Here is a 63,068-nt window from a genome sequence, read left to right on the forward strand (position 1 = left end):
ACGCTCGGCAAGCGTCGTCGTTCGACGGGCGAGAAGTCATTATTTAATAACAGAGAACTCATTGTTTAATTTTATTCCGTGTCCTATATTTCGCCGGTTGAATAATGTCGTCGTAAATATTAATTACAAGCCCCGAAATAATATAATATTTTTATTGCTTTGTTATAAGAGACGCTGTAATAATAATTATTTTGTGCTGCTTGGGCCGCTTATTACATAGGTGAAGGGTAATGCGCGGCAAGAGACGTGTGATTATGGTTATGAATAAACGCTTCATACGCCGACTTCGCCCGCTCGTCCGTCTTGATGGGCTTTATGCCTGACAGTTACGTTAGTTGTACGGCACGTAGTAAATCATTCTCGCCCATATTATCAACACCACAAAAAGTATTGTAATGGTCCGGTATATTGTAGAAACAAGATGCGATGTTTCCACTTGTATACTAGGTACTTAGTATTTTACGATAATTTGATCGGAGTCTATTTATGCATTTGATTTTGCATGTTATATGGAGGTGCAATTTTTTTACCTACTAAACTAGATCATTCGGTAACATTATTCATTTGATGTGTAAGTAATACCTCAGTAGGTAATATTATAATATCTAATATTTAGTTATACTCTCACTTCTTTACTTGATATTGTCTGAAGATGTTGAAAAATAATAACCAACATGGAATAAAAATTTAAAAGTATAAAACATTATTGAGAATTTATAAAATTCAGTTCGAAAATTTTGGTTTTCTAGAGTTCTACGAAGGAATGTTTTGCAAGGCATTACGGTACGGTTATGAGTCAACAATCCTCGCGTAATGGAAAAAAAGATCAAATGATGCATTATTCAAACGTGACGATAGATGTGCAAAATGTTAGAAAAGAAGTCTTAAAACTAAATACTCCGAAGGAACGTCGTGTTATTCTGAGAAGGATAATACATTTTTCACGTAATTTGATTTTCAGCATTTGTATCGCAGTTTTTGGATGCGGAAGTGCTCAAAAAGTCGCAAAATAATTCTAAAGGAGGTGATTGCTTATGTAGTTTTAAGGTCATTCTCACTCTCAGGTATTTACCTAATTATGTCTAAAGATACAAAATCATCGATAAAAAAACTCAAATAAAATAATAAAAACATAATTTTAAATTATAATAATATTTAGAACGATTATGACTTTTCCAGGTTTCTACTGAAGGATTTTACAAACGGCATCGCGGTACAAATAGGAGTCAACCATCCTCAACTGATGCAATCCAAGATAGGACTCTAAAGTATTCAGAAGTGACGATTAATGGACAGAATATAAAAGAAGAAACCTTAAACTTAAATACTCCGAAGGAACTACGACTAATTCTCAGAAGGGTTATACATTTCTCATGTAATTTTATATGCAGTGTTTGTAACGCAGTTTTGGGATGCGGGAGTGCTCTAAAAAGTCACAAATTGATTCACATGGACTCATTGTCTAGTACTCTTAAAACACATAAAATGACACATACTGGTGTAAAACCTTATATATGTGATGTATGCTCATATAGATGCACGACTCTTAGTAGTCTTAAAAGACATAAAATGACGCATACTGGTGAAAAACCTTATAAATGCAATGTATGCTCATTTAGATGCACGACTCTTAGTAGTCTTAAAAGACATAAAATGATACATTCTGCTAAAAAACCTTATATGTGCAATGTGTGCTCCTATAGATGCAGGGATCTTGGTAATCTTAAAAAACATAAAATGACACATACTGTTGAAAAACTTTATAAATGCGATGTATGCTCATATAAATGCACGAATCTTAGTAGGCTTAAAAGACATAAAATGACACATACTGGTGCAAAACCTTATATATGCTCGCAGCTTAGTAATCTCAAAGGACATAAAATGACGCATACTGGTGAAAAACCTTATAAATGCAATTTTTGTTCCTATAGATGCAGGGAACGTGGTAATCTTAAAAAACATGAAATTACACATTCTGGTGAAAAACCTTATACATGCGATGTGTGTTCTTATCGATGCTCGAGGCCTGATACTCTTAAAACACATAAAATGACGCATTCTGGTGAAAAACCTTACAAATGTGATGTGTGCTCATATACATGCACGAAGCTATGTAGTCTTAAAAGACATAAAAAGACACATACTGGTGAAAAACCTTTTACATGCAATATGTGTTCCTATAGATGCAGGGAACGTGGTAATCTTAAAAAACATAAAATGACGCATACTGGTTAAAAACCTTATAAGTGCAATGTGTTTCCACATAGATCTTCGCGACTTTCCCATTTTAAAAGACATAAAATGACACATACTACTGAAAAAACTTATTAGTGCTTGCGACTTCAAAGTCTTAATAAACATAAAATGTAACATTTTCGTGAAAAGCTTTATTAATGCATTGTATTAATATAGAGATCGTCCCTTTGCTGATGACTTTATATTGTTGTCTATATTTAAATAAAATACTTGTTGTTTTTGCATATTATAACGACTTACCGAATAATTTAAATACTTATAAGAAAAAAGAAGTTTAGAAGTGAGTATCAAAAATTAAATAAACAAACGCCTGCTGATGGAAAATCCCATGACTCCATTGCCACCAAGGCTGTGTATTCAGTTGTGATGTTTTTTCATCTACATGGCGTTGTCCAATTTCCTTGGTGATCTAAATATTTTTTTTTCTAACAAAAAAATAGTTAAAACGTTATATTTTACAATATCTGATAAACCTTATTATCAAAAAGGGTCAATACCAAAGAGATTGCACCGTCCAATCTCTTAGGTAGATGCTATTTTGGAATGAAGCTTTGGCTAACACAGGTGCCATCGAAATCAGTTCTTCCGTTTAGCTGTACCTATACGAAAACACGGGCAAACCCATAAATTTTGAATCTTACAATTCGTGGGTCGGGATGTGTAGTCAGGTAAGTCAGAAAACCGCAAAAATGAGATATAAATGCCACTATACTAAAAAAAAAAAATCTTTCGTTGTGTGTAGTCAGGTAAGCCGTACGTCTCACCATTGGCGAGATGCAGTTTCAGTAAAAACATTTTTTATTTTACGGGGTGTGTACACAGTTAAGTCACATGAGTAGTCAGATAAGTCAACATTTTGTGTGACTTACCTTACTACTCATAGTTGACTTACCTTCAAACGTCATACCTACTCAGTGTTGATTTTGGTGAATCTAACGTATTTTTTAAGATATTTTGAGAAATTTTGAAAAAAAATAACAACAGAACCTAAGTAAAATAGTCATATTATAATAAATTATGATTTTTATAAATAAGTATGTGTATTATTTGGAAATAATAAAAAATATACCAAATTTATCGAATTTAATTTATTTAAATCTAAAAACACGTATCTACACAACATGCAAACAAATAATCTTGCTTCTAGGTTCAACCATATACTCTAATAACTAGTATGTTGACGATTCAATTGATAGCATTAAAGATCCTGATTTTAATATTCAAGAATTATTACAGTCTAATTTACCAACATTGAAGAACCCCGCCCTTCATGCTCAAATAGTGCTTCCACGATTACACATCACAACGATGTTTTAACCTGTTACCCTCGTTCTCGATTGAGAAGTAATAATCACCAAAAATTTAACTTAAGGGATGATACAAAGCCTTCAGAAATGATAAAAAAGTTGCACGAAATACTGGCAAAAGTAACACAACAAGTACCTACAATGGAAGTTATGAATACGAAAAAAAGTCATATCAAACAAAGCGAACTAGGAAAACAACATTTTCGCCAAGTAACAGTTCAATATTACTTGACTGTTGAACTGTTACGGAAACCAATTATTTGTAAAGGTTGTACACTAAAAGCATTAAGTGAAAGTCACAACTTTTTTGAATATGTTTTGAAAAAAAACGTGCGACTACTTCCGGTAGACTTATTCAAGAAGATGCAAGAGGAAAAATATCTCTGAAATCAAAGATAGGCAAATAGCAAAGACACATATACTCTCAATTCCATCAGTATAAGAGTCATTACTTTAGAAGGGACTATCAGAAAATACTTACTGCCACATTTGACAATAGCTGTGATGTATTCTCAATATTTGAAGAGTATTAGCTCTAATCCCATCAATATTCGTTTATACGCAGAAATATTCCATGGCATGAACTTAACATTCAAACGGCCAAATAAGGATACTTGCCAAAAATGCGATAAACTTAACTTAATTAAGAATTCCATCAACGATGAAGTGCACCATTTCCGGCCTCGTTTGCCATTTTCACCGTAAGGTCTCGAATGTATGCATCTGCCATCTGTAGGTAATAAAAAGTTCAGGTTGTGCCGCTCCTTGCTAAAGATTTGACAATCTAGGAGTTAATGTAGGACGTCCTGGTCGCTTCCGTCGTCGCATGGACACTTTCCATCAGATGTTATTTTAAACCGATGCAGGTATGCTCGCATGACTCCGTGACCCGCAAGAATCTGAGTCATCTCAAAACACAGCCCCTTATGCACCCAGACGTCTCTTGCTGCTGAAATTGCAGGTAAAAACTTTCAGGTCAACTCCCCTGTCGAAGAGTTTAGAGATCGTGAGTTCCATTCGTTTTTCACCATATCTGAAATAGTAATTTTCGCATAGCTCATAGGAAATTTGTCGTAAGCTATCGCGGTCTTGGATTCAGGGGCACCATGCCGAGTCAATTTGCCGGCTCTTTCATTTCCATCTATCCCGGTGTGTCCCCTTATCCACTTGCCGTGCACCTCAGGGTGGCGCCGTCTCAGTATTGCGGACTCGCTGTGAATAGAAAAGACAATCGGATTAGTAGACAAGGGATCTCCAATTGCTTGGATTGAGCTTTTGGAGTCCGAATAAATACAAATAGTATGGTTTTCGGTGAGCTTTCGTTGGGTTGGATCTGAGCCTGCCCACTCCAGAGCGCGTTGGATGGCATAGAGTTCGGCCTGCATTACCGTGCAATAGCTGGCAAGGCGGTACTTACGAGCCACTATCTCACCGCCATTAATGTACCTATGCCACAAACCACCAGAACCAGTATCGCCATCTATTTTGCTCCCATCCGTGAAAATCGGCATGTTACCTATTGCATTTGTTGCTTTCCAACGTTGCAGGATAAGAAACCACTTCAGAAAATAGTCTAGCAGGGTGTGGCAGCCTTCTATAGTCCACCGGTTTTTCGTATACCTAGCCTATCGTCTGACCGAAAAACTGCGAGGCCCTCCTCGACCTTTTTAGCTCTGTAAGTGAGAGCGATTTGTTTTAAACGTAAATCTAGAGGCATAAGTCCTACTAGAGCTTGCGTTGAATTTAGCGAAGCCGTGCGGGAAGCTCTGCGTATTCGTATCGCTAGTGCTCGCTGAACCATATTGAGTTTTTTTGCTACCTATGTTTTTCCGTTCGGCAGCTTCATACTGTAATATGCTGGCCGCATACGTGATCAAACGCTCAATAGCACACGTGTAGAGAATACGATGCAACAGTTACCGATTAGGTATACCATAACAATGTTTATTTAGTAGGTATGTAGGTACCTACCTCTAATTATTGACATTTCTCATAAGCCAATTTTAATAAAAATACATGACCTAGTTCCATTGTTTACGATTAATTATATTTTAATGCGCTTACTTACTGAATGTATTAATAGTTAGTACCTAGGTAACTATTTAATGTATTTTACAGGTTTTTACTAACATTTTTCGTCGTCGTCGTCAGTGTACATTTAATAGGTACGTCTGAAGCATAGATTAGGTATGAGAATACCGAAAGGCAAAACTCAGGCCGCAAGAAACCACTCAAATGGAATATCACAAAAGTTAAATCAATTAAAACTCATTTAATCAGTTTGAGTTGTATGTAGACTGCTTCCTTCTCTGCATAACACCAGTCAGTTAAGAAGTGATTAATGATTGATCGTTGGACACAGGTAAACCTTGGAATAGTCAAAATCATACCTACTTAAAGAATTATGTAGGACATACTTAACGATACAATATATATTATCCACTATGGAGGGAATTAAATAAGATACCTCTTTGACTAATTCCATGATACCTACATCTTTTAAATTTGTTTGTTCCATTATAACTCACAACGTACTAGATACCAATAAAAGTGATGAAACTTTATCGTTGTTTGTGGTATCGATTTAGTATCCAATGCAGTAGTGTTTTTAACAAGTACCATATTACGCAATCATTCGGACCGAAACCCCGTGTTATTATGTGACACTACAATATTGAAGAACGAATGCTTTCATTGGGTGAAATGGACGTAAAACGTGAAGCAGTTGACTTCGAACCTGATGCAGATGAGCAACATTCTGTCGATATGTCTTTACTTGGAAATAACCTACAGTCAAATACCTGCATCAAACAAGAGTATGCTGATAATTCCGGCCACGTTCTTGAGGTTAGTTTTCAAATGTTATTTATTATAAAAGCATTCTTAATATTTAGTCTTATTTTTTATTTAATCGATAATAGTAGTGTAGGTAGGGAGGTACCTAATAAATTATGTTGTAATATTCTAAGAGTGTTGATTCCCAGAGAGAATCAGATCAACAAATGACACCAACAATATAGACAGGTAGGTGAGTAAACGTGAAGCAAAGTGTGTTTCTGAAAGAAATGTGAGGTCCTAGGTTTCCTATTCGAAAATGCGTACTACGGCGAATTTATTATTAGCTTATCAGTCTGGCGTAACCTGTTAAATCTCAAAGAAGCCGCATTCACGTCATGGTGGTCAATATTTAGTTCAAATTTAGACTACAGCCTTATTAATTATGGTGATACTATTTTCTTAAAAGAGATTAAGGATTATTTTTTAATGGTTTAGGAGATAATAACAATAAACTACTGAGCGTAAAATGGTACTAGCGAAAAAACAATGAAATACTATTTAATATGCTTATTTAGACGCATAACGTTGAACACAACTAAAAAAGATAAAACAACATTAATTTAAATGCGATGTTTGTGCGTTCAAGTCCTTGATTGATTTAAAATGGAATTTATCGAATTCGCTGTTTGATTAGAAAAGTTACCTACTTAAAAAAAAAGGACCTCGCAATTTCTCATATTCAATGCTAGTTTTTTGTGAGAAACAAAAAACCTATACATTTTCAACAGATGACAACAGGTACCTACTATAATTTTTGCCGATATACTATAATTTCTTGGACCTCGTACTATAATTCGATGACCAAAAGATGGCAGCACTGTAATCAGATGAGGCTTCGTTGCTTTTTAAAAGAGGTGATAGATTTTATTTGTTTACATAATGTAACTACATATATACTTTTACTTACCTACTTATATATTTTAAAGTTTGATTTATATATCGACTCGAAAGCTCTTTCAATTCGACTTTACAATAAATCCGTAACACTCAATTCCAAAGATTTGTCTATGGCGGATGGCAACGACAAACAAGATCAGTAGCTGTCAAACTACTTGTTCTGATAATTGACTGTGTGAGGCATTTTTGCTTTAAAGACGTAGGTAACATGGATATTAAACTTGAACCACAACAATTACAAACTTATGCAGAAGGTCAGCATTGGCTTGTTGTGCCAATATTCTATTCAAACAGCCATGATGGCGACACGAATATTAAACAAGCGAATGCCGACGATGTCAGCTGTGCATCTGAGGTTAGTTTTACAAACTGATTTTTCCTTGATTCATATATATTTTATTTATGTTGCTTTTGCGCTCTAAATACATAACCGACTTCCCTTATATGAAAACATGTTTTTTTTACAGGAACCTTCAACAGACTTGCGTGTTATAAAATCAGAGGCGATTTTTGATGGATTTCACTTGAACAAAGAGTACGTTGGAGACACAATACGGGAACTCAAATACGTGGACTCACAACCTGGCTGCTCTTATTTGGACTGTGGACCAGAAAATCAGGTACGCAATCTTCAATTCAACAAACAGTCACAGTATCCAACTTTTGATGAAGAAGTTTAACCAAAGTATATTTTGTTAAGGAGACTTTTAATACAGCAATGTGCCTCATGCAGTACCTAAACGTAGTTTGTTGCCGAAAATATTGCTATTTAGGCCACAGTTATCCTATCTATCTAATATATAAAAAAACAATATTTGTTTGTTTGTTCGTATTTAATGCGCTGCCATACCGTTCACCCGATCGCGATAAAACTTTTTAAATTTATTCCTTGCATTTGCGCGAAGAGTATAGGCTATATCTTATATATATAAATGAATGTCTGTCTGTCCAGTATGCGTTCCTATACCATTCTACCGATTGCAATGAAACTTTGGTAAGTGGTTGTATGCACGCCCGCGAAGGTTTCTGAATTAGTAGAACCATCTTCTTCTTCTTCTTCATTCTATCTTTTATTCGTATGGTTCCTATACCATTCATCCGATTGGAATGAAACTTTCGTCACTTGTTATGCTCACGCCCGCAAAGGTTTCTGATTTGGTACAACCATTTTCTTCATCTTTTTCTTCTATTCTATCTTCTTCTATTCTTATGCGTTCTTATACCATTCATCCGATTGCGATGAAAGTTTAATCAGTTGTTGTGCACACGCCCGCGGAGGTTTCTGAAATAGAAAAATTATCTTTTTCTTCTTCAATTATCTTCTTTTATTCGAATGGTTGCTATACCATTTATCTAATTGCGATAAAACCTTCGTCAGTTGTTGTGGTAACACCCGCAAAGTTTTCTGAATTTGTACAACCATCTTCTCCTTCTTCATTCTATCTTCTCTTATTCTTATGGTTTCTATACCATTAATCCGATTCCGATGAAACATTCGTCAGTTGTTATGCCAACACCCGCGAAGGTTTCTGAATTAGTACACCCATTTTCTTCTTCTTCTATTCCTATGCGTTCTTATAGCATTCATCCAATTGCGATGAAATTTTGATCAGTTGTTGTGCGCTCGCCCGCGAAGGTTTCTGAATTAGAAACACTATCTTCTTCTCCATTGTATCTTCTTTTGGTTCTTATACCATTCATCCGATTGCGATGAACCTTTTGTCTTTTGTTGTGCGCACACCTGCGAAGGTTTCTAAATTAGTATTATGTAAAATACAATTTTCCTTTTTTGTTTGTTCATTTTTTACTACATATTAATACTTTTAATAACGTTTGCATATTTTGGATTCGATTTTCATTTAGTATTCTTTTGTTTAACTTATACTCTTATTAGAATTACTTTCATATTGCCATATGATGTATAACGCAGATATTTTAATATTAAAAAGATAATTACTTATTATTATTTTTTAAATATCTAAGATTAATGTATCCACGAAGCTACCCTGTGCGAAGCCGGGTACTTCAGCTTGTATACAATAAAATTAACTAGTATCTTCTAGATGAATTGAATATAAAAAGCATTTATTTTGGGTATAGTTTTTAAAAAATCTGGTATCGAGGTACATAATCTGGGTTGTTATTTATGTTCAATAAAAAGAATGTTTCATTCGCAAATGTTGTCAAATTATTTGTTATGGATGAAATACGTGAGATATAGTTTATTATACTGATATAACTTATCCATTTATTGTGTACTTGCCCCTTAGTACAAATTATACCCTATACTACATTTTCACTTCTTACAAAATAGGTATGATTATTAGTTATAATATAAAATAATATATAATTACTTGTAATATATAAATAATACAACTCCAGCAAATATCAGACGATTAAAACAATATATAAATGGTTTACTGCCGTGGAAAAGACTCGAAAATATCTTCCTGCCGACGAGATTGTATTAAATGATCAGTAAATATTAGAGTTGGCTTAGCGGCAGAATTGGTATGAACTTACATAAGTATCTACCTAATCAGTCAACACATTTTTCATTCATTAATCTATGCACTTAGTATATAATATGTACTTAGAACATGTTTTGATGCATGCTCTAACACTGAAAAATAGTATTGGAATGTCCATTACGGAAAAAATACCTATATTTTAGGAGGGGAAATGGGTTTTTAGTATATTAATTTAATTTTGAATATTTAAGTACTGATAACATTCTGTCATAACTGTCTTAAAAATGTTGGATAACTACTTTTCATACAACTATTCATTATTAAACGACCAATACTGTACAATGACGTCGACAATAACGTCGTGGCTGCCAGGTTCCAACTTGGTTCTGGCAGGTACACATTGTTTGAACATGCACGTCTATTTGATACAAGTATTCCTTATATTAAAACAGAAAAATATTTTTTCTCTATGGTCAGTTTTTGATGTCTATGGGCACTTAACTGTCAAATAAACGATAATTTTTCACATTTTGCCACTAGATATCCCTAGTTTTCCATATTTTTTGAACTCGCTATTACATACTTTCATATTATTTCTTTTATTTTTCGATTAATACTACATTATGGCCGGATAATCCGAATGCCGAATAAACGTTATTGAATAAATATAATCATTACAATATAAACAAATGAAAGTAAATGGTTATCGTGATAGAATACCTACCTACCATATAATTATTATGCATACATCGATTCCAGCATAATCATGTGAATTGAGTTGTTAAAAATATTATATTATATTATATTGATTTTCATGAATCTGCGTCTGATGTGTATTTACAAACGAGGCTCTTAAATTCGAAAGGGTCGCCGCTTTTACGAAATTTGCGGCATTGCAGATTAGCTTCATCTACGAAAGCAAAGTTTAGTACCTATAAACAAAGCATTCACGATTGAATAAAATGGAGCACCAATTATAGGATCAATTGTAAAATAGATAATACAATTAGACAATTATCAAAATAATTCACTGAATCATAATGAAATACGGAAGAAAACAAATACCTATGACAATTATCAACAAACGCGGGCTGTCTGTTGCAATCTGTCAAAAATCGACTCTGCTGAATTTAGCAATCGGTTCGCTAAACTTATGTTAGAGGGGCATTAGGTGTTCGGGTTCGGCGAGATGCTTATGTGCAAAATCTCCATGAACGCAATTATACGTTTTGCACGCCATCTGGCGTAAAATCGCATTCTAAAATATTGGATAAAAGGCCCCTATGTGCCTGTACGTGTTTTGTTGAAATTTTGATTTCACATTATATTAATGTATAATATATGAAAACATTGACCACCACGCATAGAAGTAACACCATCATCCAATGTAAAATTATGTCACCATTTATTTCGTTTCGGTGATAAAATATAGCTATTGGAAAAAAATAAACATTCATAGGATTCCGGCCAATGTGCTGAACTCACGCAAGTGAAACATTCATAAAATTTTGATTTCAATAGGTTGATTGCTACGCTAGGCATACAGCACGTAGTGCCATCCTGTTAAAACCGCATCTCACTCGTATCATTGTCGTCCATATTTTTAACAACAAAAAAATTCTGTAATGTTCCGGTATTTTACGATCTCCATTAACCGTAACGCTAGCTCCAGCCTCATTTTTGAAGAAATAAGATACGATGATTCCACTTATATAGGTACTCAGTATTTTACGATAATTCGATCGGAGTTTTTTTATGTATATGATTTTGCATGTTATATTGAGGCGCATTTTTTTTACCTACTAGATCATTCGGTAACATTATTGATGTCTAAGTAATACCTAAGTACTACTTAAATGTACGTTCCCTCTAATTTTTTTATTGTGTGTGAGGATCATTACGCATCTGAGCAGTGTTACTCGTCACCCAGTGCGGTAAATTTACACCCCCTCCCCCAAAAACACATAATACAATTTTTCATTAAAACATTTATTTTTAAGGTATTTAATAATTCCGAAATTAAAGTACAAATAGCAATTCGGGCACAGATATATCCGTTCTTTCATTAACAATAATTAAAGAATAAAACAGAGACTTCCGTATTTTGTCAAAAAATCTAATTTGAACGCAAAATTTTTACTTAGCCAGCTTTCGGGAATATTTGTGTATTTAGATACATGATTAAGAATATATTTTACAGAAAGCACAGAAGCATGTTTATTTTTATTGCCAATTATCAATCAACATTATCAACAATTATTAACACTTTGACAAGATCGCAACCAGATTTTACGCACTCTGTGATCTCAATCCTATTCTTCCGCTCTTCGGGTGTTTCAAAGGTCCATTTCTTTTCAAAATTTCCAATTTCGTAATAAGTGGCATCCCGGTGTACTTTTTGACTTAAATGCATTTTTAAAACATACAATCTTCATTCAATCCATTTCTTTGCAGACGTGAATTCTCCTTGCATACTTACTGGGGAGACGCAATCATCTCTGTTTCCGAATGAACAAATTTTTCCAACCAATTCTTATTTCTTGCAAATGCATTGAAGATGGAATTTCTGTTTCGACGAAAACAGAGAGCCATTCTAATTTAAATTTATCGCAGGATTTATTCGTAATGATCGCAATTGAAATATGACATACACTACTTTTTGACAATTTTAGGGGATAACTTTTCTATAATAATAATTATTTTTTCTATGTTAACAAGTATAATTGTACCTACTATATATTATGTAACTATGCAAGCAATCGTATTGTCCACTAGAATTGTTTATAACGTACACTTATCACACCTGTAGTTATTACTAAAATCTGGCAAAAAAGACTTTTACAATATTTTTATGTGAGGTCTGTGCGGGGGATGAAAACATGTGTGCGGACACATTTTTGTAAGTGTTGCGCGTGCACACATTGCAGGGGACATTGCTAAGTAGGTAATATTATCATCTATAATCGTTAGTTATACTCTCACTTCTTCACATGATATTGTCTTATGATGTTGAAAAAAAATAACCAACATTTAATAAAAATTTTATAGTATAAAACATTAAGAATTTATAAAATTAAATTCGAAAATTTTGGTTTTCTTGACTTCCACGAAGGAATGTTTTGCAAGGCATTACGATACAGCTATGAGTCAACAATCCTCGCTTAATGGAAAACAAGATCAAATGAAACAGTATTCAGAAGTGACGATAGATGAGCAAAATGTTAAAAAAGAAGTCTTCAAACTAAATACTCCGAAGGAACTTCGACTTATTCTGAGAAGGGTAAAATATTTCTCACGTAATTTGAATTGCAGCATTTGTAACGCAGTTTTTGGATGCGGAAGTGCTCAAAAAGTCGCAAAATAATTCTAAAGGAAGTGATTGCTTATGTAGTTTTATGGTCATTCTCACTCTCAGGTATTTACCTAATTATGTCTAAAGATACAAAAAGCATCGACAAAAAAACTCAAAATAATAAAAAACATAATTTTAAATTATAATATTAAGAACGATTATGACCTTTCCAGGTTTCTACTGAAGGATTTTACAAACGGCATCGCGGTACAGATATGAGTCAACAATGCTCACCTGATGGATTCCATGATATGACTATACATTATTCAGAAGTGACGATTGATGAACAAAATATAAAAAAAGAAATCCTAAACTTAAATACTCCGAAGGAATTACGTCTTATTCTCAGAAGGGTAATACATTTCTCAAGTAATTTCATATGCAGTGTATGTAACGCAGTTTTTGGATGCGGTGGTGCTTTTAAACGTCACACAATGATTCACAGGGACTCTGCAGGGAGCTTAATACTCTAAAAATACATAAATCGATACATTCTGGTGAAAAACCTTATAAATGTGATGTGTGCTCATATTGATGCACGTATCTTAGTGTTCTTAAAAGACATAAAATGATACATACTGCTAATAAACCTTATATGTGCAATGTGTGTTCCTATAGATGCAGGGTTCTTGGTGATCTTAAAAAACATAAAATTACACATACTGCTGAAAAACCTTCTAAATGCGATGTTTGCTCATATAGATGCACGAATCTTAGTTATCTTAAAAAACATAAAATGACACATACTGGTGTAAAACCTTATAAATGCAATGTGTGTTCCTATATATGCTCGCAGCTTATTTCTCTTAAAAGACATAAAATGACTCATTCTGGTGAAAAACCCTACAAATGCAATGTGTGTTCATATATATGCTCGCAGCTTAGTAGCCTTAAAAGACATGAAATGACACATACTGGTGAAAAACCTTATAAATGCAATGCGTGTTCCTATGTATGCTCGCGGCTTAGTTATCTTAAAAGACATAAAATGATACATACTGGTGAAAAACCTTATAATTGCTATACATGTTCATTTAGATGCAGGGATCTTGGTGATCTTAAAAACATAAAACGACACATACTGGTGAAAAACCTTATAAATGCAATACATGTCCATATAGATGCAGGGATCTTGGCGATCTTAAAAAACATAAAATGACACATACTGGTGAAAAACCTTATACATGCAATGTGTGTTCCTATATATGCTCGCGGCTTAGCTATTTTAAAATACATAAAATGACACATACCGGTGAAAAACCTTATAAATGCAATGTGTGTTCCTATATATGCTCGCGGCTTAGTTATCTTAAAACACATAAAATGACACATACTAGTGAAAAACCTTATAAATGTAATGTGTGTTCCTATAGCGAGGGCTTAGTGTCAAACAACACTATCTACAAAAGTGCAACTTTACAGGAGAGCCAAAAATCGTTATTTTAGATTCTTGTAACTCAACAAGGGAAATGTTTATTTAAAACTTGATGTTAATATTTTATAATTTATTGTGTATTGTACATTTATCTTGCTTATGATGATGTTAAAATTTATAGGGATAGTTTTAAAAAGTATGAAAACAAGGGTAACTTATGTAGTTAGCGTTAAACTTTACTGACGATTTAATAAGAAATTAATAAAGATTGACATAACGTTGTTTGACTATCATGTAGCCGTAAATGTAAAAAACGTTATCTCAAAAAAAATAAAAAACACTTTTTTGTAGATAACGTTGTCTGACTTTAAGCACTCGATAGATGCTCGGACCTTAGTAAACTTAAAAAACATGAAATGACACATACTAGTGAAAAAAAATATTAGTGCTTGCGACTTCGAAGTCTTATTAAACATAAATCATTTTCGTGAAAAGCTTTATAAATGCATTGTTTTAATATAGAGATCTTCGCTTTGCTGATGACATTATATTGTTGTATATATTTAAATAAAATACTTGTTTTTGCATATTCTAAAGAGTTGCCGAATAATTTAAAGCCTTTAAGAACGCTGATACTAATAAGAAAAAGGAGTTTAGAAGTGGGTATCAAAAAAAAAATAAACAAACGGCTGGTGATGGAAATCCCATGACTCCTTTGCCGCCAAGTCTGAATTCAGTTGTAAAGTTTTTTTATCTACGAGGCGTTGTCCAATTTCCTTGATGATATAACAATATATTTTTTTAACAGAAAAATAGTTTAAACGTTTAAATTTTACAATATCTGAAAAACCATAATATCACAAAAGGTCAATGCCACAAAGATTGCACCGTCCAATCTCTTAGGTCGATGCTATTTTGTAATGATGCTTTGGCTAACACAGGTGCCATCGAAATATGTTATTGCGTTTATCTGTACCTATACGAAAATACTGGCAATGACGTCAATTTTTAATCTGACAATTGCACTCTTCAGAATATGTATATTGCCAGCATGTATCTATCTACGTATTATTGTGAACTTGGACATACCCATCATTAACCACGAATACTTCGTTGTAGGTCACACAAAAAACGAGATTGATTTTAAAAATGAGTTCATATAATTGAAAGTTAATAAATCATACTTCTCATAGAAGTGAAATTTAACAAAGACAAAGGTCATGTTCAACTGCTTTGCGGGCTAAAAGTGATCATCAGCAATGGCACTCAGCTCGGAGAAGTGATAATCTACACCTATTCGGGACAAAAAGTGTCCATAGATGGGTGTATATTTGATGAAATTGTACGCAGAGTAAAGTTAAACTGAAGTGCATCTAGCCACAAGAGAAATGTTTTCAAAGATGACCTCCCACTGTGCCTAAAGGGCGAAATTCCTTAATTGGTTAAAATAATAAAATTATTTTTAGATGTTAGTACCTACCACGTCTTATATTTTCAAAGCTAAAAATGTAAGGCGTAGATTAAAAAACCTTTTGTATATAAATTAGAATGTAAGCCTGTATATAACAATTAAATAATTGTAAATAATGGTGTGTAATGATGTAATTAAAAATGTTTTGAATTAATAATAGAAATGTACTTAGTTTATAAGATGATTGAAATAATTCATAGTGCGTGTGAAAGAGATGTAAGATTGATTGTACTGTGCAAATGAACGAGATGAAGAATAATACGCAATAATATACTTACTCGAATAATATTTTTTATAAGGCGTCTAATTCCAAAAAACGATAAGTCCGCATTTAGTTAATATGAAGAAAAAAATACGTACATATTTTTTGTATAATTTTACACAATATGTATTGATTTATAATTTCCAAAACGTGACATAACCCTACAAAAAAAAATATTTTGAGTCTCGGATTATTACAAAAAGCGCCAAATCCGTGTTTCATATTATTTAAAGCTAGGTTGATTTCGCGCGTAAATAAGTCAACCAATAAGGGAACGTTCAATATTGAAAATGGCGTCTTCCATGCTGTAGCATCTGGTAAACTCATGGCAGTGCCACGGAAATATGTGAGGTACAAGTAGCGCCTATATTTATTACTTTTAAGAGTTTATCGGCTGAAACAAATTTTCATTTGGTTCTAATTTAGACATATAATATAACGGAAAAAATAATCTCACGTTAAAACAAATAATTAAAGCTTGAAACATAAAAACGTTGTTTCCCGAAAATATTGAATTGTGGACTTGTCGCTTTTGTAATTTGACGTCTTACATGTAATAATCATTAGGCTTACTACTAAGAAAATGCAGTTACAATAAACAGCAACTCGACAGTGGATGAGTCAGTCGGTAAATTTCCAGTCCATATCACACGTCTGGCATTATTACAATAAATACTAATAACTTTTTATACTTAACTCAAATCGACTCTCTCCGCATTAATTATAAGAATAATACAATTGTAAAAAAACAAGATATACCTTATAAAAATAAGCGATTCGCTAGTGCTTATAATTTTAAAATAATTACTGTGTCATCTATCCCGACCCCGCAAAAATATATTAATAACATTATTTATTCAATAATTTTATACCAGTCACTGACGTCCTACTGAGCTAGCCAAAGTGCCACTGCGTATTAGTATGTTCAATAAAAAGAATGTTACATTCTAAAAATCGTATGAATTAGCTATTCAGTGAATAAAAAATAGTTAATACCATTATGTACCTGTGTATATAGGTACCGAACATGATCATATTATTTAAGCTAGATACTTACATTATAATTTCAAGAAATTAAATAATTGCGTTTACGCTAATCTTACTAAGCAAGTACCCATATACCTAATATGCAAGAACCTATAGGCATTGCAAGTATTGTTAATGATTTATTAAGCCATTATATTTATTAAAACTTCAAGTGGAAAAATACTTAAACTATCCAAAGATATAACAGAAATATCGATATAATTAGGAGAAAATCTTGAATCTAAGGGCTGTTAGTTGACCAATGATTAGAAAGAAACTGAGGTACTTTGAATTCTAATTGATTTAATTTTTTTTCTGTTGGATTTGAGTCTTTTTGCAACCCTATTATAACTTACTATAATTTTTATGTATGTTAAACTAATTACCTATCTACTATACCTTCTTAAAACTTGACATTTTTGTGACAGTTTTTTTCTAGATGCCCTTATGGATACCTCGCATTTGCTATCGAGGCAAACTACTCTACTTAATGCTAGTCAAATGAAAATTGTGCTGGCTGAGAGAATATGCCTTGTTGAAAACTACTCTTCTAGCCGCATAGGGTATTGCTCATTTTAATTCGGCCAGGGCCTATGAAATCGCCTTGCAAAAACCCTGGTAAATTCTTTGTAGCGCAAGGCGGTGGTGATTCTGTTGAAATTTTTTTCATATTCATTGGAAACTGAGGACTGCGATTTGTAGCCGAGTTTTTCCCGTGGTAAAAGAAATGTCGCATGGGACTGATTCTGAGCATATACTTATCCTACCTTATATGACTGCAGTCACTAGATCTGAAAGGTATGAATCATCATTACAATATGTCACCATTTATTATTTTTATTCTTTTTATTACATCAATACAGAAATTAAAAAGTGCATCTCTTCCAGCCTCATTTGCCATGGACCTCGGAAGGTCTCGAATGTCCGCATCTGGCATCTGTAGGTAATAAAAAGTTCAGATTGTGCCGCTCCTTGCTAAAGATTTGACAATCAAGGAGTTAATGTAGGACGTCCTGATCGCTTCCGTTGTCGCATGGACACTTTCCATCAGATGTTATTTTAAAGCGATGCAGGTTTGCTCGCATGACTCAGTGACCTGTAAGAATCTGAGTCATCTCAAAACACAGACCCTTATGCAACCCGACGTCTCGTGCTGCTGAAATTGCAGGTAAAAACTTTCGGGTTAACTCCCCAGTCGAAGAGTTTTGATATCGTGAGTTCCATTCGTTTTTCACCATATCTAAATTTATAATTTTCGCATAGCTCATAGGAAATTTGTCGTAAGCTATCGCTGTCTTGGATTCAGAAGCACCATGCCGAGCCAATTTGTCGGCTCTTTCATTTCCTTCTATCCCGGTGTGTCTCCTTATCCACTTGGCCTGCATTACCGTACAATAGCTGGCAAGCGGTACTTACGAGCCGCTATCTCACCGCCATTAATATAACTATGCCACAAACCCTGCACCAGTATCGCCATCTATTTTGCTCCCATTCGTGAAAATCGGCATGTTATTGCATTCGTTGCTTTCCAACGTTGCAGGATAAGAAACCACTTCAGCAAATAGTCTAGCAGGGTGTGGCAGCCTTCTATAGTCCACCGGTTTTTCGTAAAGCCTATCGTCTGACCGAAAAACTGCGAGGCCCTCCTCGCCCTTCTTAGCTCTGTAAGTGAGAGCGATTTGTTTTAAACGTAAATCTAGAGGCATAAGTCCTGTTAGAGCTTGCGTTGAATTTAGCGAAGCCGTGCGGTAAGCTCGTCATATTCGTATCGCTAGTGCTCGCTGAACTGTAATGAGTTTTTTGCCATGTTTTTCCGTTCGGCAGCTTCATACTATAATATGCTGGCCGCATACGTGATCAAACGCTCAATAGCACACGTGTAGAGAATTCGATGCAACAGTTACCGATTAGGTATACCATAACTATGTTTATTTAGTAGGAATGTAAGTCATCATCATCATCAGGGGCGCGACAACCCGGTGTGGGTCCTGGGCTCCTCCAACAGCTCCCTCCACCTGTTCCTATCCAGTGTGGCCGCTTTCCAATTTGGTACCCCCAGAATACGGCATTCACTGGCAGTTCCATCTAACCAGCGAAACTTTGGCCTCCCTTTTCTTCTACGTCCTATTGGATTGCTGGACATCACTCTCTTTGCCGGTTCATTGTCATTCATACGGTGCACATGACCTAGCCATCGCAGTCTCCCAATCTTAATTGATTGAACTGCGCTGCAATCTTTGTACAGCCCGTAGAGCTCAGCATTATATCTTCTCCTCCAATTGGTCCATATATACGGCGGAGAATTTTTCTTTCAAAGATGAACAGGGCTCGTTCATTTCGCAGAGTTAATGTCCAGGTTTCCGATGCGTAGGTGAGCACTGGCTTTACAAGTTTAGTGTCTTGTAAAGAGTGCTTTTAGTTTGACGATGATTGATGATGATGAGTTTGACGATGATTTGAATGTCTTAACAGACCAAAGTAGCATTTATTCGCAGACAAGGTTCTCTTGTTGTTTTCTTCTGTAATATCATTATGTCGAGTTACAAGAGATCCAAGGTATATGAAACTGTCAACCGTATCAAACTTGTATGCACCAATATCTAACTTTGGTGTGACTTCTCGTGGTGTGACATAGACAGGCATGTATTTAGTTTTTGCCTCGTTTATTTGTAAACCCATTCTTTTGGCAGAGGCTTCTAGTGCTGTGAATGCCTTTTTCAGCGCCAATTCTGATACGGCAATGATGTCGATATCATCAGCATACGCCAGCAGCTGCACAGGCTTAGTAAATATCGTGCCGCTGCCACGGGCATCAATCTTTGCATCCCGTATCGCCTTTTCTAGCGCAATATTGAAAAGAATGCATGCCAGAGCGTCACCTTGCCTTAGGCCATTCAGTGATATAAATGGCTCGGATATTTCTGCTTGAAGCTTTACCCGGCATTGTACTGGTGTCATTGTCATCTCTACAAGTTTAATTATTTTCGTCGGAATTTCAAATTCTCGCATTGCTTCGTATAGCCGGTATCGATGAATGCTATCATAAGCTGCCTTAAAATCGTTGAACAGGTGATACGTGTTAATATTGAATTCAGTGGTCTTTTCTAGAATCTGCCTTAGAGTGAATATTTGAGTAACACATGATCTCCCCCGTCGAAAGCCTCCTTGGTAGTGCCCGAGTATTCCTTCTACAATGGGTTCCAGCCGCTGGAATATCAGAATCGACAACAGTTTATATGCAGAGTTAAGGAGTGTCACCCCTCTGTAGTTACTACATTCTAGTTGGTCTCCTTTCTTGTGCAGGGGACAAATCAGCCCATCCTTCCACTCCTCTGGCATCTTTTCTGAAGTCCATACTTGGTGGATTAGGCTATGTAAATGTTTTAGCAGGCTTTCTCCCCCACATTTTATTAATTCACTCTGTAGGTTATATTCTATTCCAGGCGATTTGTTTGTTTTTAACCTTGAAATGGCACCTTTTACCTCATTTAATGTCGGTGGTTCTTCGTTATCATCCATGCCGCTTTGTACTGATTCCTGTTCATGAGTACTAATGTTAGTGTTGCCGGCATCATTATGGGGGGTATTTAAATGTTGATCAAAGAAACCCACCCACCGGGCAAGAATACGGTGCTTTTCTGTGAGTATCTTGCCATTGTCATCCTTGCACATTGTGATACGAGGCTTGAAACCCTTCCTAACATTATTTATCTTTCTATAGAACAGCCGACTTTCTTGGGCTTTATAGTTTTCTTGGAGTAGGATCATTTCCTTTTTTAAATAATGACGTTTCTTTTTCTTATGTAGTTTCTTTTCGTCACGCCGGCGCTTTTTATACTCATCGTCTGATGCCCATGTTTTTTTCTGTAGCATCATTAAGTAAGCCTCATTCTTTCTCGTAGTGACTTCGCGGCAATCTTCGTCAAACCATTCTGATCGTTCACCTGTTTTTCGGCGTCCTAAGGTATCATTAGCTGATGATACTATGGCAGTCTTGCACTCTTCCCAGTGTTGATTCACCTCTTCATGGTCTCCAACCTCAACATTGTCGCTCAGGTGAGTGTTCAAGCTCTCCTGGTACCGAGCCAGCTCCTGCGGAATCTTCAGTTTCTCTGTGCCAAAGGGTTTTGCTCTTGCTCCCATTTCCTTTTTGGTGTTTGAGATCTTTGCTCTAACTTTTCCACACACTAGGAAATGGTCTGAGTCTACATTAGCCCCTCTGTATGTCCGGACGCTCATTAGATCCGATCTGTGCCTGTTGTCTATCAAAATATGGTCTATTTGGTTTATTGTGCACCCATCCGGGGATTTCTAAGTTCCCTTATATTATATATCCTTACGGGGAAACATTGTGCTACCAATAACCATATTTAGTGACGTTGCACAGTTAATTAGTCGGGTACCATTGTCATTACTGTCATTGTGAAGACTATGTTTTCCGACAATGGCAGTGTAGATCTCCTCCCGTCCTATTTTGGCATTTAGATCACCGAGTATTATTTTCACAGTAGGTAGGTAAGTACCTATATTTATTGACATTTATCATAAGCCAATTTTATTAAAAATACATGACCTAGTTCCATTGTTTACGATTAATTATATTTTAATGCGCTTACTTACTAAATGTATTAATAGTTAGTACCTAGGTAACTATTTAATGTATTTTACAGCTTCTAACTAACATTTTTCGTCGTCGTCGTCAGTGTGCATTTAATGTCTGAAGCATAGATTAGGTATGAGAATACCGAAAGGAAAAACCCAGGTCGCAAGAAACCACTCAAATGGAATATCACAAAACTGAAATCAGTTAAAACTAATTTAATCAGTTTGAGTTGGATGTAGACTGCTTCCTTCTCTGCATAACACCAGTCAGTTTAGAAGTGATCAATGATTGATCGTTGGGCATAGGTAAACCTTGGAATAGTCAAAATCATACCTATAGAATTATGTATAGAGTATAGAACATTCTTAACGATACAATATATCCATTATGGAGGAAATTAAATGAGATACTTGTTTGACTAATTCCATGATACCTGCATCTTTTAAATTTGTTTTTTCCATTATAACTCAAAACATACTAGACGATACCGATAAAAGTGATAAAACTTGCGCAGATTATCGTTGTTTGTACCGATTTAGTGCCCCTGCTGTAGTGTTTTGACAAGTACCATATCAGGTAATCATTCGGACCGTAAAACCCCTGTTATTATCATTCTATTCATTTTATGGCAAGACTGGGACAAAAATACGTCCCCGGTCCCATATTAAATTAGTTTAGGGTCTATTACCACGGCGGCTAGTGCTTGACAGTTCGCATAGACTAATATACTTTTATAGATCCGCCACTCAGGTATACCAACTGGTTCAAAGTTGTCTCTTTCTAAAGTAATATTTTGTCTCTCTCTAACAACTTGGTGTAGCTGGCGGGCTTTTTTTTAATAATCCGATGCATTGTAATATGGTAATAAAAAGTCAAAAAATTGATATAAGTATTATTTTTATTGCAGAAATATACTGCCGTCCTAAGCGAAAGAGCAGTATCTCATTTTTTTGCGTTTTCTGGTTTTTGTTGTACATTCAGGGGACTCCCAATCTATTTTCCTAAGCGATATAGCCGCATCTCATTTTTAAAGAGGTATTATAAGCTAATTAAATATGGCGTATCTCAAAATCACAATGAAATCCTAAGCGCAATAGCAGTATCTCAATTTCCTAAGCGGTTTAGTAGTATCTCTGAGATACGCCCTTTTCGCTTACCATTATGACCGGCAAAGCACACAATATTTCGCTAGCGACAATGCCATTATTGTTGGCTTGACGTTTCGGCGTGTATTATTGTAGGTTGACAAGCGTGTTTTTATCAAAAATGTATCAAGAATGTATTCAAGAGCGATGGAAATGATGATTATGTGTCAATAAAATATAAAGGAATTAAGTAAGACAGTAATTCAAATACAATGCATTTAAATTTATCGAAAAATGTACCTATGTGAGGTTATGTAAATCACTTGTCGACATTTATATTCTTTTATTCTGCAATATTATCAGCTATTGTTACAAAATTTGGTTGTTTTCATTTCAGAAAGTATTCAAAAATCTATATCTAAAACTGAGAAAGAATTAATAAAGAATAATTCAGCTGTTGCTGAAACGATTTTTGTTTTCAGTTTGGTACACGTTCAAACATGCGCGTTAACATGATCTTACTCCCTACTTCATTTATCGTTTGTCAACTTATGGCTACGGTCGTATGTTGTAGCTTAACCACTGGGAAATGCCAATAGAAATGGCGTATTTCAAAAAAATACTACCTTATTCTTAAGTCAATAATTATTATAAAACAATCATTATTCGTAGGAAATTTATCACATTTGAATGGTCAAAGACATAGCTTATAATCAGTATCTCTAGAATTATCTTCAAATGTGTTAATAGTGCCCATTTTTTAAATAATAAAATGACTAATTCTTGTCAAATTTGGGATCACAGAGATTATAAGTAAATATTTCGCTATATAATGTTAATATTAATTTTACTAATGATCGAAAGGCTTAAAAGAATACTATTTTATGTAATAAAAATACTTTATGCAGTCATCAAATGTTAAAAATAAATATAAAGGATAATAAGGCTTCAAAATTATATAAACAGATTATCTACAACGTTTAAGGTATGTCCAGACTTATGCTCTTAAAATACCATAAAATCATTTTGACCTAAGTGGTGCACGTGGGTCATTAATTGTGGACTAATAAATGTCATTTCAGAAACTGTTAAATGTTCGGACCCTGATGTTGATCAAGAGGCAATGCAGAACAATTTGGGTGGGTATGGTTTCGGAAATGCCTCAGGATGAAAACATGTGTTTTGAAGGTAACTTGACAGGTTTTGTTTTAATCGATATAATTCAATATTAAGTCCGTATTTATAGTGTATTTTTATTAGATAAAGGCCAAGCAATAAAATTACGTATTATAATACGTGATTTTATTATTCCAGACCAACGTGGATGTAATGTGAAACTATTTTTGGGGAGGCCGCAAGTTAGTCCTGCTACTGCTACTCCGACTATGTATGATGCTACTTCTTCGAATCACACAGAATCTTCAATAATAATTATGTTATAGTGGAAAAACCTTCATTATTATTATAACTTGAGCCAGTTAATTCAATCGGTTCTAATAACACTGTCACTCCATTGCCACCAAGTCTGTGGTTTCCGTTGTGATGTTTTTTCATCTACACGGCGTTGTCCAATTTCCTTGATGATAGAACAATAAAATTTTTTGACAAAAAGATAGTTAAAACGTTTAAATTTTACAATATCTGATAAACCTTATTATCAAAAAGGGTCAATACCAAAGAGATTGCACCGTCCAATCTCTTAGGTCGATGCTATTTTGGAATGAAGCTTTGGCTAACACAGGTGCCATCGAAATCAGTTCTTGCGTTTAGCTGTACCTATACGAAAATACTGGCAAACACATCAATTTTTAATCTGACAATTGCACTCTTCAGAATATGTATAAAGTAATTGCCAGCATGTATCTATCTACGTCCTATTGTGAACTTGGACATACCGATCATTTTACATACATAAATCGTCTCGAAGCGAGCTATCCATGTAATATTGTGAACTTCGACATACTGATCATTACCCATGAATACCTCGTTGTAGGTTATAAAAAACGAGATTGATTTTAAAAATGAGTTAATATAATAGAAAGTTAATAAATCATACTTCTCATTGAGGTGAAATGTAACAAAGACGAATGTCATGTTCAACTGCTTTGCGGGCTAAAAGTGATCATCAGCAATAGCACTCACCTCGAACAAGTGATAAACCACCTTTTCGGGACAAAAAGTGTCCATAGATGGGTGTATATTTGATGAAATTGTTCGCAGAGTAAAACTAGGCTGGGATGCATTTAGCCACATGAGTAATGTCTTCAAAGATGACCTTCCACTGTTCCTAAAGCGCAAAATTTCTTGATTAGTTAAAATAATAAAGTTATTTTTAGATGTATGTAGGTACCACGTCTTATATTCTCAAAGCTGTAAATGTAAGGCGTGGTTTAAAAACCTGGTTAGTGACACGGCCACAAAATGCGGACCTTCAACAAGCATTTTTTGCGACGATTTTATGACGTCACAACTGTTTTGGTCGAATCGTTGATGTCGATTCTACGTCAAAGTACGGGGCCTACCTCGAGACAAAGCTAAAATAAACATGTGATAATTCCCATAATTCGGTTTGAGTGACTTACAGCCACTCAGAGTGAACTGTGGATGATTTTTTTCAGGCTGACCGAATGGTCGTTATAAGTAAAATGTAAGTACTAGAATGTCTAGAATATAAGGTTAAAATAAGTAGAATTTATGTAAACATTTTATAGGTTAATATTATTATCTAAATGTTGTAAATTTATAACTAATTCAAATAAATTAACTTTTAATCTAATTTTATCTAAAGGGTTATAGTATGTAGTAAGCTCTGGTTATTTCGTAAGAAAATAAAATCGATAACGTGTTCGATCTATTTTTGTGCAATGTAAAATTTGTAGTAGAAATGATGACATTTGTATAGCATACGATTGGCCGAATGTGAATACATTTCCGATCAATGAGCGACTAGTATATAATCAAACGTAAATCTGGTCAATGTAACGTTATTTTTCACAAGACTTGTGAATAATATACGTTTTAAACACTTGCAACATTCAATGAAGATTTTTTGAGACGTCGCTAGATTGGCGATACTGCGAACGGGAGAACTTTTAAGTTGGCAGCTTGGCCACGCGTAATTAAATAGGCGTACGCTTTACTCTGAAGATAGCGGACAGTTGATAGTGAGGCACGAGCAAGAAAAGACGTTTCTCGAGCAGGCTGCTCGGAGAGCCCGTCAATCAAGATGGCGACAAGATTCTACGCTTGCTACCTACTGTCTATTTCGCGTTCGTGTCATGTTGGGATTTGGAGGAGTTCTCGTTTCCTGGAAGTGCAGCGGACGTCGATTCCTGCCGGGTTTTGCAGGGAGCGGAGGAGTTTTCGTTTCCTGGGAATCCAGCGGTCGTCGATTGCTGCCGGGTTTGCAGGGAGTGGAGAAGAATCATCAGCTCGCCACATGTCGAGATTGTTCCAGCAACAAGAAATAGCGGAGCGAAGACGAACAAAAGCTAAGTGGATTTAATTTATTGATGTGTTTTCTTAAAATTTTGTGTGATTCCCATGCGGTTTTAGTACGGTGAATCATGCGTGTCAATTATACAGGGCCGTATTGTTGCAGTGTTCCTGTATATTTATTAGATATCCCATCACACGATTTTGTTGCGGGATTACCTATTTTTATATCTTTTTGATGTATTGAATTGTGCGTTGCAAACAATATTTCGGTTTTGCAATCGTTACATTACAGGTTCGATTCCTGTTTTTCATCTACCATCGACAGCGTTGAAATTTACTGATTACCTACGCTGTGGATGTTCTTTTTACTCGATGTGAACATAGTCACCCTCAATTTGGGAAGAGGTGATTATTGACACAACTCAGGTTCGATTCCTGTTGAGAATTTTGTGTGTGATAGGTTTTCTTTGTCTCTCTATGAATGTCTACCTACCAACTTATCGTGTAGGTAGGATTCTTCATTATCATAAGAGTCGCTCGGAACTATTGGCGGCATTACTAATTAAGTTGTTTCAATGTTGGTGACGGGTTTACTTATAACTTATTATAATTATTATTGTGCTGTGTTGCTTATATTTTTTTCTGATTAATTAAATTGGGTTCGTTGCAAACATAACATGGCTTTGCAAACGAAACGACACAGGTTCGATTCCTGTGTATCTGCTTTGAAATATTTAATATTTTTCAATTTTAAAAAGAGAAAAAAGTTACTTTCCTATACATACTACCTAGGTAGTGATGATTTTTCTCATTTTAATAAACTGCTTGCCAACATACCGAGCAGGTAGGTTTTTATTTTATATATAGGATTCGCTTCGAACAATTTTGAGCAGCAGTCCATAATTTTAATTACTATTCTATTTGTGATTGTTCTAATTAGAGATTATTATCGTGTCGTAATACGACAGAGCTCCGTTCAGTGTCGGCTTTGTTTTATTTTTTCAAACTATAACGAAATAGTATAATTACTGATTTGGCGTACTGACGCGTTTAATAAAATTAAAATCCTTTTGATTTATTAGCTTTTGTATTATATTAAACTTCGTCGTTGCAATTTAGGTTTTCGTATTTTAGCTTCCGCGTATTATACTAATTCCTAGTATTCTCTTCAAGTAATTTATTAAAATTATTTAATTAAATTTATTGAGTTATTCCAATTTGTCCTGCGGTTCTGATCTAAGATTTGATTATTAAATTTCCAATTTTTAATCCATATTTTCATATTGGAATTTCACATTTTTTGCTTCTTTCAACCATAAATACCTACTTTAGTCTTTTCTTCTGAATTTTAATAACCATTCTCCTATTATCATAATAAAACTACTCCCGTCTGAATTAATAAATATTAACAATTGTTTGGATACTACTTATACTTTTTCGCAGACCTAATCGGTCCTCTTTTCTAAATTAATTAAAAGTTTCTTGTTTGTGTTAGCAGTAGTTGATATAATCAAACTATTGGTACACAGTTTTGTTGAATAGAAAGGAATAAATAACTTTCTTATAAAAATATAGTAAGTATATACCGTCGAGTTGTTATTCGTATCACTAAATGCATGGGCGTTCTTGCGCATTTTTTTCTTCTCTCTTTGAATATTTTACAAGTATAAATATTTATAGATATTACAAGTTGGTGCTGGATTGTGTTCTTTTTGTAGCCTATAATTGCCTTTTTGGATCTGGAGCGAAGGGAATATCGATTCAGTACATGCTTAATTTTCTCAGACCCCCATATATTTGGTGCCTCTTTAACAACTTTAACTACTTATTTACCTCATGTCCAAGTTGCCTTGAATTCAACTGTCAACTTGGCTACTAAATTTTCACCTTATTTCCTGATGCATGGACGTGAAATGATCCTTGACGGACGTTTTCATTTTCCTAGAGATTGCCCTACTGATAAAAACCTTACTTTACCTAGTCATGCCGATTTGTCATTATTTTCTGACAAACTACTTAATCTACCTGAAATATATGAAATTGTCCAGGAGCAACTTTTAGAAAGTTTCCATTCTAACGCTCAGCGTTACAATCTTAGAAGGAAACGAGTTCAGTTTGACGTTGGAGATATTGTTTGGAGACGAAACTTCGTTGCATCAGACCAAGCGGCTTTCTTCTCAAGCAAGCTGGCACCCAGGTTCCTCCAAAACCAGGTTATCCAAAAACTCTCTCCTACAGTTTACTTACTTGCAGACACCACTGGTAAAACGGTGGGTCGCTTTCATATAAAGGACATTCTGAAACATTAACTTTTCAAGTTGATGCGATTTAGGTAGTTTTGCTTCCAATATACTAGTGAGAATATTCTATTCTATTTAAAACTAATTTTGAATTTTGATAAGGGATTCTTTTGTTCCCCAAGTAAATACAAATAACTTATTGATAATTATGAAATAAATTAAAGTAAAATCTTGATTTAAAATTTGACTTAAAATTTAACTTAGATTTGAGTTTACATTTTTTATGCATTATTTCCAGTATATAAAAAAAATTACTCGAGCATTGTATTAAAACTGCTACTAAACTCGTTAATGACTATTGAATTTCCTGATTCAATACCTTATGGGAATTTGTCTTATTTTTATTGAAGCTATCTTAATTGACAGATACAGATCTAAAGACCGTCATGTCTAACCTATTTAAGAACTGATCTACACTAACTGAAGTTAGTACTGAAATCTGTTGATATTATATCTAACAACAGAATTGTAATTAATAAAACTGAACCCGCAGTGATTACTCGCTTGACTTAATTGTTTGAATTAATACACTCACTAAACGCTTTGCTGGTGTATTAATGTACTTTACATATTTGACTTTTCCTTGATGACTGACGTTGATCATGTACAGGTGCTTCCTATTTTTGGTTGGGAGGTGTTTCCGTGATACTTCACGTTCAAACTTAATAAATTAACTATTAAGAATGTCAATGTATGCCTTATAGTTACTTGGAATACATATGTTTATAATCTTATATCTCTCTATTGTATATGATTGTATATAACTGTTGTTTATTATAAGCCTTGTATATAGTTAGAAGATATTAACACAACAAGTTATATTGTTCCTACTATTGTACTATTAATCTTGTAAATAATGGAAAACAAGAGTTATTAGGTGCTTTTGTTGCATTGTCTTTTCAATTAAGACCTATTATGCTATTTTAGCTTTAAGGATAAAGTCATGCACCGGAATCTTCCCGGAAAACGATGTCATACGAATTCAGACAATCTACTGTATATCGTTTTAATCCTTGATTTAATATTTAACTCATACGTGATTAATTCCATTAATCACATTTTCAACTAGCATTTTCTCCATCCTTTAAATACTATGCTAACTTTTTGTTTTGCATTATACTATAGATATTCTCAAATGCTTTCAGAAATGACTGTTGATGGTGCCTGGTGGAGACTCCTCGATTTTGCTGTGCCCTGCTGTCAAACAATCCTGGTGTCGTGATCTTTCCGAACGGAGGCTGGAGAAACAGAACAACAGAACTTTTCGTCTCCAGCCAAGTGAAACTGTGGTAATCAAAAACTATATCCATTGTGTAAACTTTAATAGGAGGGTCAAACCCACGGATTAGGCAGGGACCAGCTGGTCGAAGAGCCTTCCGGGCGAGTGAATTAACTATTTAGTGTAATGTACTGTATTGGTGATGCGAAACAAAACTTTTTCTCTGGTGAAACTGTCTAATTTGAAAAACTGTCTAATTTGAAAAACTGTCTAATTTGAAAAAACTGCTAACGCTTTGGATTCTCGCTTTTTGATTATTTGTTTTTCAATTTAATTAAGATATAAAATATATTGATACCATTTGAGGTATACAGGAGGACTCGCGTTTTCGCGTAGATGTAATTTGATTCAGGTGCTGGGCGATTGATTGATGTTGTTGTTTTGGTTCAACTATTAGTGTGTTTTTTCTACTTCTACTTCTCTCTAGCGATCATGAATCGGTACTGAAGGTGGACCGGTTATGATTTTTGCTCCCGCCGACTGGAACTGACAGTATATGGTCGTGCCTTTTTGACACTAATAGTTGTAACGTTTCGCTCTAGGGAGATAGACACTTTCTTTTCTCTCTAGTTCACTGGATAAGGCAGCGCTGGTTGGAGCTGATTGGTCTGACTAAGCCTACTTTCTTTGCGTTCTGGAATTCATGTTCTTCTGATGATTCCATCGCGCTCCTTGACGAAATGGTGGGGGTTTTTTTAGGTTTGACACGATGTGAATAATATATACAAATGTCATTCCGGCCTCGAGATTCGCTTGAATCTACTTTGACGATGTGGAGATCGCAGCCTGATATCAAATTGAGAGTACCTTTCTTTTGTAGATTACGTTGGACGTTTTGTTTAAAACGGTATCTGTAGCCATTTTTTTTAAAATTTTATATTTTCAGAGAATTTCTTACTCGAAGGTGAGAAGCCTCAACCTGTGAAGGTTATATTAACTACTCATAGCTTCAGACTCGATTTTTGATTTTACTCGACGTTGTTTGGTTTACGTTTAGCACTTTCTTAGCTTCCTTTTGTTGGCCCGCTGTTGGAATGGTGTCTTCAAGGACCTCCAGCCTCAGGATTAGTTCTCCGGTGGTTGGAGTGGAACTTCCGGGTCAAGGCACGGGTTCCGCCGCGGACTGTCTCATGTTTTGTTTGGTCGATGTGTTTCAGCGTCTACGGTGTGGTATTTTTAGTTTAACCTTAAGTTGTTGCGTGAAAGGGATACAGTTAGTTTTACTGTCGCGAGTTGTCTAGAGTAATTTTGAAGATCGAACCGTATACTCTGGAACATATGACGCTTTATAACACTTGATAGACGTTAACGTAGCTTACTAACGTAGAATATTTCATAATTATTTTCCAAATTATTTCAAATATATTAGAGCTTCCCTCTGTTTTAGGTGTCAACTATATTATTATTGTTTGTCTTGTTGAAAATTCTACACGTATTCTGAGGCAGCGGCTGGTGTTTTCATCTCTTGTCATATTTTTTGGACGCTAGGCTTACAGGGATTCCAACAAACAGTAGATTATTTATTTTGACTAAGTGTTCTGACACTTGTTTGGTAATATGATATTAAATGATATAAATGCTTCGGACTGGGATTCAGGACCAGTAAATTTATTCCGAAAAGAGAATTGAAATCAATTGCTAGGAATCAAAGCGCAGTTTATTATTGTCTAATATGTCTACTATTAACTATTATGTTTAATATTGACTTCTATTGTTTACTATTACATAAGATGATATGTCTACTATTGATACCTGTTGGTACGTTGCCTACATTGTCAAATGGCAACTTCTATTGTTACTACTTCCACTTATGAGATTATACCTGAATAACCATAGTGTGACTATTTGTTGTAAGATAATTTCCGTAAGATCACCCATCTGCGGTAAATTAAGAACTGGTATTGAACTTTTACGCCATAGTTGTGGAAAGTTTTTCTGTTTTCACAAGGTAAATTCTTTTGACTGTTGCCTTTTGCTGGCAAATTCTTCTCTTTGACTTAACTTAACTTGAATTAAAAAGTACTGATTACATCTAAGCTAACTATTACTTTAGCAAATATTTATTATCTAAAATTAAACAATTAATTGTTGTCTTTTGTACTGAAAAGGAGACTATTAATCTTGTTGTACGTTCTATTTGATGAACGGTTATTTGTGTAAGCAATTATTAAAGCAAATTTATTGATTACAAACTTAGACCTTAAAATTGTGCCAGAACATCATTGTCTGGGCACTGATTAAAACTATTTGAAGAATACCATAGTAATGGGTTGTAAGATCTGATTTAATATTCCATTACTTATAAAACTGGAATGCCTTTTGTAACTACTTAACTAAAATTTTTTTTGCCTTACGAACCAATGCCAAAGAATTTATAGTATTTTAGCTTTTCCCCACTTTACAAATTTTTACAAATTATTATTGAAGTTATCGGTTAACATAACATGAAGAGGTGTAGGGAAAAATATGCGACCGAACACCACGGAATACGCCGCCCGACATGATGGGAACACCGACATAACTCAAGACTTATCTCTGCCCTTATATAACGGAGGGAATTATTTGGAAAATATTTTTTGTGAACTACTTCTGCGCTACCTGCCTCTACTGAATTTATACTCCTCTGCTGACCAAAGCAGAGTGGGAGTTTTACCTTTACTCACCGCACCTCCACCCAAAGGAGTAGTGATGGCCATGTTACCCGCGCTCCGGAAGCGACACTACCTATAACTCATACTACCACCGGACGACGCCAGGAGAAGTTCCAACCTCTGGCCGGACCTTCTTTCTCGACGAGGGGAGTAATGTAACGTTATTTTTCACAAGACTTGTGAATAATATACGTTTTAAACACTTGCAACATTCAATGAAGATTTTTTGAGACGTCGCTAGATTGGCGATACTGCGAACGGGAGAACTTTTAAGTTGGCAGCTTGGCCACGCGTAATTAAATAGGCGTACGCTTTACTCTGAAGATAGCGGACAGTTGATAGTGAGGCACGAGCAAGGAAAGACGTTTCTCGAGCAGGCTGCTCGGCGAGCCTGCCAATCAAGATGGCGACAAGATTCTACGGTATTTATAGTATCGAATTATGTTTAAAGGACTAGACTCCTATCTCTTAAATTGTATTAACCTTCCCCCGGTGTCTCTGGTAGTGTGGTTAGGGCTTTTGGCATTGGTTACGAACCTAATTTTGTAATTTTTTATAATGTTACCTCGGCATTGGCCGCATGGTTTTTCTAGTACCAATAAATTGCTTAGTGTCCATTTTGGACCATCCTCAAATGAGTTTATTATTTTTCTTGACCTGATTTGTCCCTTATATAGTAATATGCCAGGAGAGGAGTCAGGCCAAGTGGCGCCCCTATAATAATTTGTGATTAATTGATTATTTCCTCTTAATACTAAGTGCTGGACGCTGGAAGATTTATAACCAAAAGACTGCGTGGAAGCCCACGACCAACTGTTGGTAGGTATTAAAAGCCTACGGAGATGAGATCCTCATGTTTTTACCGCTGTTTTGCATAGAGCTAGATCCGGATGTGTTAAACGTACGATTAATATCTATTTTAGCCATGGTAGATGTAGGTGAATCGGTAAATTACGTTTCATCATATAACTGGAATTTGATTCGCCAGAAATGTTGTAATTTAATTACATTTTTCTTGTTACTGAATTAAAATTTTTAATAGAAGAGTGGGAAAGAATAATCCGCAGGGGAATGACGTGCCGTTTCCTCTGCGGACAAAAAGTTGAAAATATTCACTCGGGAAGAAAAGTCGGGGTTTAACCGCGTAAATAGTGGTGCATTTATGCATTTATTTGTTTGCCACGATTAAAGTTCGAAAGGCATTTAAAGTGTAAAGATATCGTAATTCTGTCGATTATCCCGCGTTCGATGTAAACAATTGCATCACCTTACGATGACATCATTCATCATCAGCCGGTTTCTAATACCTCAACGAGGATCTGAGTACTCCAACCAATAGCCCTCAATCTAGGAGGACAGTGACTCTCACCCCATGAATTTGTGTGACGTGTGTAATTAAATAAATAAATATAAATATGTACTACGAAGACTTTTAATTTAAATAGATCCGCGATCTATATTACGAGCGCCACAACACGGCTCAAAAGCTCGTGACATTGAATTCAGATCACCAGCTGCTCCTTGACGTTTCACGTATCAACCGTGTAATAATTTTTAAATTAAATAAATAAAATATCCATTAGATTCTGACGTCATCCTAACATTAGGTGACATTTCGAAACTACTACATCGCTACTGCGAACACACCATAGCAATACTTTGCTATGGTGTGTTCACAAGTGTCTTTCAGAACTCTTACTTGACTACCCTCTCCGTCCCCGTGCTGAGCTAGCCTAAAGCAGGGGTTCTCACTCTGGTCTAGGGACAGGACCGGTTGAGAATTTAACGCCCTTGCGCCTTCTCCAGGACCGGGGTATCGTCAGTACGTTAGGTTGATTAATGATGATGAATGAGTTTGACCTTTTGTATATAAATTAGAATGTAAGCCCGTATATTTCAATTAAATAATTGTAAATAATGGTGTGTAATGATGTAATTAAAAATGTTTTTAATGAAGAATAGAAATGTACTTAGTTTTTTAAAATGATTCAAATAATTCGTAGTGTGTGTAATAATATGTTTTAATATACTTACTCGAATAAGATTTTTATATGTAATAATCATTAGGCTTAATACTAAGAAAAAGCACTGGTATTTAATTATAAGTGCCATTTATGGAGAGAGTCACATCTCAGTGTGTGAGCAATTCGACAGTGGACGAGTCAGTTGGAAAATTTCCAGTCCAGAACACACGTCTGCCATCGTTATTAACAAATACTAATAACTTTTTATACTTCACTCAAATTGACTCTCTCCGCATAAGAACAATACACTTGTAAAAAAACTAGAAATCCATAAGTACATATAGGTATATTAATAATTTTATTTTTTTATTATTTTTTATACCCGTCACTGACCTACTGACCAAGCCAGAGTGCCACTGCTTATTAGTGTGTTCAATAAAAAGAATGTTACATTCTAAAAATCTTGTGAATTACCTATTCATTGAATAAAAAAATAGTTAATACCTTTATGTATACACAGGGAACATATCAATAACGGGAATTGAAATACCTATCGGGTAAGGATATGTAGGCAACCGATCTCTAGTGAGGTCAAAAATTCCTCCAACATTGATTATTGGCGTCTGCTCTTGGTTTATGCATTGACGCTCATTTAATATTGACGCAACGGCAACATATTTACATAAGTACCGAACATGATCATATTATATAAGCAAGATACTTCCATTATAATTTAAAGAAATTTAATAATGCTGTTCTCTACACTGATCTTACTATTCAAGTACCCATATACCTAATATGCGAGAACCTATTGGCAGTGCAAGTGTTGTTTATGATTTATTAAGTCATTATTAATGCTAGTCGAATGAAAATTGTGCTGTATGAGAAAATATGCCTTGTTGAAAATTACTCTTCTACCCGCATCGGGTATTGCTAATTTAAATTCGGCCAGGGCCTATGAAATCGCCTTGCAAAAACCCTGGTAAATTCTTTGTAGCGCAAGGCGGTGGTGATTCTGTTGAATTTTTTTCATATTCATATATACTTATCCTACCTTATATGACTGCAGTCACTAGATCTGAAAGGCATGAATCATCATTACATGTCACCATTTATTATTTTTATCCTTTTTATTACATCAATACAGAAATTAAAAAGTGCTTCTCGTTTGCCATGGTCCCCGCAAGGTCTTGAATGACCGCATCTGCCATCTGTAGGTAATAAAAAGTTCAGGTTGTGCCGCTCCTTGCTAAAGATTTGACAATCGAGGAGTTAATGTAGGACGTCCTGGTCGCTTCCGTCGTCGCATGGACACTTCCATCAGATGTTATTTTAAACCGATGCAGGTATGCTCACATGACTCCGTGACCTGTAAGAGTCATCTCAAAACACAGCTCCTTATGCACCCCGACGTCTCGTGGTGCTGAAATTGCAGGTAAAAACTTTCGTGTCAACTCCCCTGTAGAAGAGTTTAGATATCGTGAGTTCCATTCGTTTTTCACGATATCGTCGCTATAGGATTTGTTTCCCGAATATCCATTTTTGTCGAAATCGACATTTTAATGCAGTTCAATTTCTTTTATCGAACTCTACCGAAATCATTTATAAAAACAATATATTTTTATCTAGGAACAGAGATATTTTTTTGAAAAACCCGAATACGCCATGTTAAGTTGTAATTACTCCGTGTTGTTCTCCCGAATGTCCAACTATTCGTACCTGAATATCCAAGTTAATTTCGGTCGAAATAAATCTCGGCTGAGTTTTTATTTCCCGAATATGACTTTTAGCCAATCAAACCGCGCTGACGCCGTGCATCTCGCTCCCACATTCACGCTGTCCAGCTCTAAAACAATCACGCCCACTTTCATATCTTTCGGCCGTCCGGAGTGCTCTTTCAAATTTCGTCTTATTGATATTGTTTTTAAAGTTACTATTGTTTTAATAGTGAATTCATCAAATTTGAAGAGATCATTTATAGTTGATACATCACCAGTTCGCCCTGAACTTATAGTAAAGTTATGGAAGTGAGTATTTTAACCTAAATAACTGCATTTTGTTTTGATAAATGACACAAAATCCCAACGGTTATATGAATTCTACAGTATGACCCGGCAACTACTATGACGTAAAAAATAATTATTATTTCCAATTATTATTAAGCAAACATTGTTTGTCTTTATTTTACTTTTAATCTAGGTATTTCTATGAAAATGAAGGCGATGCTATTATTTATTTTTGAATGCGCTGATAGTTAATTTAATTTAATATGTATGTTAGTAACTATTTATTTGGTGAATATTATATACTTAGGATATTGGTACCTACCTAATATTAGCAGCCAATGGTAATTAATTTATAGATGCTATTATTTTGTGTTGTCATTCCAATAGTAAATATATAATATTTATTTGGTGGTGTGTAATAAGTTTAATTGTTAATTATAGAAATAATAATATACAGATATATATATATACATAGATTTTTTTTTTTTGGAAAAAGTATTAATATAAAATTGTTAGCAAGTACGAGTAAGTACCATCATAAAATATTGGAGAAATCCGTGACGTCGGTTAGTAATAATTGAAGTAGTAGATATCTACTTTTATTTAATAAACAAAAATCGATCGCCGATAGTCGCTTGATTTTGAAGAATACTGATGAGCAGGTATTAAAAGGCCAATACTTAAAGTTTGTCGTCATAAGTATGTCACCTCGTAGCATAGTGGATAATTCGTGGACTGGGTCGTAAACCCAGGAGATGCAGGACGATTCCTGCCGGGTGTCTTACTTTTTTCAAAAAGATTTTTTCTATTGGTTATAATATATTTTCTCAGGAGTGATTTTCAAAATTATGTATGTTCAATAATTAGAGTGGTACATTCTTAAATCTTGTGAATTATTCGTTGAATAAAAAAAAAGATTATTAAAAACTATTTTATTACTTATTACGAAAAAAACCGAAAAAAGCGAATGCCGCATGTTATTATTACCTACGAACTTGGGTTATTACGATCATTAGGTATTTAAATAGTAAAAGTAATCATTAACAATTATCGTGTAAATAAATATAACATTTGAGGTGCGTACTTTTTGACCACTCAGTAATCCGTGGGCCGTGCAGCAATACGCTACGGTCTTAAGTCCCGAACGTCCTTGTTTTGTCCTGAATATCCATTATTCTGAGAGAGCGCTAAAAAATTCCCGAATATCCACAACGAGTACTTGTAAATAAAATGCATTTTCTGTGCATTTACTGATTTATACCAGTATATTATTCTTGGAATCTATTCTTAGATAATGTTGCAATCATACAATGTAGAAAGAATGATTGATACATCTACTGATATCTCAATATACGACAATGAAATTTGTTTTTCGTCTCCTGAAAAATTGACATTTGGTCTATTCGGGAAACAAATCCTATAGCGACGATATCTGAAATTGTAATTTTCGCATAGCTTATAGAAAATTTGTCGTAAGCTATCGTGGTCTTGGATTCAGAGGCACCATGCCGTGCCAATTTGTCGGCTCTTTCATTTCCTTCTATCCCAGTGTGTCCCCTTAGCCACTTGACGTGCACCTCAGGGTGGCGCCGTCTCAGTATTGCGGACTCGCTGTCAATAGAAAAGACAATCGTATTAGTAGACAAGGGATCTCCAATTGCTTGGACTGAGCTTTTGGAGTCCGAATAAATACAAATAGTATGGTTTTCGGTGAGCTTTCGTTGGATTGGATCTGAGCCAGCCCACTCCAGAGCGCGTTGGTTTGCATAGAGTTCGGCCTGCATTAGCGTACAATAGCTGGCAAGGTGGTACTTACGAGCCGCTATCTCACCGCCTATGACAAAAATCCTGCACCAGTATCGCCATCTATTTTGCTCCCATCCGTGAAAATCGGCATGTTATTGCATTCGTTGCTTTCCAACGTTGCAGGATAAGAAACCACTTCAGAAAATAGTCTAGCAGGGTGTGGCAGCCTTCTATAGTCCACCGGTTTTTCGTGAAGCTTATCGTCTGACCGAAAACCTGCGAGGTCCTCCTCGCCCTTCTTAGCTCTGTAAGTGTGAGCGATTTGTTTTAAACGCAAATCTAGAGTCATAAGTCCTGCTAGAGCTTACGTTCAATTTGGCGAAGCCGTGCGTATTCGTATCGCTAGTGCTCGCTGAACCGTATTTAGTTTTTTTGCTATGTTTTTCCGTTTGGCAGCTTCATACGATACTATGTTGGCCGCATACGTGATCATAGACTCAATAGCACACGTGTAGAGAATTCGATGCAACAGTTACCGATTAGGTGTACAATCATCATCATCAGCTGGGGTCAATGCAGTATTGCTCCAAGCTTTCTCCAACTCTCTCGGTCCTGTGTCGTTTGCTGCCACGTATTTCCACTGAACTTAACCAGTTCGTCAATCCAGCGGATTTTAGGGCGACCCTGTGGCGGTTTCGTACCCCTTGGGTACCATTGGATGACGGCATTTGTCCAGCGGCCGTCCTTTCGGCGAGCAATGTGCCCCCGTCCATCTCCATTTCACCTGTTTGGCAACGTCTATTAGATCGCGTACTCTTGTCTGCTTCCTAACCCATTCGTTTCTCTTACGGTCCTTTTGCGTGATGCCCAACATGCACCTCTCCATGCCTCGCTGTGTGACTCTTAGCCTTTGGACATCTCTCGTATTGAGGGTCCACGTCTTGCAGCCATACGTGAGCACTGGTAGCACACATTGGTTGAACACCCTACGCTTAAGACATAATGGTAGGTCACTCTTGAAGATACTATTCAGAAGTCCGAAAGCACTCCATCCCAGCTTTGTTCTTCGAGCAATTGTATCGTGCATGCTTCCGTCTATGGACACCTGCTGTCCGAGATAGACGTAGCTGCTGACTTGCTTGAGTTGGGTGCCAGAAATACAGATAATCGCAGGTCCGAAAAACAGTTCCTCATCACTTTTGTCTTTGAGACATTTATCTTTAGACCGACCGTTTGACTGACATCCGCGAGTTCTTGCATTCTACCTTGGAGGTCTTTCGGGTCTTGTGAGAGTATAACAATATCATCTGCAAAGCGCAAGTGACTGAGGTGCTCTCCATTAATTGGAACACCTTTTTTCTCCCAATAAAGTTTCCTAAATAAGTCCTCAAGAGTAGCGGTGAATAGTTTAGGTGAAATGGTATCACCTTGCCGGACACCTTTGTTAATGGGGACTTTACACGACTGTTTGTGGAGTTTCTCGCATGCTGTGGCATCACTGTATATACTGTTCAATATGTTTATGTAGCGTCTGGATATTCCTTGGTTGCTAAGGGCGTCTATAATTGAGAATTTTTTGATATAATCAAACGCCTTTTCATGGTCTATAAAACCAAGATATAATGGCAGTTTGTATTCCTGGTAGCGCTCTATGATTTCCCTGACGACCTGTATATGATCCATAGTACTGTAGCCACTTCTGAATCCGGCTTGCTCTCTTGGTTCGTTCTCGTCTAGAACTGTTTCGAGACGGTTTGAGAGTATTTCCGTGAAAACCTTATACAGAATTGGCAGTAGACTACTTGGTCGATAGTTTTTCAGATCTTCAGTGTCTCCTTTCTTATGGAGAATAATAATGGAGGCATTTTTCCATGACTCTGGGATGTTCTCTTCGTGCAGACAACACGTGAACAGACTTGCGAGCACTTCGCTCACCGTCCTCCCGGCCCGTTTGAGAACATCGATTGTCAGGCCATCTTCTCCCGAGGCTTTCCCACTCTTCATGCACATTATAGCATATTCCACTTCTGTGGTAGTAACCTCCGGAAGAGGATCTCCATATTCTCTATTCACCGGAAGATCTAAATTGATGTCAGTGTCATCTTTGTATAGAGCGCTGTAAAACAATACAACAGTGTCCAGTAGATGATCCCAGTTACGCATGATACTTCCATCTTGCACTTTTAGTGTCGTGATCTGCCGTCTCCCTATTGACAGATGCTGCTTGTTCTTATGTAAGCTCCTTCCTGGCGCAACAATTGATTCTACAAGGTTCATATTGAACTTACGAAGTCTTCTCGTATGTTTTTACGTAGAGTTTTGCACAACGTGGAGTACTCGAGATCATTTGCAACGTGTTGCTCGCTTTTCGTACTCCTACGCAGCTTCATAAGATCCAACTTTTCCTTTGAAAGTTTGCTTACTCGTTCAACCACAGCAGCAACTGTCTCTTCCGAAGATTCTATAATGATTTTTGTTATTGCCTCGGTGTTTTGTAGGGAGATGGGGTCATTTTCAGCCTGGAAAGTCGCTAGCCTGTTCTCCAGCTCTTGTTGGAATTCGACTCTCCTTCTCAAGCCTCTGCGGACTATGGGCTTCTGCATCAGTTTGGATCTCTCACGTTTGATGTTAAATCGTACTTTACACCTTACCATTCGGTGGTCGCTGCCAGTATTAAATCTGTTAATGACTGTGTAGTCTAGAAAAATATCCTTCTTGTCGCTGAGGATGTAGTCGATTTCGCTGGTTCGTTTTGCTGGGCTTCGCCATGTCCATTTTCGGGAAGGCTTCTTTTTGAAGAATGAGTTCATGATGTAGAGATTGTGGTTTTTCGCAAACTCCACTAACATGTCTCCTCGGCCATCCCTGGTGTCATGTCCGATGTGCCCGACCGCTACATCATCCTGGTATTGAGATCCGATTCGTGCATTAAATACCCCTATGATGATAGTGAAGTGATATTTCCGTTTATTTCTCAACGTACTGATTTCTTCATTTATACCTCTTCCACTTCTTTATCAGGTGAGTTTTGAGTGGGCGCATAAACTTGCAAAAGCAGAATCTGGTATCTTTTGCTGAGCTGAAGTGTTAAACTTGCTACTCTATCTAAGGAGAAATCAAATTCAACTATGCGATCTTTCCAGAGTCTGTGGATTAAAAATCCGACACCGCTTGTGCGTCCGGTCTTAGTCCCATTATAACAGAGTACGTGTCCGCTGTGGAGATTGACGATATCGTCTCCTTGTCGTCTTACCTCGCTGAGCCCGACAACATCCCAATGGTTTTTTTCGAGTTCTTCTTCGAGCTCTAGAAGTTTGGCGTTGCGGGATAATGTTCTCGCGTTTTAGGTGGCAATGGTCATCGGTAGGCAGCCGTTACCGTCTTTCCGGGGATTCTTAGCACCCTCTGCCTTCCCTTGCTGATTGCTGCCGTGATCAGTATCAGGTTGGCCTCCGGAGAATAAGGGCCGAGATTTTTGTTCTTGTTCCATGGGGGTATTTGGACATAACATACCACGCTGTCCAAACGGGTTGGTGTGTGGTTTTCTGTCTGGGTATTCCTTCCCGTAGCCAAGGGGTCTCTCGTTTTAAGGCGCCAGAGTTTCGCCTTTCACCCTTCTCTATTAGCTACAGATGAGTTATACTGTCACAAGACACACCACATCTGCATTGCCCAGAGGACCCCGCGTGGAGGCTCGAGATAGGATTTGTTGGCCATCTGCAGAGTAGCGTCTCAACACTTTATAGAAATGTACTTACCTATTGGCATTAGTGCATTTCATTGAGGCTCTAGCCAACCATTTGCCCACCCAGGTATACAATAACAATGTTTATTTAGTAGGTAGGTAAGTAAGTACCTATATTTATTGACATTTCTAATAAGCCAATTTTATTAAAAATACACGACCTAGTTCGATTGTTTACGATTAATTATACTTTAATGCGCTTACTTACTGAATGTATTAACAGTTAGTACCTAGGTACTTATTTAATGTATTTTACAGGTTTTTACAAACATTAAATTTGTCGTCGTCGTCAGTGTGCATTTAATATGTCTGAAGGATAGATAGATTAGGTATGAGAATACCGAAAGGCAAAATCCAGGTCGCAAGAAACCACTCAAATGGAATATCACAAAACATAAATCAATTAAAACTCATTTAATCAGTTTGAGTTGGATGTAGACTGCTTCCTTCTCTGCATAACACCAGTCAGTTAAGAAGTGATCAATGATTGTTCGTTAGGCACAGGTAAACCTTGGAATAGGCAAAATCATACCTATAGAATTATGTATAGAGTACAGAACATTCTTAACGATACAATATATCCATTATGGAGTGAATTAAATAAGATAAGTACTTGTTTGACTAATTCCATGATACCTACATATTTTAAATTTTTTTGTTCCATTATAACTTAAAACGTACTAGACGATACGGATAAAAGTGATAAAACTTGAGCAGATTATCGTTCTTTGTGCCGATTCAGTAGCCCGTGCTGTAGTGTTTTAACAAGTACCATATTACGCAATCGTTTAGACCGAAAAACTTATATAATATTGTTCTAATCATTTTATGGCAACACTGAGATAAAAAGACGTCCGCATATTAAATTAGTTTATGGTCTACTATCACGCCGGCCAGTACTTGACAGTTCGCTTACACGTGTTTAGGTTTAGACTTTAGTGTGACACGACAATCTTTGAGAACGGACGCTTTAGTTGTGTAAAATGGACGTAAAATGCGAAGCAGTTGACTTCGAACCTGATGCAGATGAGCAACATTCGGTCGATATGTCTTTACATGTTAATAATCCAGAGTCAAATACCTGCATCAAACAAGAGTATGCTGATAATCCCGGCCACATTGCCGAGGTTACTTTTCAAATGGTATTTATTATAAAAGCATTCTTAATATTTAGTCTTTGTTTTTTATTCAATCGACAATAGTAGTGTAGGTAGGTGGGTACCAAATAAATTATGTTATAATATTCTAAGAGTGTTGATTCTCAGAGAGAATCAACAAATGACACCAACAATATAGGTAGGTAGGTAAGTAAACATGAAGCAAGTGTGTTTCTGAAATAAATGTGAGGTCCTCGCTTTCCTATTCGAAAATGCGTAGTACGGCGAATATAATATTAGCTTATTAGTCTGGCATAACCTGTTAAATCTCAAAGAAGCCGCATTTCACGTTATGGTTGTAAATCTTTAGTTCAAATATTGATTACAGCACTTTAATTGCTGTAGGTACTATGTTCAAGAGATAAAGGATTATTTTTAAATGGTTTATGAGAAAATAACAATACACTGCTCAGCGCAAAATGGTACTAGCGGAAAAACAATGAAATGCAATGTAATATGCTTATTTAGATGTATAACGTTGAACACAACTAAAATGATAAAACAACATTAATTTAATTTAATTTGTGCGTTTAAGTCCTTGATCGATTTAAACTGGAATTTATTGAATTCGCCGTTTAATTGGAATGGCTAAATAAAAATATATAATTTTTGCCGAACTACATAAAACAATATTTTCTTGAAACTCGTACTATAATTCGATGACCAAAAGATGGCAGCACTGCTCAGATGAGGCTTCGTAAATATAAATCGTCTTTATAAAAGAGGTGATAGATTTTACTTGTATACATAATGTAACTAATTATATACTTTTACTTACCCACTTATATATTTTTAAGTTTGATTTATATATTGACTCGAAAACTCTTTCAATTCGATTTTACAATAAATCCCTAACACTCAATTCTAAAGCTTTGTTTATGGCGGATGGTAAGGACAAACGAAGATCAGTAGGTAGCTGTCAAACTACTTGTTCTGATAATTGACTGCGTGAGGCATTTTTAATTTAACGACGTAGTTAACATGGATATTAAACTTGAACCACAACATTTACAAGCTAATGCAGAAGGTCAGCATTGGCTTGTTGAGCCAATATTCCATTCAAACAGCCCTGATGGCGACACGAATATTAAACAAGCGAATGCCGACGATGTCAGCTGTGCATCTGAGGTTAGTTTTAAAAACTGATTTTACCTTGATTCATATCTATTTTATTTATGTCGCTTCTGCGCTCTATATACAAAACCGACTTCTTTTAAGTATATGAAAACATGTTTTTTTTTTACAGGAACCTTCAACAGACTCGGGTGTTATAAAATCAGAGGCGATTTTTGATGGAATTGACTTGAACAACGAGTATGTCGAAGACACAATACAGGAACTCAAATACGTGGACTCACAACCTGGCTGCTCTTATTTGGACTGTGGACCAGAAAATCAGGTACGCAATCTTAAATGACACTACCAACTGTCACAGTTTCATTTAAGTAACCAACTTTTAATGAGTAAGTTTCACCAAGGTATATTTCGTTAAGGAGACTTTTAATACAGCAAGGTGCCACATGCAGTAAACCCAGTTTGTTGCCGAAAATTATAAACCATTTAGGCCACAGTCATCCTATCTATATACAATAAAATAAGTAAAATACAGTCATCACAGAATTGCATATAAAAACCGTTAATTTTGGGTATAATTAAAAAAAAATCTAGAATGGAGGTACATAATCTGGGTTGTAATTTATGTTCAATAAGAAAAATGTTGCATTCGCAAATGTTGTCAAATTATTTGTTGGAAAAGAAATCAGTGAGATATAGTTTCTTTAACTGAAAAATTATAAACAATATATTAATGGTTTACTGCCGTGGAAAGGACTCAAAAATATCTTCCTGCCAATAAGATTGTATTAACGTAATATTTCTTCGTTGATTCAACCGTGACCCCTTCACTTTCGCAGAGGCATTCCCTATGGCTAGACACTCCTCGTTATAATATAACTAAGAATTAGATAAGTACGATAAGAATTAATTAAGAGGATATTATCTTTCTAATTTTAACTATGTATAACATCTTACCAAGCAGCTGTAACTACTGACAGGATGCTCATCTACGGGGTCACACACTGCGCAGGGCATAGATTCTAGAAAACTCTGACGGTTACTGCTCATTCAAAATTGTTTAAACATCCATAAGTAATTATTAGGGGTATTTTTCTGAAATAGACCCCCCCCCATACCACTCTAAATGCGTATGCTGATACGTGTTTCGCTGAAATTTTCATTTCACCTAATATTATAAAGTATAATAATACATGAAAGCATTGACCACCACGTATAGAAATAACACAATCACCACTCGAGGTGAGTTGGAAATACTGTCACCAGTTTGTGTACTCAAGTTTTGAATGAAACTACCCTTACTCAGTATGTGTGGCCCAATAAACTTATTCCAAAAAACTTGTGATGATATCATCGCGAGGTGCTGTTCAGTGCACTCACCAGTTGGTAGACTTTCAACACTATTGACATTAAAATGTGCGCGAACGAAATAGCACTTGAATATAGGTATATTTTAATGTATTGGTCTATTGCGTTCGAATGTTTGAATAATAGGTCATAAATTTTGTGTCGGAGCACAGTGGTGAGATGACGCACAGGCTTAAACTTGTTATGACATGTTTAAAATTAAAAAAAATCACAAATATAAACAAGAATATTGTAACCTAACAAAAAAACAACTCATAAATTTAAAATGTATTTAAAATTTTATAATAAATGGGAGTTATCTATATTTTTTACTTAGCGATGTATGCGACGTGTCCCAAATTGTGAATCTACCTAGGTTAGGTACTGATATTTATATTAAAGAAAATTTAACTTTTACTAAATTATGAATTCACGAGATTATAATAGTATATATGATTTTAAAGAATACTTTCATCAAATAACATAATAATGAATGCCCGTACATATTTTCCAATTTATTATTTTTTTGAAAAAAACTAACCATTTAATTTCGAAAATTTAGCCTGGCAACACTGAAATATCACTGTTTCACGTATATTTACTTGAGCGGGATTGCGAAATTTTCACCCTTTTCAGTTATTATTACATTTATTTATACCTACTTATCAGTTGCACTTACACAAAATGCCGCGTTTTCATTATCTAATGGCTGGATGTTTCAAAAAGGAGAGAAATTGGAAATATTAATACATCAAAAAAACAAAGGTTTGAAAATATTATTTATTGTTGGACATAATTATTCGTAATACATACATATTTGAAATGTCCACATTTCACAGAAAATTTTGGTTTACTATAATTATCTCGGGAAAGTACATTTTGCGTATTTTAATAATAATTATGGTCATTTTTAGGTAGGGAGGACACATCAATTTTCATGTAGCGTAGGTATTTAATTAATGATGTATCACATAAATATAAACTAATATCTGCAACTTTAGATGTATTGTGATCAGTTTTCCTTCTCGTTGAACAATTTAATCATTCTACTGGATATTTTTAATATCTAAATAGTCTTTATGTTAATAATATACAACTGTCAGAAAACCTGAAGCTTTTTTTTTTTTTAAATAAAGTTAAAATTACTAATTTAAAACATTTGAATGCCAAGAAATTAAACAATTATGTCCAAAATAATTATAGCATGGATAGAAAATGAAGTGATGTTGAATAAAAGTCTATAAAACATATAAATAAAGAATAGGTACCTAGTACATTATGTAGGTTTAGGCTCAGTTACACATGCGAGCTGCTCGGATGCTTGATGATAAGTATGTATACACATGTTAGCTTAACGCTTTTCTAGCTAGTAATGCGATATAGAAAATATACATTCTAATGGATTTACATTTTGTACTATTCCATATAAGTCGTTTTTTGCGACCTGGGTTTCGCCTTTTGGCATCTTCAGGCGCCGTGTACACTCAACGAAGGTAAACACACACTGACAACAGCACTCTTAACTCTAGCTTAAATAATAAATCAATACAATAAAGTAATTAAAAACTCCATTACCTACCTATCAAGTCAAAGGTCACAAAAAATACAAAAACAAATTATAAATAGTTGGTGTCAGGAAAAAACCTAATTATTAAACTTGTGACTTAGTAAAACGTAGTAAATTAGTGACTTCATAGGTAGGTAATGGAGCTTTTACCTACTTTATTGTATTGATGTATTATATAAGCTAGAGTTAAGAGTGCTCGTTGTCAGTGTGTGCTTACCTTTGGTGAGTATGTACGTCGCTTGAAGATGCCGAAAGGCGAAACCCGGGTCGCATAAAACGACGTAAATGGAATACTACAAAATGTAAATCCATTAGAATTTAAATTCAATTACCATCAAGTACCTTCAGTCGATAGTATTAATATTAGAAAATATACGACCAACCAGCGGCGAGAAATGGAGGTAGGCTATTAAAATTCGACATAAATAATGCACACTTAACTTTGTCAGCCATACTTATTTGTTTTTATTGAATAATTAAGAATACAATTTGCAGATGGTGCAGGTTAGGTTAGATTAGGCAGGCTACTTCATCTTCGGCCATGTCCGCCCTTGAGTTGGAGCATATGGACACCACTAGGCGCTTCCGAAAATCCCTGTCGGTCGCTAGTTTTCTAGCAGTATTCCTGATCAAACCAGCATCCCGTAGCTCCGCCGTATACATTTTATAGATTGTATTTAGCGGCTTTCCCGGACGCCGGAATCCGGTTGTCTTCAAGAACAGGCAAGACAGGTTGAAGTTCTCTTCTGGCATCCGCAGCACGTGGCAGAGCCAGGTCCAACGTCGCCTCTTCACTCTCAGTGTGACGTGAAGCTGCTCGATGCGTTCTCTTATCTCCTCGTTACTCCTAAAGTCATACCACCGCACACCCAGTATCCGTCGCAAACATCTATTTTCGAAGCTCAGTATACGGTTGTTCTGAGACTTCGTAATGTGCCATGACTCGCTACCGGAGAGCACCACCATCAGAATTCAAGCGTCAAATAGGCGGTTTTTGGCTAGTACAATCTTGAGTCCCAGACACTCCGCATCGAGTTGAATATTGATACAGCCATTCCCATTCAGATAACAAGCTCTCTCTGCAATATGCCGTCTTCCTTGATGTGTACCCCCAGGTATTTGAAGCTGTCGACGCTCTATCCAAACTCTAAACCATAATGGTTTTTCAGTAATACTTGTTTGTTTTCGTTGAATTGAGAATACATATTACAGATTTCGTCGGTAAGTTTTTTTTAAATTCATTCACTCCTACCTAAACTATATTCGATTAAAAATATTCATCGATCTATAAAATATATAAAATTATGTATGGTTTAATTGCATACATTTAAATGTTTTATAGATTAATGAATATTTCTTGACTATTATCTACAGTGGCATGGATCAGGCAGGGTTTCATTGAATTTGAAAAACTAACAAACGCTATCTACACAATGTAGTCTTAGTTAAATAAAAAACAAATACGTTTGGATGACATAGTTAAGTGTACACTATTTATGTCGGATCTTAACAGCCTACCTCCACCCTTTGCCACTGCTACTGAAGCACGCTCATGGGCCAAGTTCTGACATTCCGGTGACTTGCGCTATGTGATTTCTTCTGCCCCTACACGGCCTACACCATGTTCGGCTCGTACGCGAAGTCAGCTGAAAAGAGCTACTCGCATGCTTCTTACGAGCTACTCGCATGTGTATCGGTCGCTTAGTACAGGTTTATGTTGTTCTTATAATTGTTCCATCTATTCATATGAACCCATTGACCAGCAATGATGTTATACGAATCTGTAAAAAAATTACATAGTTTTTAAAACTGTGATTTTTAACCTTGTTTGGTTGGCGAAAGCAGTGACACACCGAAAAAAATTGCCACCTACAAGCAGACATTTTTGCCATTACGCTTTTTATGAAATATTAATGTAGTTTACTATTGCATTTTATTTTTTCAATGGACTAATGCATGTACATTCATAAAAAACTGATATACCTATACTACACTGCTCGCAGAACCCAGTTTGGAATCACTGTATAGAATCAATATAGCTAGTATAATATTTAATTTACGGGTTAGTTACCTGTTTCTAAACAGATAACTAATCACTAAATTATCTGATTTTAATAATTTATTATTAGCAATGTCTATAAAACAGATGATACGAGGGTGGGTCAATAATTCCTTAGAAAAAAGCATTAAAACAGTTTTTATTTTTGTATTTTTTTTTATTTCTCAACATAATCTCCTTGGAGCTCAATACACTTGGTTAGACGTTTCTCAATTTTTTTTAAACCGTCAGAAAAATAAGTTTTCGGAAGGTCCTCAAAATAAGCATTTTTCCGATCGATGACTTCTTCATTTGAAAAAAAACGTTGTCCACTTAGCCATTTTTTTAAGTTTGGGAAAAGGAAAAAGTCACTGGGGGCTAAATCTGGCGAATACGGTGGGTGGTCGACCAATTCGAACTTCAATTCTTCAATTTTAGCCATTGATCGTAAACATGTGTGAACACGGGCATTGTCCTGATGAAAGAGGATTTTTTTCCTGTTTAAATGAGGCCGTTTTTCTTCAATTTTGTTTTTTAGCTGGTCCAATAAAGATGCATAATAATCCCCTGTTATTGTTTTTCTTTTTTCCAAATAGTCAACGAAAATAATTTCACGTGCATCCCAAAATACAGTAGCCATAACCTTACCAGCTGATTTTACGGTTTTCGCCTTCTTTGGACATGGTTTGCCTTCGCAATCCACTGCTTTGACTGTTCTTTCGTCTCGGGAGTATAGTGGTGTATCCATGTTTCATCTACAGTCACAAAGCGACGAAAAAATTCATCCGGATTGCGTTGCATGAGCGACAACAGGGCTTTAGAGGCCACCACCCTATTGCGTTTATTGTCGACTGTGAGCAAACGCGGCACCCATCTTGCAGAAATATTTTTCATGCCCAATTTGTCATGTAAAATAGAAATGACGCTACCTTTTGAGATCCCTGTAACCTCAATTATCTCACTCAACTTTAATCTTCGGTCACTTAACACCATATCGTGGATTTTATTGATCATTTCTGGTGTAGTCACCTCTACAGGACGTCCTGAGCGTGGTTTATCCTTTGTTGATGTACGACCACGTTTAAATTCATTTAACCAGTTATAAATAGTTGCAAGTGAAGGAGCAGATATGCCGTGAACTAAATCCAACTCATTTTTTTATTACCTTTGCTGTGAACCCTTTTATATTAAAATGTTTAATAACAGCTCTAAACTCAATTTTTTCCATTTTTCCATTTTCCACAAGCAAATTTTTTTTTTTAAATGTACGAGAAACACAACAACCTGACCAATCTGATTGAAACTTCGCAGCATACTGAATCGGTAGTGCCGCTGCATGAAAACAAACCGCTTACAGTACTAGTCGCGCCACCTGTCGGCTTTTCTAAGGAATTATTGACCCACCCTCGTATTAATGCATAAATGATATAATGTATTACACAAAATACAACTATAATAATCATTAAATTCGTTTTACTTACTTTTTTAAATATCTCATTATATGAGACGGTATTATTATCATTTTAGAATCCATTATAAAAAATGACGTTTAACGTGCACCTGAAATAGCCACAAGTCGTAAAGGCTAAAGTACACTTTATTATTTAGCCAGTTAAATGATAAATTTAAAAATAGCATGAACATTTTAAATACGCCTGAAATAAAATAGTGTTAATGTTAATAGAGAAATAAAAAATGTGTGTATTTTACCAAATGTATTGCGTAGTTCATATGTACAAATCTATTTTGTTAATTCGTAAAGCACAACCCCGTACGTAAAACGCATGTGCAATGTTTACTTATTTGTTCTCAAATTCAAATGTGACAGAAAGAGAAAGATTAATTTTTTAATCATATTAGAATGTGTAAAAGAGATGCAACATAATATCACTTTCACTTTAAAAATCATACCTAGTATTCAATATCACAGTTCAATTTTAAATGAACAAACAGAAACTCTAGGTAAGCATGTGAGCCCTTAATGATCGCAATTGAAATATGACATCCACTACTTTTTGACAATTTTAGGGGATAAGTTTTCTATAATTATAATTATTATTTCTATGTTAATAAGTATAATTGTACCTACTATAGGTATATTATGTAACTATGCAAGCAATCGTATTGTCCACTTGAATTGTTTGTTACCTACTCTGAACACACCTGTAATTATTACGAAAATCTGGCAAAGAAAACTTTATTTTACAATATTTTTGTATGAGGACTGTGCAGGGGATGAAAACATGTACGCAGACACATTTTCGTAGATGAGTGTGCGCACACCTTACATAGGACATTGCTAAGTAGGTAATATTATCATCTATAATCGTCAGTTATTAGAGGTGGGAAAACTAGTCGATTTTGAAGACTAAGTATACTTACTACTAGTATAAAAATATACTTAGCATCAAAATTTGTTCCAAAATACTTACTAGTATTTGGAATACTATATAGACAATGACATTATTAATGGACGACGCACTCAATACAGTAGTTAGCAAGTAAATTTGCGCATTCACATGTATAGGTAGACGTCACGCAATTTCCATTATGCGATATCACGCATCGGGAATTTATAGCAATATGACCTTTATTGTAATGGCGTTAGAGCAGTGTTTCTAATGTCGATGTTCATTTGAGCGAGCCCGTTCGAACCGAACCATTCGGCAGACCCAACAGGAATTTATAGCAATATCACCTTTATTGTAATGGCGTTAGAACAGATTATGCCATTCGGCAGACCCGACAATAAAGTGAGTGTCATTTTCTTTTCCAGATGATTCGTCTTTATTAATGTCATTGCATATAGAGCGGTTGGCGTGCGTATGCGACATAAGTCTCATACTAAACTGGAACTAAAACTTAGCTCCATATTAGTATTTGAAATATCGGCTTCAATAGAATCGCTAAAAATACACTAGCTGGGGTTTTCAAAATGTCCCATTTATTATAAAATTTTACACATTTTCAATTTATGAGTTGTTTTTATGTTATAATATTCTTGATAACATAAAATAAATAACAATGATTTTTTGTTGTAAACTGCGTCACCTCAGTCAACTCACCATATTTCCGAGGGAATAATATGCTGCTACAGAAAATGTATGACCTATTTGTTCATACATAAGATGATGTCAATCGCTTGCACAGACTAATAAATTAAAATATAATTGTATTTAAGTGCTACCTTGCTCGCGCGCATTTATATTCAATAGTTTTTTGGGATAAGTTTATTGAGCCACACGAACTAAGTATAGGTAGTTTCATCCGATACTTGAGTACACAAACTGGTGACAGTATTTCCAATTCACCTCGATCAGTTATACTCTCACTTCTTTACTTGAAATTGTCTGAAGATGTAGAAAAAAATAACTTACATGGAATAAATAGTACAAAACATTATTAAGAATATATAAAATAAAAATCGATAATTTTGGTTTTCTAGGCTTCTAAGAAAGGATGTGTTGCAGGGCATCACGGTACAGTTATCAGTCAACAATCCTCGCTTGATGGATTCCAAGATCAAATGATGCAGTATTCAGAAGTGACGATAGATGAGCAAAATGTTAAAGGAAAAGTCTTAAAACTAAATACTCCAAAGGAACTTCGTCTTATTCTGAGAAGGGTAATACATTTCTCACGTAATTTGATTTTCAGCATTTGTAACGCAGTTTTTGGATGCGGAAGTGCTCAAAAAATCGCAAAATAATTCTAAAGGAGGTAATTGCTTATGTAGTTTTATGGTCATCCTCACTCTCAGATATAAACCTAATTATGTCTAAAGATACAAAAAGCATCGTCAAAAAACTCAAATAAAATAATAAAAAACATAATTTTAAATTATGATATTAAGAACGATTATGACTTTTCCAGGTTTCTGCTGAAGGATTTTACAAACGGCATCGCGGTACAGATAGGAGTCAACCATCCTCAACTGATGCAATCCAAGATAGCACTATAAAGTGTTCAGAAGTGACGATTGATGAACAAAATATAAAAAAAGAAATCCTAAACTTAAATACTCCGAAGGAACTACGACTTATTCTCAGAAGGGTAAAACATTTCTCATGTAATTTTATATGCAGTGTTTGTAACGCAGTTTTGGGATGTGGGAGTGCTCTAAAAAGTCACAAAATTATTCACATGGACTCACTGTGTAGTACTCTAAAAATACATAACATGATACATACTGGTGGAAAACCCTATGAATGCAATGTGTGTTCTTATAGATGCTCGCAGCTTAGTACACTTAAAACACATAAAATGACGCATACTGGTGAAAAACCTTATAAATGCAATGTGTGTTTATATAGATGCAGAGGACGTGGTAATCTTAAAAAACATGAAATGACACATACTGGTGAAAAACCGTATAAACGCAATACATGTTCATATAGATGCAGGGATCTTGGTGATCTTAAAAAACATAAAATTACACAAACTTGTGAAAAACCATATAAATGCAATGTGTGTTCATATATATGCTCGCGGCTTAGTTATCTTAAAACACATAAAATGACACATTCTGGTGAAAAACCTTATAAATGTGATGTGTGCTCATATAGATGCACGTATCTTAGTGGTCTTAAAAGACATAAAGTGACACATACTGGTGCAAAGCCTTATAAATGCAATATGTGTCCCTATAGATGCTCGGACCTTAGTAGGCTTAAAACACATAAAATGACACATACTGGTGAAAAACCTTATAAATGCAATACATGTTCATATAGATGCAGGGATCTTGGTGATCTTAAAAAACATAAAATGACACATACTGGTGAAAAACCTTATAAATGCAATCTGTGTTCATATATATGCTCGCGGCTTAGTTATCTTAAATCACATAAAGTGACACATTTTGGTGAAAAACCTTATAAATGCAATGTGTGTTCATATATATGCTCGCGGCTTAATAGTCTTAAAAGACATGAAATGACACATACTGGTGAAAAGCCTTTTAAATGCAACGTATGTTCATATAAATGCTCGCAACTTTCCCATCTTAAAAGACATAAAATGACACATACTGGTGAAAAAAATTATTAGTGCTTGCGTCTTCAAAGTCTTATTAAACATCAAATGTAACATGTTTATGAAAAGGTTAATAAATGCATTGCATTAATATAGATCGTCGCTTTGCTGATGACATTAAATTATTGCCTATATTTAAATAAAATACTTGTTGTTCTTGCATATTATAAAGACTTGCCGAATAATTTAAATCCTTTAAGAACGCTGATACTAATAAGAAAAAAGAGTTTAGAAATGAGTATCATAAAAAATAAACAAACTGCTCGAGATGGAAAATCCCATGACTCCATTACCACTAAGACTATGGATTCAGTTGTGATGTTTTTTCATCTACACACCGTTCTCAAATTTCTTTGATGTAACAATATATTTCTTTTACAAAAAATAGTTAAAACGTTTTTAAAATTTTGTATCTGTCGATTGCGCTCTTCAACTTGGACATACCGATCATTACCCACAAATACTTTGTTAAAGGTCACACAAAAAACGAGATTGATTTTTAAAATAAGTTAACATAATAGAAAGTTAATAAATCATACTTCTCATTCATTTGAAATGGTACAACGACGAAAGTCATGTTCAACTGCTTTGCGGGCTTAAAGTGATCATCAGCAATGGCACTGTAACGAACGGTGCATGTGTGGATAAATTATAGTAAAAAACGTTACTCGGCTTATCCATGCGAGTGTGTAATAGAGAAGATAATGCACCTATTCACTTGCAAACCAACTGCTCAGCGGGAGAAATAAACAGTGTAATGAGACAAAGGAATAAACTAGCGGGAAGGGCGTGGGGATCTGGTTTGATCACGGTGAATTCTAGAATATTCCGTGCAATGCAACGCATATCATTGAGGGTGTCAGGCGCTATCCTAATCTATCCGTAGAGCAAAAGAACATAATATGTGACAAATTAGGAAATAAAAATAATAAAAGAATTTAGTATGGAGTAAATCGAAACAATGTCTTGTATTATAACATTTAACATTGTACAAGGCAAAAATACAATGCTTGATTCTTAGCGAGTAACAATCAAAAATCCTTAATCTATCCTCTTGAGTAAATCTTGTGGGGGAGATAGTTAAGTTAAATAAACGAAGTTAACACCATAATAGTTTTGATACATAGTTACCACCGTCCATAATGGAAAAAAAGACTGAGCACGTGACGGGATCAGACGGAGCACTAAATGACAATGTCGACTGCCTTGTTTCGACGTCCGGGTAGAAGTGACCCGATTGTTTGCGGGATACGATCATTCCTCCTTCAAGCCGCAGGACAGCCAACGTAAAATATAATACGAGGTACCAACTTGTCGTTGCTTTTCGTTAGTCTGTGGTATTGCCAGTTTAGTAACTAATTTATAATTATTTATGGTTATAAATAACGTTACAGCACTCAACTCAAACAAGTGATAAACTACACCTATCCGTCACAAAACGTGTCCATAGATGGGTGTATATTTGATGAAATTGTTCGCAGAGTAAAATTAGGCTGGGGTGCATTTAGCTACACGAGAAATGTCTTCAAAGACAACCTCCCACTGTGCCTAGACCGCAAAATTACTTAATTAGTTAAAATAATAAAAATATTTTTAGATGTAATTCCACGTCTTATATTTTCAAAGCTGTAAATGTAAGGCGTGGATTAAAAACCTGGTTAGCTTAGGTTGATTAATGATAATGAATGGGTTTGAACTTTTCATCATCGAAATCACAATGTAAGCCCGTGTATAACGATTAAATAATTGTAAATAATGGTGTGTAATGATGTAATTAAAAATGTTCTGAATTAAGAATAGAAATGTACTTAGTTTATAGGATGATTTTAATGATTCATAGTGTGTGTGAAATAGGTGTTAGATTGATTGTGCTGTGCAAATGAACGAGATAAAGAATAATACGTAATAATATATTTATTTGGATAATATTTTTTATATTTAATAATCATAAGGCTTAATACTAACATTTATGGAGAGAGTCACACCTCTGTTGTCACGTGTCACTTCGTAAACAGCAACTCGACAGACGTCTGGCATCATTATAACAAATACTAATAACTGTTTTTTTTTTTTTTTTTTTTTTTCTGAAGTCAAATCGACTCTCTCCGCATAAATTATAAGAATAATACACAAAAAACAAGAAATACCTAATAAAAATAAACGATACGCTAGTGTTTCAAATTTTAAATTAATTACTGTGTCATCTATCCCGACCCCACAGATATATTATATTAATAATATTATTTATTTCATATTTTTTATACCAGTCACTGACCTACCGATGACCTACGAATGTTACATTCAAAAAATCTTGTGAATTACTAATTCGTTGAATAAATAAATAGTTAATACCATTATGTGTACACATAATTATCGGGTAAGGATATGCAGGCAACCGATCTCGAGTAAGATATTATAATGTGGGATAAAAATAAACACGTATCAAAAATACGTCCTGCGTTGAATACTGGCGTCTGCTCTCGGTTTATGCATTGACGCTCATTCAATATTCACGCAGAAGCAACCTTTGGACATATGTACCGATTATGATCATATTATATAAGCTAGATACTTACATTATAATATAAAGAAATTGAATAATTGTGTTCTCTACAATAATCTTACTAGGCAAGTACCCATATACCTAATGTGCAAGAACCTATTGGCAGTGCAAGTGTTGTTTATGATTTATTAAGTCATTATATTTATTAAAACTTCAAGTAGAAAAACGGACCTCCCGCGAATACTTAAACTATCTAAAATATAACAGAAATATCGATATAATTAGGAGAAAATCCTGAAATTAGAAAGAAACAAGAAAAAAAAGATTAGAAAGAAACGGAGGAACTTTGAATTCTAATTGATTTAACCCTAAGAATGCTACGCAACGATATATCGTTGTTTTTGTTAATGGCCAGAAATGCTAACAACGATCGTCGTTTTGCTTTTGATGCCTGAAATGTTAAGTTAATTTGGGAACATACTACTGCACCAGTGGTACGAAACATTGTTTTATCTATTTAGTTTTATTGTTGTGTAATATAACCCGATTCATATATGTTTTGTGACTGGGTAGGCTTAGAACTTATAACTATTGTATATTTTTTTCATGGCATCACCCTTTTTATAATCTTTTATCTTTAGAGATTTTGGAAAACGCACCAACTTTTTTTATTTAAATACCATTTGGTTGATTATTAAAGGAATTCATTTCAATTTTTTGAGTCCCGAATCTACTTCCATTTGAATCCGGCACAATATGATAAAACTCGACACAATCACAGATAATAACGTTTTTAAATCGCGTTGTATATCCGTTATCATACATTTTCGCATCTTGCTGTCCGTGTACCGCAAATTGATTATATTGTCGTTTAATACTTTCTATATAATCGATATTTCACAAATCTAAATTAATATTCCATGAAACTATTCAAATCTGTAAGCGGCACATTGGCGTGCTACAAGAATTAAATGCATATTTCCTTACTAAATACTACTAAAATATAATCTGAAACCACTTCACTGCCACTTATCTGTCAAACTAATAGGTAGACTAGCGATTGTCGTTTGTTTTCTTTTGCGAACGTTTTCATTTGACGTATCAGAATTCAAATTTAGAATTTGCAGGAATAATCGAAAAAATGTAACATTTCTAAATATTAGCACCCATAAAAATAATCAAATTCAATCAAGACATTTTTATTGTAAGATGAGTTTTCTATTAATTAATAATCATATAGAATTTTATTGATTATATGGTATGATGATATGCAATTATTCCATAGATAACGTAATTGAATTCCAAATTTGATTTTTTTAAATACTTTGTGGCTATTTTTTTTTTACAATTTTTACTACGCACTATTTTTTTTATTGAATAATTACCTAGACTACTAATTTTCATAGATTAGAATATAGTCATATTAAGTTGCCATTGCAAACAATGAAAGAAATTAATACAAATTGTTAGAGTTAACAAAAATTGTGATATTGTATAATATCTACCTATTTTTATCATCCTTATCATCATCAATCTGGATCTATCCACTGCTGGATGAAGGCCTCCTCAGCCTTATTCTACTCCTTACTTACACATGAATTATTATATTTATCAAAATCAGTGATATTATACTATCTACTTATCAATATTTGAGGCGTGTAGTTTCAAAAACAACTTACTCCACTACTTGACGAAAATGAGTTATGAATGCCAAAATCTAAAGGAGAAGTTTTTGAACAAGTATTTTTTGTATATAACGACCTAATAGCATTCAATCTAGTAGAAAAATAAATTTCAAAATCGCTATTGGTTACAAAAGAAACTTATTCCAGGAGTGTCGCAAACCATTTTTCACTTATTCCAAATTGACCAATAGGAAGACTGCATTTGCAATGGCGTCCTCACCACCGTGGCAAATGCTCACCAAATTTTAGATGAAAGAACAGTGTTACAAGCCAATTAATATAATTATTAGTTGTTTAATATCATCATGGATGTGCAAGCTTCACCTGTAATACCCGAAAATGCCAGAAAACGAATACATCACACGGAAAAATGAAAAAGAAATATCGTCAAAAATTCGACAGTAAGTTCCTTATGTTACTGTCAATGTACTCTAAATGAATAAGTGAGAGAAAAATCATAATTTCCAGAAAGTGAACGAATTATTGTTGAATTGTATGGAATATTTTGGGCTTGATGAAAAGTTTTTATAAAACACGGGTAGGTACGGAACAAAATTATCCACTTTGGAGAATTTTAATGCTGATTTGGCCAAGTTTTCGTGTTATTTTTGGAAGTACATAGATATTATTATAATTATTTAAGTATTATTTTCAAGCGAAAAAACTATCATTGGTACCGTGGCACTAAATTATTAATGCTTTCAGTTTACTAAGTATATAGGATAAGTATTTTAAGTCTATCTATAACTATTTAAATTTGATTAACCACTTATACTTTGTTTTGTTGTGATAATTCCTTATTCTGTAATAATTGTCATTTTTACTATATAAAAGGGATAGTCAACTGGGAAGAGAGAGTGCTGGACAGAGATCCCTGGAGAAACGTTGTGCAGTCGGCCATGGACCTGAACGGTAGGGGCCGTTCAGGCGCTGAGTCGTCTGTTCAGGTCCAAAATGCTGTCCATCAAAACGAAATTCCGGGTGTATAACGTAGTCATCAAACCGATCGTCATCTATGGATGTGAAACGTGGGGTTTTACGGAAAAACAAGAAAAGGCGCTCCAAGTGTTTGAAAACAGAATCCTCCGGGGAAAACTTGGACACGTCAATGAGAATCACCGGTGACGCAACCGCACAAACGCTGAGCTCTTCGACCGATACCAACCTAGAATCACTAATATTCTGAGGTCAAGAAGGCTCAGATGGGCGGGCCACGTTGTACGATCTGAAAGATCTAAAACTCTCTATAGGATTTACAAAGGCACACCAGCTGGCACTCGACCTCTTGGCCGCTCTCGACGGAGATGGGCGGACAACATTCAAAGGGATGCGGAAAGGCTGGGGATAGTCAACTGGGAAGAGAGAGCGCTGGACAGAGATTCCTGGAGAAACGTTGTGCAGTCGGCCATGGACCTGAACGGCCCCTAGCGCCAGTTTAATAATAATAATAATTTACTATATGTATACGCACAGCGAAGGAAGTCACAATATTTTTATTTAAAGAATCCGTTCATCAGAAATAAATATTATTATTAATGGTACTAACTACTAAGACTTTCGTAATGCGATTTTAAACAATCGTATGTTTGAAAATATTTCGGGCGTCTTCACGAATTCCTATGCATCAACATTAATTGCACGTTGTGTTAATTTATTGATATTTTAATTATTTTTCGTCCGAGGGCCATAAAATTTATTCTCAAATGAGGATAAGTAATATTGTTTATTATATAATATTTAAACAAAAAGTCAACAGAAGATTGCTTCGGTGACAAGTGTCTTGGCAATTTTATGTTATTTCGTAATTTGAGTATCACGGGTTAGGTTTATATCACTACTCATATATTTTTTTATATAATATTATTATCAATTATTATTTACTTACCTAATTTTCATTGTAAAATTACACTTTCTTTATATTAGTAAATACTTAATAAAAATATAAGGTATTTTATTGTTTGATTACTATTTTCTAACTAACGTTTGTTGTTTTTGTTATAATAATACAAAATCGGTGCGTGTACTTATATACGCGCGTGCGCGTTAGAAGTTATACTTCTTTGGCGTAACAAAACAAAACGTGGTGACTTAGAATCAGGTTCATAAAGTAAATAAAAGTTTTTCTTTGGTTCATCGAACTATCCAAATTGTTTGTTTGTCTTATTGTTAGGAAGTTGAAATGGAACATTTCGAAAATTTGGAGTACATAGTTTGTATTCTTTAATAATAAACACATGGTACACTTTATAAATTAAATCTTCATTTTAATCCCTTAATTTTAGTGTACAATAATCTCTTGCACATTAAATTTCTTATTCATATTACTGTCTATATATTTATATATATATTTATTATGAAGGTTTTAATTATCTTGTTAAATTAAACAGTCGAAAAAACGGGCCACTTATTGGAGTGCCGCTGGTTTGAAATTATTTTATTGCGTTATTCTGTAATTATTAATATTATTCAATATTACTATTTTAATTATCTTATTAAATTACACACTCGAGAAAAAGGGCCCCTTATTGGAGTACCGCTGATTTAAAATTATCTTGTTGCTTTATTTCGTATGTATTAATAATATTTACTATTACTATTTTAATTATCTTGTTAAATTACACACTTAGAAAAAGGGCCGCTTAATGGACCGTCGCTGGTTTAAAATTATTTTATTGCGCTATTTTATTATTATTAATATTATTCAATATTACTATTTTAATTATCTTATTAAATTACACACTCGAGAAAAGGGGCCGCTTATTGGAGTACCGCTGGTTTAAAATTATCTTGTTGCTTCATTTCGTATTTATTAATATTATTTACTATTACTATTTTAATTATCTTGTTAATTTACACACTCAGAAAAGGGGTCGCTTATTGGAGCGTCGCTAGTTTAAAATTATTTTATTACTTTATTCCGTGATTATTAATATTATTTAATATTACTATTTTAATTATCTTGTTAAATTACACACTCAAGAAAAGGGGCCGCTTATTGGAGTGCCGCTGGCTTAAAATTATCTTGTCGCTTCATTCCGTATGGCGATAGTACCCCGATCACGTGATTATGTCGCACTTTCGTAACGGTGTGCACGCGCAGCTCTCAATTATTGTACCCTCTACTAAACGCGCCAAAAGAAGTATAACTTCAAAAATATTATTTTGTATCAAAACCATTTTAATAGGATGTCCCTATGCTTAAATGTCACAAAACAGTGAAATAATTTGAATGACCAATTTTATTTACCTAATTTCAAATATTTTAAAATTGGTAACCCAGAATAATTATTTTGAATGGGTACGAATATTCACGACTTTTCCTGCAACATTTAACATGACAATTTTTTCAGTGGTTTTTACAAACGCAATTTATTCCAAATGTGTTAGTTTCAAATATAACTTATTCCAAGTTTCAGAAACAAAAGTAACTTACTCCAAATATAATATTAGTATAGTATATAATACTTGCTCAAGTTTTATTATAACTCCGACAAAATGTTTCACAGTTTTTTTGTAGCAAATCGTACTACAATCTATTTTCCAATTTCTCACATTTCTAAATTAGATGCAACTGCAGTATCATCAAACTGATCAAACAATTAATTGAAGGATAGTTTTCCTCATCGCCGAGCAAATCATTAATATAGTCTTGCATAATATTATCTTAGCTTTCGTCACTTGATATCCATGACAAATCTTCTTCCCATGACATGGGTTCGTGTTTCTTTTTGTTTTGGTGTACTTTTATCGGTTTCAATACCTTCTTCTGCATGTTTGTTTTGTCTTGCAATGGCTTTATTTTCTTTTCGTTTGGGACATTATTTTTCATTCGCTCTATAACATCATCACATGTAATCACTTCTGCTCCTGGGGCAACCATTTTTCACTTATTCTTTATATGCGCCTTACTACTAATAGAATTTAGCATAGGTTTTTTCTATATTTTCTGCAGGAAACTAATGTAACAGTGGAATTTCTATTAAACTTTCGGTAACTTCTTTATTTTGTAATTGAACAACTTTGCAATCCAGAATTATAGGCTTAGAAAAACATTTTTGAGTCGAACAGTCCCCATACAAATTGACGATTTTTTTTTCTTCTTCAGAAAATTCGATTAATAGCGATTTTCGCGAATTCGAAATCAAATTTTCAGAGTCCCTTGGATTTCGAATTATCTAGTTTATACTGGTATACAAATTATTACATATATACATTCTATTTCAATAACGAACATTTTCGATCTTCGATACTTCGATCGATATAAATAATGCGTCATGTCCCATCACTAGTTAAAAAAATTGACTTTGCAAATTCATAGAAAATATATGGGGGAAGCGTGACACAATACAAAGGCACACTTACCCCACACGTTTACTTTCGTGGGGAAGTGTGTCTACTTGATTACAGGTTTCAAATGCTTATTATTCAGTAAAACGATAACACCACGTGATGCAGCGTATCAAAACACATATACTCACCAATTTTTCCACCAAAATGTGCAGATTTCCATGTTTGATGATACTGCAGTTGCATCTAATTTAGAAATGTGAGAAATTGGAAAATAGATTGTAGTACGATTTGCTACAAA

The 63,068-nt window shown here is 34.9% G+C and overlaps 3 protein-coding genes and 1 long non-coding RNA gene across 5 annotated transcripts; 2 read left to right on the top strand and 2 right to left on the bottom strand.

The window, feature by feature from the left end:
• Positions 1-7,439: 7,439 nt before the first annotated feature.
• On the top strand, positions 7,440-15,167 carry LOC147076586 (uncharacterized). The gene is made up of 3 exons (XM_085940375.1): positions 7,440-7,656; positions 7,769-7,921; positions 13,298-15,167. The coding sequence occupies exons 1-3, from the start codon at positions 7,510-7,512 to the stop codon at positions 13,595-13,597; spliced, it is 600 nt and encodes a 199-aa protein (XP_085796501.1). The 5' UTR covers positions 7,440-7,509; the 3' UTR covers positions 13,598-15,167.
• Positions 15,168-38,418: 23,251 nt separating this feature from the next.
• Positions 38,419-40,607, bottom strand: LOC147076587 (uncharacterized). The gene is made up of 2 exons (XM_085940900.1): positions 40,207-40,607; positions 38,419-38,635 (listed from the first exon to the last, which is right to left on the bottom strand). Exons 1-2 carry the CDS (start codon positions 40,605-40,607, stop codon positions 38,419-38,421), a joined length of 618 nt encoding a protein of 205 aa, XP_085797026.1.
• LOC147076588 (uncharacterized) lies at positions 40,604-41,820 on the bottom strand. Its single transcript, XM_085940901.1, has 3 exons — positions 41,709-41,820; positions 41,332-41,435; positions 40,604-41,233 (listed from the first exon to the last, which is right to left on the bottom strand). Exons 1-3 carry the CDS (start codon positions 41,818-41,820, stop codon positions 40,604-40,606), a joined length of 846 nt encoding a protein of 281 aa, XP_085797027.1.
• A 1,123-nt stretch (positions 41,821-42,943) lies between these two features.
• LOC147076589 (uncharacterized) lies at positions 42,944-55,209 on the top strand. Of its 2 annotated transcripts, XR_015069331.1 has the most exons (4): positions 42,944-43,202; positions 44,479-44,631; positions 52,704-52,883; positions 53,132-55,209. It is a non-coding gene; the product is annotated as an uncharacterized LOC147076589 (long non-coding RNA). The 2 variants fall into 2 exon arrangements; XR_015069330.1 differs by lacking the exons at positions 42,944-43,202; positions 52,704-52,883 and having other exon boundaries at positions 53,132-54,379.
• Positions 55,210-63,068: the final 7,859 nt, after the last annotated feature.

The sequence above is a fragment of the Rhyacophila brunnea genome, unplaced genomic scaffold, assembly GCF_057557595.1.
Source record: "Rhyacophila brunnea isolate RB1 unplaced genomic scaffold, BYU_Rbru_1.0 scaffold_13, whole genome shotgun sequence".
Taxonomy (NCBI): domain Eukaryota; kingdom Metazoa; phylum Arthropoda; class Insecta; order Trichoptera; family Rhyacophilidae; genus Rhyacophila; species Rhyacophila brunnea.

Excerpts from the sequence above, each read along its gene's own strand:
- LOC147076586 (XM_085940375.1), top strand. The coding sequence starts at position 7,510 with ATGGATATTAAACTTGAACCACAACAATTACAAACTTATGCAGAAGGT. Across the intron at positions 7,657-7,768 it reads ATGTCAGCTGTGCATCTGAG|GAACCTTCAACAGACTTGCG; the intron begins GTTAGTTTTACA and ends TTTTTTTTACAG. Across the intron at positions 7,922-13,297 it reads ACTGTGGACCAGAAAATCAG|GTTTCTACTGAAGGATTTTA; the intron begins GTACGCAATCTT and ends TGACCTTTCCAG.
- LOC147076587 (XM_085940900.1), bottom strand. The coding sequence starts at position 40,607 with ATGAACCTTGTAGAATCAATTGTTGCGCCAGGAAGGAGCTTACATAAG. Across the intron at positions 38,636-40,206 it reads CACGAAGAGAACATCCCAGA|AGCTAAGAAGGGCGAGGAGG; the intron begins GTCATGGAAAAA and ends TCACACTTACAG.
- LOC147076588 (XM_085940901.1), bottom strand. The coding sequence starts at position 41,820 with ATGGAACAAGAACAAAAATCTCGGCCCTTATTCTCCGGAGGCCAACCT. Across the intron at positions 41,436-41,708 it reads TAAGAATCCCCGGAAAGACG|ATAGAGTAGCAAGTTTAACA; the intron begins GTAACGGCTGCC and ends ATTTCTCCTTAG. Across the intron at positions 41,234-41,331 it reads CTGATAAAGAAGTGGAAGAG|GATGATGTAGCGGTCGGGCA; the intron begins GTATAAATGAAG and ends TCTCAATACCAG.